This window comes from Suncus etruscus, chromosome 3, assembly GCF_024139225.1.
Source record: "Suncus etruscus isolate mSunEtr1 chromosome 3, mSunEtr1.pri.cur, whole genome shotgun sequence".
Classification (NCBI taxonomy): domain Eukaryota; kingdom Metazoa; phylum Chordata; class Mammalia; order Eulipotyphla; family Soricidae; genus Suncus; species Suncus etruscus.
The window spans coordinates 96,247,629-96,319,717 of NC_064850.1; the positions used below are offsets into that span (position 1 = coordinate 96,247,629).

At 40.9% G+C, this 72,089-nt stretch overlaps 1 protein-coding gene and 2 non-coding genes across 3 annotated transcripts; all 3 read left to right on the top strand.

Annotated features, from left to right (window-relative positions):
- Nucleotides 1-8,279: 8,279 nt before the first annotated feature.
- BNIP3L (BCL2 interacting protein 3 like) lies at nucleotides 8,280-34,170 on the top strand. Its single transcript, XM_049769485.1, has 6 exons — nucleotides 8,280-8,488; nucleotides 19,382-19,565; nucleotides 22,449-22,521; nucleotides 30,829-30,932; nucleotides 31,060-31,209; nucleotides 33,643-34,170. The coding sequence occupies exons 1-6, from the start codon at nucleotides 8,389-8,391 to the stop codon at nucleotides 33,689-33,691; spliced, it is 660 nt and encodes a 219-aa protein (XP_049625442.1). The 5' UTR covers nucleotides 8,280-8,388; the 3' UTR covers nucleotides 33,692-34,170.
- On the top strand, nucleotides 14,419-14,537 carry LOC126004639 (5S ribosomal RNA). The gene has a single exon (XR_007493907.1). It is a non-coding gene; the product is annotated as a 5S ribosomal RNA (ribosomal RNA).
- Nucleotides 34,171-39,295: 5,125 nt separating the features above from the next.
- On the top strand, nucleotides 39,296-39,402 carry LOC126005784 (U6 spliceosomal RNA). Its single transcript, XR_007494818.1, has one exon. It is a non-coding gene; the product is annotated as a U6 spliceosomal RNA (small nuclear RNA).
- Nucleotides 39,403-72,089: the final 32,687 nt, after the last annotated feature.

Consider the following 72,089-nt stretch of genomic DNA (forward strand, 5'->3'; position numbering starts at 1 on the left):
GAGATAGCACAGAAGGTAGGATGCTCCACCAAAAAAAAAAAAAAAAAAAAAAAAAAAAAAAAAGAAAAGGGAAGGAAAGGAAAGTAGGAAGAAAGAAAGGAAGGATGGGAGAAAGGAAGGAAGGAAAAAAATTTAGTCAAAGAACTTTCAATCTTTTTTGGTTTTTCGGGTCACACTCGTTTGATGCTCAGGGGTTACTCCTGGCTACAGGCTCAGAAATTGCCCCTGGCTTGGGGGGACCATGTGGGATGCCAGGGGATAGAACCGTGGTCCTTCCTTGGCTAGCGCTTGCAAGGCAGACACCTTACCTCTCACGCCACCTCGCCGGCCCCAGAACTTTCTATCTTTTTTTTTTTTTTTGAGAACTTTCAATCTTAAGGAAAAGCTGGTTATATAATTAGAGGAAGCTGATAGAACACCCAAAACAATTTTGAGGCGGGGGTTTGGATTTTGGGCTACACCAGGTGACACTCAGGGGTTACTCCTGGCTATGCGCTCAGAAATCTCTCCTGGCTTGGGGGACCAAATGGGACACCAGGGATGGAATTGTGGTCTGTCCTAGGTTATCCGCATGCAAGGCAAACGACCTACCACTTGTGCCACTGCTCTAGCCCCAGAACACCCAAACTTTTAAATGCAAAAAGATACATACCAAGCCACATCATTGGTAAATTATCAAAAACCAACAATAAAGAAAAAAATTGGGCTGCTATAGGGAAAATATGTAAGACAAAAAAGCACTGTGATTAATTGATTTTTTCAGTAGAAATTCTACATGTTAGAAGATTGTGAAAGAACATATTCCCCAATCCAAAAGATACAAACCTCCAGCCACTAATTAAGTATAAAGCAATAATACTGTACTATTACTAAAGATTCTATGCTGCAAAAAATTCAAATATGAAGAGAAATTGAAGTTTCCCTAGACACACAAAAACTACTGGAGTTTGCCACAATAAATCAGCATTAGAAGTAATGTAAAAAGGAGTTACTATACAGGGAAATACATAAAAACACAAAGAAAACTAACAACCTGAGCACATGATACTGTGTCAGAAAAGCGAACAGTAGTCTGAAGCAATTTTAAAGCACCAAAGGGTAGTGAGAATAGGAAGAAATCTGATTACTCAAGAGATGAGGAGCAAAGAGGCCTGGAGGGACTTAGCAAGCACACGATCACAAGTTTAAATCTTTAGGGTCAAATATGCACCAGCTCTGGGCTTGTCTGGACAGCTCTGCGAGTTGAGCCTGCCAGTGCTGCTATCTTTAGTCCAGTGATTTGCTATATCATAGCGAGGCTGTGTACAAGCACCACAATAAGGGATGTGGCCTGTTTCCACCCTGTAAATATTATAATGAAAAAAGATAAGCCAGCACTACATCCAGGAAGTATGACCCCTGGGACACTTCAGTGACCCCTGGTGACCATCACAATCATAAACTGTTTGCTTCAACTGAGTGCAACAGTAAGCACAGCAGCCAAGCATAAAAAGCACAGCTTGATGTGCAACCACCATGAGAACCACAGCTAAAAATGTGACAACAACATAGTCAGGCATGTGCATGTCTTCCATCATTGCAAAAGCAACATCAACAATGATAATGATTTAGGGAACGGATATGGGGTATATTAAAAAAAAAAGGATGAGGGGCCGGAGAGGTGGTGCTAGAGGTAAGGTGTCTGCCTTAGATGCGTTAGCCAAGGAAGGACCAAAGTTCGATCCCCCGGCGTCCCATATGGTCCCGCCAAGCCAGGGGCAATTTCTGAGCGCTTAGCCAGGAGTGACCCCTGAGCATCAAACGGGTGTGGCCCAAAAACAAAACAAACAAACAAACAAAAAAGGATGAATAGTCAACTCAAGGTAAAAAAATAAAAAAGATTTCCTTAGATAAAGACTTCATGATAACCACAAAATAAAGTTTAGGAACAGACATACTTAGAAGAAAAATGGAAGAATTTAAGAGAATCATTAGGGAAAATCATCTCAATAAAAGGTAGGCTGAAATTCATGAAAGATAAGGAGAAGGGATGAACAGGAACTTCCTCAAAGAAGAAATACAAATGACTAAAAGGCATATGAAAAGATGCTCTATATCACTGAGCTTCAAGTAAAAATGCAAGTAAAAATGATATATCATCTAATACCAGAGAGACACATTACACATTACAAAACAAAAACCAGTGTTGGTGTGAATGCAGGGAATAAGGGGACCCTCATTCACTGCTGGTGGGAATACTGACTGGTCAGTCTTTTGTAAATCAATATGGACATTCCTCAAAAAGCTAGGAATTTAGCTGGGTCATCTCTATGAAAGGATAGAAAACACAATGTAGAAAAACATCTGCACTCATGTTCACTAGAACACTATTTATAATAGCCAAAGTCTGAAAACAACTCAAGTGCCCAAGAATAGATGACTGGATAATGATGCTGTGGTACACTGATACAGTGGAATACTATGTAGCTATTAGAGAGAATGAAGTCATGAAATTTGCTGATACGTGGGTGGATCTGGAAGTATCAGGCTGAGTGAAATGAGTCAGAGGGAGAAGGACATAAAGAATGATTGCATTCATTTGTGGAAAATAATGAAACAAAGTAGGATAATAATGCCCAAAGATGATAAATATGAAGGACAAGAGAAATGGTCCTTAGTTGGAGAGGAATGGGTCAGGAGGACAGGGAAGAGCCACTATGCTGATAAGAAATGATCCTTAGTTGGAAAGGGGTGGGTTGTGAGGACAAGGAAGGGACCACTATGCCGATGATAGAGGGAAGTGGTCATTCTGGTAGAGAATTGGGTGCTGAAAAGAGGTATAGTGACATGCATGATACCCTATCAGTAACAGTATTGCAAACTAGTATCTAAAAATTGAATAAGAAAAAGGAAATTGTGCCTGCTATCGAAGCAGGATGAGGTATTAAGGTAAGTAGGGACATAGGTGGATAGGCACTAGTGAAAGAAGTGGTGCTTGAACATTGTACATCTGCAACTCAATCATGAGTAACTTTGTAACTTTGCCATTCATGGTGATTCAATAACAATTTTTTTTGCTGGCCCTGCCTCGCCAATAACAATTTTTAAAGTTCTTCTTAGAAAAAGACCGAATAGCTCATTCTTTTTTTTTTTTTTTTTTGGTTTTTGGGCCACACCCAGCGGTGCTCAGGGGTTACTCCTGGCTGTCTGCTCAGAAATAGCTCCTGGCAGGCACGGGGGACCATATGGGACACCGGGATTCGAACCAACCACCTTTGGTCCTGGATCGGCTGCTTGCAAGGCAAACACCGCTGTGCTATCTCTCCGGGCCCGGGAATATTATTCTTAAGCATGAGACTACAGTTAGGCAGAGATAATGCATATATTGTTATAATGGTGTTACTAAGGATCAGATTTGAGATAGCCAGAGATAAGGGAAGACATTACTGAGTTCTCTTGCCCAACATTGGCAATAACCCGTTAGTTCCACCAAGTTGCTATCAGGTCTGTTTGTGCTGCACGGCCTAAAAACTAACCCTTCTTACTCCACTGGGGTCACAAGATAGTTGCAGATTCCAGGAAGAGGTTTAATTCTTTCAGGACCAGAAAGAAATATGAGAGTAGCTTTCACATGAATGCCAGGTTCTTGTCCTTAAGAATTCAAAGACAAGTAAATAAAAGCAGAAATATTTTATTAAAGCAATAATACAGACACTAGAAATAGATAGGGGTTGTCTAAAAAGAGAATGACTCATCATTTGGGGACAAAACTCAGGTAGAGCATTAACTAAGGGGAGGAATATGAACATAGAATTGGCTATTGATTGGTTGAGGTGGTGATGAAGTTGCATATATGTATAATACAGACTTACACACTTATGCATTACATGTTTCATTGGCATCTCAACATGCAGAGACGGGGCATGGAGAATTAATATGTATCTTGGGCTTAATAAGGATGAAAGTAAATATAGGGCCAGGGTTCTGTTCTGTTTTCTGAATGTGGTTCAGTAAGTGGATGGAATAGGCCCCAAAGTCCTCTTTTTTACCAGGAAGTTGATAATATTGAGGAAGTTGGGCTCAGATTTCAAGGTCTTTCTTTTCCTTTTCTGGGATCAGAAGGACACAAAGAAATATTCTGGGATATTCCTGGCTCTATATTCAGGGGTTGATCCTTGAAGCCCTAGTAGGGCTAGGCAGATCATGTTATATTAGGGATCTAACCACATGCAAGTTAAGTATTTCTTCAATCACATAGATCATCTTTTTTGCTTCTCAAAACTCTTTTCACATGGCTTCTCCTAGTAACATAATCAGAATATATAGAATTGAGATTTGAAAAATTCGAGAATTATGCTACCATTGGATGTTATCATTGAATGTTATCATTCCCTATTTTTACCACCTTCACTCCCCACACCTGAATCTGCTCTTTTTGGAACATGACATTTATGGAAAGCTTTTTAAGTTACTTTGTGGGGAACATGCATAGAAAAGACAGTTCAGAGCTGCACCTGCTCTTCCTCTGAGCTTCTTTCATCCTGATAACAGGAAATATCCTGGACAACCCATTGTTTAAGGAAATGATGACAGGGGGTTAGAGCTGGACCAGATTCTACCTCAGAGTTGAATTCCCCTGAAGAAAGCCTATATTTACATATTATTCTTCAAATGCTGGGAGAAAACAAGCATTCTTCACTTAGACCAATAAATTTCAATGTTTATTATGATAATAGCTATAGGATATAGCTATATTAACATGCCTAAACTTTTTTTATTGGGAGGATGGGGGTCTCCCAACCAGTGCTCAGGAGGCCCAGGAACAACTTCAGGCAATACTATTTTAATGTTGTGGATCAAGTATATAGTGTTTGCTTAAGCACTGTGGTGTCAAGGGCAAGTGGATCCACCTGCATAGTGTTAGTGATGGGGGGGGGGGGGGGCTCTTTGGGTTTACAACCAGCTCAGGAAGAGAGCAGCATTCAGTGCTGGTGACTGAACCCAGTTTGGGCAAATCATGCAACTTGACAGCATAATAAATCCCCAACTCCATATAATCTTCAATAATAGTATCATGAATAATAAAATCAGGCTGTGATGGGGAACTGGGGAAAAACTAAGAATTAAGTCAAGTTAGGTTACATTATTTATTGAAAAATTTTATCATGTTATCATGTTAAGTGTGTGTATGTGTATGTATGTGTGTGTTTTTTGGTTTGGGGGACACACCAGGCTATTCTTAGGGCTTATTTCAGGTGATGTTAAAGGGCCATATGGGGTGCTAGCAATACAATCAGGGTTGGCAGCATACAAGATAAGTATTCTACCACTGTACCATCTCACTGGCCCAATCATGGTAATACTTGACAAACTAATCCTTAGAAAAAAATTTAATTATGGTAAGAACTTTTTCAAATAATTTTAAAAAATAAGGAAAATAAGTCAATGTACCCATCACCTAGCTTCAATAACTATTAAATATAGTTCTTGTAGAAGTAAAAATTTACCTCCAGAGTAATGATAAATGAGAAGACATTTTCTCTAGTACCTGTTTTTTGTCAAACTCTGGGCCGAGAGATAGCATGGCAGTAAGGGGTTTGCCTTGCATGCAGAAGAACGGTGGTTCGAATCCTGGCATTCCATATGATCCCCTGAGCCTGCCGGGGCGACATCTGAGCGTAGCCCCTGAGCACTGCCGGGTGTGACCCAAAAACAAAAACAAACAAACAAACAAACAAAAAAGCAAACTCAAAAGGACTTGGATTTGGGGGACTTTAGAAATGATGGGTACAATTTCATGTTAGCATGCAAAGGATAGTTAAAAATTAAATATTGAGGATAATTAATTACTTGTGGGAAAACAGACTACAGAACTAGAAAGAGGTGATGTTAAATAATTTATACTATATCAAAAATTTCAGATGGATAAAGAATCTAAGTATATAAATGAGATCTATATGAATAATAAAGTTCTAAAAATAGGTCAATAATCTGTATAAAGGTATTCCTAACCAATATAATAAATAATAATTTAATGATATGATTTTTTTAAATTTCTAGAGTTAAAATTTAAAAGATACATTCAGAGAAATACATGCCACACAAATTGGAGGTATGAAGTAGGTAGTTTTTTTTTTGTTTTTTGGGCCACACACAGCAATGCTCAGGGGTTACTCCTGGCTGTCTGCTCAGAAATAGCTCCTGGCTTGGGGGACCATATGGGACACCGGGATTCAAACCAACCACCTTTGGTCCTGGATCGGCTGCTTGCAAGGCAAACGCAGCTGTGCTATCTCTCCGGGCCCCTGAAGTAGGTAGTTTTAAAAACAAAGTAGTTTAGTATCACCCACAAAAGAAAACCATGGTTACCCACATCCTTCTCTCTCTCTTTTTTTTTTTTGAGTTTGTTGCATTTGATTTCTTTTTGATTTTTTTTATTTAAACACCTTGATTACATACATGATTGTGTTTGGGTTTCAGTCATGTAAAGAACACCACCCATCACCAGTGCAACATTCCCATCACCAATGTCCCAAGTCTCCCTCCTCCCCACCCGACCCCCGCCTGTACTCTAAACAGGCTCTCCATTTCCCTCATACATTCTCATTATTAGGACAGTTCAAAATGTAGTTATTTCTCTAACTAAACTCATCACTCTTTGTGGTGAGCTTCCTGAAGTGAGCTGGAACTTCTAGCTCTTTTCTCTTTTGTGTCTGAAAATTATTATAGCAAGAATGTCTTTCATTTTCCTTAAAACTCATAGATGAGTGAGACCATTCTGCGTTTTTCTCTCTCTCTGACTTATTTCACTCAGCATAATAGATTCCGTGTACATCCATGTATAGGAAAATTTCATGACTTCATCTCTCCTGACAGCTGCATAATATTCCATTGTGTATATGTACCACAGTTTCTTTAGCCATTCATCTGTTGAAGGGCATCTTGGTTGTTTCCAGAGTCTTGCGCCCACATCCTTCTCACTTAAAAATACATTGACAGAATAAAGGGAATTAACCTCTGAAATTTTCCAACTATTTTTTGCAATCATTGAGTTTTTTTTTTTTTTTTTGGTGTGGGGAGGGGGCATGCCTGGTGGTGCTCAGAATTTACTCCTGGCTCTGCTCTCAGGGACCACTCCTGATGTGGCCCCAAGGAACACATGGGGTTTTGAACCTGGGATTTGAACCCTGATCAAGGCAAGTGCCTACCGTGTTCTTATTTTTTAAAGCTAAAAAATTTCTTTGTATCATGATAACCAACACGATTTATCATCCCAAATCTGAAATGTTACTATTTTTCATCACTAGCATCGATTTCTTGATGGGAGGCACTGGGGTTTTCACTTCCTTTGTGTTGCCATGACACTTATTCCCCGTGAGTTCTCACAGAGGTTAAAAAAAGAATTGCTCGAGCATTGGAAAAAAACATATGGTTGCTTCTTTAAAAAGTGTATAGCCTGTCTAGAGCACAGGCAGGGGTGGGGTGGGGAGGAGGGAGATTTGGGACATTGGTGATGGGAATGTTGCATTGGTGAAGGGGGGGTGTTCTTTACATGACTGAAACCCAACCACAATCATGTTTGTAATCAAGGTGTTTAAATAAAGATATTAATTTAAAGCATGGAGCTAGGAGTAGCCTCTGGGCACTGCTGGGTGTGACCCAAAAGCCAAAAAAAAAAAAAAGATATTAATTAAAGAAAAAGACTATTAGCTCTATGCTGGCATGCTACATTAATGCCATAAATGTTAACCTATTACAGGTTAACCTAAAATACAACCAACCAAAAATGAAATAAAAATACATTAAAAAAAAGTGTATGTGTGTGTATGGGAGGGAAACACGGTACAAACACAGTGGCTCCTCAACTTCCTCATTACACATTTCTCCCTAGTCCCTATCCCGGTTCCATTCGTGTAAGTCACTCCTTCCTTCCAGGGTCACGTCCAAGAGAGATGTAAGAATTCATACCAGGGTGGTGGTGCATGGGGTTAGGTGTCAGCCTTGCAAGCGCTAGCCTAGGACGGACCGCGGCTCGATCCCCTGGCGTCCCATATGTTTCCCCAAGCCGGGAGCGATTTCCGAGCGCAGAGCCAGGAGTAACCCCAGAGCGTCACGGGGTGTGGCCCAAAACAACAACAAAAGAACCCATTCCAGGTGCGCGCGTCAGCGTGCCTCCCGCAGGCAGCTCCACGTCGGGGCCCCGCCCCCTGGCTTGTTGTGTTGTCATCACGTGGCCGGGGCGGGCCGTGACGTCAGGGGCAGGGGCGGGATTGCGCAGGCGCAGCCAAGGGGGCGGGGGACTCGGCTTGTTGTGTAGCTGCCCCAGAGCCCGAGCCCGAGCCGAGTCGAGACGAGCCGAGCCAGTCTTGCTGTGTGTGGTCGCAGCAGCGGGTCTAGCCTCGTCCGACGATGTCTCACTTAGTTGAGCAGCCGCCACCCCCGCACAACAACAACAACAACTGCGAGGAAGGCGAACAGTCTTTGCCGCCGCCGCCGGCCGGCCTCAACAGTGAGTGTGCTGGGTTGGGAGATGGGGATGGGAACGGGGGGAGGAGGAGCTGCTCGGGCCGCCGCCGCCGCCAGCAGCAGCAGCAGCTCCGGGCGGGAGGCGGGAGCCGGGAGGAGGAGGCAGCTGATTGGTCGACGTCAAGGAGGCGCTCGTGATTGACAGCTCCCGTCACCTATCAGGAGGAGCTGCCTCTGGCTTCCTCTCCCTCTTGGGGTCTTCTTGGTCGGGTCGCGGGGGCCGTTGCGGGGGGGCGGGCGGGCGGTTGGAAGAAGGGGTGGGAGATGAGGAGTCGTCCCACCTGTGTCGGGCCCCGGGGCGGAAGCTCTTGGGGTGTGGAGAGGCGGGCCTAGGGGGCGCGGGAGTGTGGTGGGCGGAGCGGGTGGCTGTGGGGACGTGGGCCGGGCTGGGGACGTGCGGCGGGCACGCCTGGGGATGGACGCCCGCCCGGGGATGGCTTGGTCGGCGGGGAGGGGAGGGGAGGCGGCGGGAGTTGGGCCTGGCCCTGCGACCCCACTTCTCTGGCTCGGGTCTTCCCCGCCTGGGAGCCCTCTTGTTGGGTTCCTTTGTTACCCCTGCGAGTCAGGAAAAATTCTTTGGTCATTTAGTGGTTAACTTGTGACAAGTATGGGGTTGCAGAGGCGATATTACTTGCTTGCTTGCTTGCTTCCTTCCCTCCCTCCCTCCTTCCCTCCATCCTTCCTTCCATCTTCCCTTCCCTTTTCTTTCTTTCTTTCTTTCTTTCTTTTTCTTCTTCTTTTTTCTTTCTTTCTTCTTTCTTTCTTTCTTTCTTTCTTTCTTTCTTCTTTCTTTCTTTCTTTCTTTCTTCTCTTTCTTTCTTTCTTTCTTCTTTCTTTCTTTCTTTCTTCTTCTTTCTTCTTCCTTCCTTCCTTCCTTCCTTCTTTTCCTTCCTTCCTTTCCTTTTTTATTTGGGAGGTGGATCTCTTTCTCTCTTGGAGTTCTTTTCGAGATCTCTTTGTTTCTCTCTTGTAACGACAGGATTGTGTGTGCCCTGTAAACCTGTTTATGGACAGCCTCTTTGAATCATAGGAGATTGCACAAGTCGCCGTGTCTGGGGCAATCCAATGCATTCCCAGAAACAGACTTGAAAACAAACCTAGACCTCGCAGGGGTGATTGAAAGTTCTCGGGCAATATTCTGACCAGTTGTAGTTGCTTTTCATAACATCCTGGATGTCTCCAACATCCTGTTGTAAGACAATTCCCAGTTGTCTTTGGAGTTTAGAGCCTTCTTGGAAAGGTTCTTGCCCAATCTTGCCTTAAATCAGCCTATGGGAAAGAGGTAGTTGGGGCAGTTAGCATATGACCTGATCGTTTAAAAAATCTTTTGCGTGCATAAAGGTCACTTCAAGGCATTGCAGTCTCTTTCATAAGCGAGGTGGCCGTTCGTTCCAAATTTATTTTTGAGGAGAGAGTTCTTGTCCTCCAAAATGGAGACAGAAGTTGAGTATTTTGAGTCTTCTTCAGAGCTTAGTGTTAGGACTTTGGCTTTTGATGGATAAATTCTTAAGTGTTGACTACTTAATTTCAAGTCTCATATTCTAGAATATTGTTTCCTTATCAAACCAGGATTAGCTTTGTCTTTGGAGTTTTTCAGCACTGAAAACTCACAATTATTTACCCACTTACACTCTGCCCTTAGAGGAGTGGTGCTTAAGAATGGTAAGAGACAGACTTTTGATAACTCATTATTAGCAGTGAATAAACAGTCATAAGTAAAGTGTGTGTTCTGACTTCATCCCCTGCTCCTTCAAGGCACTTCTCTTCAGTGACCTAGAATTCCCTAATTTTGTGTTCATTTCTTTAGTATACAGGAACGTGGTATAGTTCGTTTCCATTTCGTACACAGAAATGGCCTCCTTATCTGTGTTTATTTAGTATACCACTTCTTAATTGTGCTGTTTTTATGTGATAAAAATTAGCTATGTGACAAGTATGTCACGGAGCCAAGGAACTGTTTTTCTTTGTTCATTTAGTGAAAAGGGAGTTGAGCTCTCTGTCATTGCTGAGCTTATATCAGATAGGTTTCTGGAGTTGTTGAATATCCTCAGCCAATCAGTTGCTGCTACGTTTCTATTAGCTCTGGCTGAAGAACATTCTGTGTGCAATATCAAAAATGTTGCTCTGGGAAATCTGCTAGGTAGAAAGTATTGAATTTGGATTAGGCAAAGTTTCTAAAAAGTTACTGAAAAGATTTTAGAGAATGCTGTGTTTAATCAAGCCTCTCTTAACTCACTATGCCAACACAGAACTGAATAAATTAGCCTTATTTTATTCAAGTTTTTAGGTGGGGCGGGGCACTTGTCAAAACAACTTACTCAGGCATACAGTACTATCCAACAAATTGCTGATAATAAATTGAACTTCTTTGTTGGGAAAATTGCACAACTATGAAAAACAGGAGATGAACTCATTGTACAGATTATTTTTGGCTTGGGATTTTATCTCTTTCCCAGGGGTCAGTAGATATGTGTGATAATGAAACCTTTCTGCATTCTATTTTAAGTTTTTATTCATTGTAGGGAGGCTTTTCACTTTTATCACAACTAGTAGATAAATATATGAACTATTTCTAAATTTGTAGGATATTGTCCAGTTTCAGATTCCTTTTGTTCTAAAGAAAAACAAGTTACTTAAAATATTAGACTAGGATACTATTAGTATATATTAGAATAGTTTGTGTCAAAAATATGAGGAAGGAAAATCAGGGTAGCAACCCCCTTTTTATTAGTACTTATTTAGCTATGTTGAATTTCTCTGGATTGGTAGAAGGCTTTTAAATTCAAGTACGAAACTTTATTGCTTCATGAGTATTATTTTGATGACTGAAGTAAACTGATGTTTAAATTCCCACAAAAAAGATCAGCTTCTTTTTTTTTTTTTTCAAGAAGAAAGTGTGACTATTTTCTGTCTCTCTGACAGCAACAAATACTTGAAATAAAGGTTTTGAGGAAAAATAAGACTCGATCAAATAAACTCTTATACTGGGGCTTTGAAAGTTTAGTGGGGTAGGGTAATGAGAAAGACTTTCCCCCCAAACCCAGCTCTTCTTCTACTCCCCTTCTTGCAAGATGATTCAAAAACTGCAAGGAGCAGACTCTAGAGCTAATGCGGGGGGTTAAGACTCATTCCTTGTTTGCTCCCAGTTACCACAGTGTTGAGCAGCGACCCTTCTTGCACACATCATGGAGAATCAGAGAGGGGCCTCCAGACCTGAGCATTGCTTGGATGTCCCCAAACCCAGACAGAGAAATGAATTTTTTTTTTTTTTTTTTGGTTTTTGGGCCACACCCGGCGGTGCTCAGGGTTACTCCTGGCTGTCTGCTCAGAAATAGCTCCTGGCAGGCACGGGGAACCATGTGGGACACCGGGATTCGAACTAACCACCTTTGGTCCTGGATCGGCTGCTTGCAAGGCAAACACTGCTGTGCTATCTCTCCGGGCCGGAGAAATGAATTTTTAAGTGGTGGGTTTAAAAAAGCTATAAAGAGGGACCAGAGTGATAGCACAGTGTTAAGGTGTTTGCCTGCATTCAGTCGACCTGGGACAGATCCAAGTTCAATCCCCGGCACCCCATATGGTCCCCTGGGCCTGCCAGGAGCGATTTCTGAGTGCAGAGCCAGGAGTAACCCCTGAGTGTCACCGGGTGTGGCTCCAGAACCAAAAATTAATCAATAAAAATTATTTTTAAAAAAGCTATAAAGAATTTATACAAATTACATTTATGAATGTAATCACGATTACTGGACAACATTTGGGATATATTATATTGGGTAATGTTAGAATTATGTTTCTGAAACCCTGAGCAACTCTTAAAACACAAGCTAGAAAATATCTCCTGTATTAGTTCATACATGTCATATAGTCCTGTTCACAGTCTAGCATAAGAAGGTAGTTTCAAATGGAGTCTGTTGATTTTGGGGCACACCTGACTTTCTGCTCAGGAATCACTTCTGGTGGAGATAAGGGGATCTTATATGGTGCAGTAGAATCAAACCTGATTTAGTTACATGCAAGACAAGTGCCTGACTTCTTTCTGTATTATTTCTGTGGACCGTTCGAGTAGTCAGAATATAGTGCCACTAATTCTTGATTTTAAAGCTTAAGAGTCATTTCTGTGTTATTTTGCTTGGACAGTGCAGCCCTCACATCTAGCCTTACTTTCCAGAGCTATGAGGACTTCTAGAATATCATGAAGTTGGGATTGGACCCCACTTCAAACACTGGTCACATGCAACTTCCCCGGCACTGAAGTACAATGGTATAGGATTCCCCTGAGACCACTGGGGTAGCAGTTGGATCCCTCTCACAGGATCCAAGTACTCTGCTTCTTCAGACTAACTCTGCTGGCAGTAAACCCTTTTGGCAGCCAAGTGGCATCCAGGCCTTTCATGTTGTGTGCATTACTTTCTCTGAAGCACTGTTTATTTCCTTAGACAATATTTCTGGAAGAGTTTTACTGAGTTAAAGGAACCTACCATTTTAAGTTTCATTATACGTATTCCCTGATCCCCCTATATTCATTAAAGTTTCTAATTGTAATAACAGACATTTAAAACAATTTTGAGAATAGTAGCCATTGCCTTTTGATTAGTGGCTTAATTAAAGTATTTGCATCTTTACTTCAAATTTTTTGGGCCATATTCACTGGTGGTCTAGTGTTACTCTAACTCCTTATGGATATACCCAGGCCTCCTAGATGCAGATCATGATCTCAGCCCTTTGAACTATTTGTCCTTCCCTCTAAGTCTTTGTGGGGTTTTTTTTGTGTGTATGTGTTTTTATTGTTTATTTTATTTTATTGGGGAGGGGGCACATCCAGCTGTGCTCAAGTCTTACTCCTGACTGTGCTCAGGGATCACTCCTCTTAGTGCTCAGGGAACTGTATGTGATAACAGATCTTGAACGTGCCTTGGCTGCATGCTAGGCAAGTGCCTTACCTGCTGTCCTGTCTCACTGGTCCTTTAGGTTAAATCAGGTTATATCTTTATGATGCAGTTCAAAAGAATGAAGTTAGGCAATATATAGTTACTGAACATCATATGCAAATGAGGTTAGAACTGCTATTTGCAAAGAAATACGTGTGCATAATTCTTTTTTGTAAAATAGCAAAATTTAATTTAATTGGAAAAAACAGCTTTGAAAGTTTACATATAAAAAACTGTGTATGTGTTTGTGGAGGGGTGTTTATTGGGGATGTAACCTGAGCTGTGTCCCCTATTTGACATAGGAAACTTTAATATTTTTCTTTTGGAGTAGGAATGGGAAGTTGTGAGAGGGGTATTGTGATATCGTGGGTGTGTCCACATTTTCTGTTTTTTTGTTTCTTGTTTTTTTGGGGTCACACCTAGCGACACTCGGGTTACTCCTGGCTCTGCTCTCAGAAATTGTTCCTGGCAGGCACGGGGGACTATATATGATGGTAGCGATCAAACCTGGGTCTCTACAGGGTTAACCTACCACTGTGCTATCGTTCCTGCCCCACGTGCCCACATTTTCAAGAAACTCTTCTTGTTTTTTTTTTTTTTGTTTGTTTGTTTGTTTGTTTGATCACTATACCCAGAAGTACTCAGGGCTTATTCCTGACTCTGTTCTTAGAAATCATTCTTAGCGGAGCTGGAGGCACCTTACTTGTTGGTGAAGAGCAAACCCAGTCAAAATATAGATTGATAGAAATAAAATATCAAGAAATTGGGTGCAAGGCAAGACTTGAACCTGCTATACTATCTCTCCTTCCCTTTTAACTCCCTTGCAATAAATAATGTTTTTGTTTTAATTTTTGCAGGGGCTAGAGGGGTAGGGCTTGAGGCCACACCTGGCAGTGCTCTAAAGAGATTGGACAGCCACATGCAAGTCCCTTACCTCCTGTGCTTTCTTCCGGCTTAAATGTTCTTTTAAGAAATTAAATATAGTGTCTATGGCCATACCACCCTGAACGCGCCCGATTTCGTCTGATCTTGGAAGCTAAGCAGGGTCGGGCCTGGTTAGTACTTGGATGGGAGATCGCCTGGGAATACCGGGTGCTGTAGGCTTAAAAAAAGAAAAGAAATTAAATATAGGGGCCAGAGAGGTAGCCTGGAAGTAAGGTGTTTGCTTTGCATGCAGAAGGACTGTGGTTCAAATCTCAGCATTCCATATTGTCCCCCGAGCCTGCCAGGAGTGATTTCTGAGCGTTGAGCCAGGAGTAATCCCTGAGTGCTGCCAGGTGTGACCCAAAAACCAAACCAAAACAAAATTAAATATAATATAAATATAAAAATATTTATATAAATATTGGGGCTGGAAAGATAGCACAACGATAGGCCGTTTACTTTGCAAGCAGCCAATCCAGAGTGGATAGTGGTTCGAATCCTGGCATCCCATATGGTCCCCTGTGCCTACCAGCAGCGATTTATTTTTATTTTTTTGGTTTTTGAGCCATACCTGATGATGCTCAGGGGTTATTCCTGGCTATGTGCTCAGAAATCGCTCCTGGTGGAGGAGTGGTGCAAATGGTAGGGCCTTTGCCTTGCCCGAGCTAACCGAGGACTGACCCCTAGTGTCCCATATGGCCCCCCAAGCCAGAAACGATTTCTGAGTAAGAACTCTTCACATAACAGTAAAGCCATCCAAAAACAATGAGGCCGGAGAGATAGCACAGTGCTAAGGCATTTGCCTTGCAAGTGACCAACCCAGGACCAATCAATGGTGGTTCAAATCCCAGCATCCCATATACCATATTTTCCGCCGTATAAGACGACTTTTGAAACAAACAAACAAACAAAAAAGTCAACCGAAAATCAGGGGTTGTCTTATACGCCGAGTATATCCTGAAAAACGTTTTGATATGCCGCTAACAAAAATCACCTGGATATTGCTATGAAACAAATTTTCCAACTTGATCCTGCACCAATCTCTGCAAGGCTGCTCAGACCGCCTCTCTAATTCAGCCAATCCAAGCAGACATTTTGATGCATGCAAATTATACAATGTTCTGTACCCGAATCTACACTTGTCAAAAGCCTGCTCAGATTGGCCAGAGTCAGAGAGGAAGTCTAAAATTAGGGGGTCGTCTTATACAACGGAAAATACGGTAGTCCCTGGTACCTGCCAGGAGCAATTTCTGAGCAGAGAACCAGGAGTAAACCCTAAGCGCTGCTGGGTGTGGCCCAAAACCCAAAAATAAATAAATAAACAAACAAATAAAAAATAAAGAAAAAGAAATTGTTCCTGGCTTGGGGGATCATATGGGACACTGGGGATTGAACCCAGGTTCGTCCTGGGTCAGCCGCATGCAAGGCTAATGCCCTACTGCTGTGCTATTGCTCCGGCCCTAGCCAGGAACGATTTCTTCTTGCAGAGCCAGGAGTAACTCCTGAGCACCACTGGGTGTGACCCAAAAACCAAAAACCAAAAAAATTTTTATACATATCTAAGTATAAATATAGTAGCTAACAGATAGCAGTCCCATATGTAAAACCCTTCTTTGCTGTTTTTTTTTAAATTTCATTCTTCTAATAAATCCATGAAGTGTTGATCGTTATATTAACCCTATACTGCAGATGAGAAGTTGGTCTTTTTGTGCACAGTAACAGTTGTGAGAGTGGAAGTTCTGGCTGCAGTTCTAGAAATCACTTTGCTAAGCTGTTCTTGCTTTTCTTCTTTCTCACAGCCTAGATTTGTATATTTTTTATGCAGCAGCTAGAATTTAGGTACTGATTTAGAAGTCCTTAAAAATATAAAATCTAGGGGCCGGTGTATTAGTGTTAGAGGTAAGGTGTCTGCCTTGCCAGCGCTAGCCTAGGACGGACCACGGTTCGATCCCCTGGCGTCCCATATAGTCCCCCCAAGCCAGGAGCGACTTCGGAGTGCATAGGCAGGAGTAACCCCTGAGCGTTACCAGGTGTGGCTGCCCCCCCCAAAAAAAATAAATATATGTATATATATATATGTGTGTATATATATAATCTAGAGGGCAGGAGAGATAGCACAGTGGTAGGGCTTTTGCCTTAGACGCAGAAGGATGGTGGTTCGAATCCCAGCATATGGTCCCCCAGGAGTGATTTCTGAGCATAGAGCCAGGAGTAACTCCTGAGCTGTGAGTGTAACCCAAAAACCATTATATGTGTGTGTGTATGTGTGTGTATACATATATGTGTGTGTATGTGTGTGTGTGTGTATATATATATATATATATATATATATATATAAAATCCAGAAAGTTTTATATTATTGTTTTTTTTGGGGGGGGAGGTCACACCCGTTTGACGCTCAGGGGTTACTCCTAGCTATGCACTCAGAAATCGCTCCTGGCTTGGGGGGACCATATGGGACGCCGGGGGATTGAACCGCGATCCATCCTATGCTAGCGCTTGCAAGGCAGACACCTTAGCTCTAGCGCCACCTCTCCAGCCCCAAGCTTTATATTATTAAACAGGTTTTGAAATTTTTTCTTTGATCGGCACTTGAGGTAAGCTTTAATTGTATTTTAAGGAAGACTAGCTTCCCCAGAGACCCATCTGCAGTTTCTGTTCTTTAGTTCTGTTTCTGCTACTGCAGCTTCAGTCTTTTTGTTTTTGTTTGTACATCAGGTAAGTTTAAAAACTGATTTTAAAATAAATTTGAATATTCTAGAAAACCAGAACAGGAAAAAAAAAACCCCATTGTCCTTTTCTCTTTTTTTGTCCAGTTGAAATATTTTACAGAACTCTAAATTTAGGGATGCGTTTGGCATCTTTCTTACACTCCAGAGATACTACACATGTTTTGTTAAATATTTTCAACTACACATATCTTGTTAAATTACCTTCAGCATTAGATCTACCTTAGCTTGACTGGTTGAGTTCATTGATAGGTTTTCAAAGCTATCTTGTTTCTTTGCATTTTGTGTGTATCTAAGGAATGTGACTACAGAAATGTCATAAAATTGTTTTCCAGGACAATCTCAATAAAATAGTAGTGATTATTGGGGCTATAACTTTACTTGGGCAGCCCTAGAAGAAAGGAAAGAGTAGCCTTTTTATTTATCACTGTCTGAAGTTCTTTACAAATACAAACTCCCATAAGCAGTATATTACTGAGCATCTCCTCTTTACTAGGCACTTTATGTTTCTGCATTTAGTCCTCACATCAGCCCTTGGGAGGCAGCACTCTGCTAATACTGCTGTTTTATCAGTGAAGAGCTTGATGCTTAGTAAGTGGGGAAGTAAGTGGGGAATCCTTGATTATATGAAAAAAAAAATTCACTGTTTAGCCATAGAATTTATAATGCTTCTGCTCAAATTTCAGCCAAATCACCTGCTGGTTTACATTTCCAAAACAAATATCAGGACTGGAGATTATGGAAAAAAAAAACAGTACTTTTATTGTAAAGTCATTTTATTGACTACTGTTAATAATTCATATTAAAATTAAAGCATCTTAAAAAAAATTAAAGCATCTTCATATTCTTAGCAAATGTCATCAGCCAATGAGTGTTTTCAGAGTCCATCCAAACTACCAGTGCCATGTCCCCTTTCCTTTGGCTCCACCCCCTTTGATTATTTGCCTGAGGAATCGCCTGTGTGGCCTATAACAGATGTGCAGTTGTTTCTGCACTAAATGAGGCTTAATGAAAACCCTAGAAAATAGGAACTTGTGGGAGAGAAGAGAGAAAAAACAAGTTTACAAGGTATGTCTAGTATATAGAAAAAGGAGAAGGAATAGAATAAGGTATAAGGAAAGGTAGAATTTAATTTGGAGGCCAGAGCTAAAGCACTTTTCAGAACTTTGAGAATTATGATTTACTGTTTGTTTTGTGTTCAGGACTTATTCCTGGCTCTGCAGGGATCATTCTTGTCAGTGCTCTGGGGACAATATCAGACACGGGATAATCCAGGTGTAAGATAAGTGCCTTGCCTGCTGTACTATCCTGGCCCCTAATTTTACAGTATTAAAATCATTTGCTGATTTTCTCTCCTGCTTTACTATCTTTCTGGTCCCAAATTTTATACTCTTTAAAATTATCACCTGATCTTTCTCTAAAAACCAAATACACTAATTTTGTGCTCCAGATGTGCTCCTACTTATTTTTTTTTAAAACCTAGTGGTGCCAGGGATTAAATGTAGAGATTCAAACAAGGCAAAGTGCTCTACTGCTGAGCTTCATCCCTGACCCAAATGGAAACTTTTATGATCTGACTTAATTCTGATTTTTTTTTGTGGGGGGGCACACTCACATGTGCTCAGGAGCTTACTCCTAACTCTACATTCAGCTCAGGGATCACTTCTAGTGTGGTATGGGGAACATATGAGGTGCTGGGGATCAAACCTAGATAGGTGTCCATGCAAGGCATATACCCTACTTGCTGTACAATCTGTCTAAACCCTTAAATTATTTTTAAGAGCTCTTCAATTGTAGTAATAAGGAAATTATTTTGGTAACATTTGTGAAATTCAATGCCATGAATTTATTTCATTTGTGGACAGTATACATTTATAAGTGACAGGTTATGGGAAAAATATAAAAATACATAATTAACTGATATATATAATTAAAACATTAAAAGTAAATAGCTTCCCTAATAGTAAAATAGCTAATTTTTGAAAAATGACCTCAAGGTTCTTAGTACAGTTTGTGTGTGTGTGTAAACTAAACTTTAACCAGAAAGATAATTGGTTATGGATATATTTTCTATGGCTCACCAATTTTAGAGTTTTAACTTCTAAGTTGTTTGCGTGAACTATTTCAGGAGTACAGCTGTATATTTGGAGTTTCTTCTTATTTTTTCAGAGTATTTTTGCATTTGGTTTAGAGATGTTAGAATATTTATCTGAGCTCACCAAATTCACATCTGTGTGCACATGACAGATTTCAGTTCTGCTGTGGTTAACTTCAGTTATCTGACTTGTCCAACAGGTTCCTGGGTGGAGCTACCCATGAATAGCAGCAATGGCAATGATAATGGTAATGGGAAGAATGGAGGGCTAGAACATGTACCTTCCTCATCCTCAATCCACAATGGAGATATGGAAAAGATTCTTTTGGATGCACAACATGAATCAGGACAGAGTAGTTCCAGAGGCAGTTCTCACTGTGACAGGTGAGTTTCCTTTTTGGTAGAATTCAGAAAGCAAGGGTTAAAGGTAAATTCTCATTCGACAAAAATTTACTTTTGATTTAACAAAAGACTTTATTGCATCATATGTATTTAAATTAGGCAAATAATTGGCAGGTACTCAAGTCCCCACCATTCTTTTCCAGATTGTACTAGTTGCCTACTCACATTTTATCATTTTTAAATTGTTTATTGGTTTAAAAGAAGTCAGTGGCATAAATGTTCTCATGTAGAATTAATCTTTCCTATTCTTTTACCTTTTTTTTTGAGCACTGTTTCATTGTCTTAAAAATGCTTATGTTTATTAGCTATCTTTAGTTTATTTTCATATGTCGATCTGTCCTCCTTTCAAGACCCTGAAACTCTAAAAGACATGGGTTGTGTTTCATCTCTTCTTTGGGACATAAGCACATAGTAAAAACTCAATAAAATTTGCATCAAAGAGTCTGCAAGTTGATTCAAGTTACAGCAAGCAGTATTTTTGCAACAGAAGCACAAGTCTAGATCTGCTAAAGTTAATTTTGAATGTTTTTATTTATTTTTTTTTACAAGTTATAACTTATTTCTTTAAATTACTACATCTATTTAAGCACCATGATTATAAACATGTTTGTAGTTGGGTGGAAGGTGTTTTCTTTTCTTTCTTTTTTTTTTTTTTTGTTGTTGTTGTGGTTTTTGGGTCACGCCCGGCAGTGCTCAGAGGTTACTCCTAGCTCCATGCTCAGAAATTGCTCCTGGCAGGCACGGGGGACCATGGGATGCTGGGATTCAAACCGATGACCTCCTGCATGCAAGGCACCTCCATGCTATCCCTCCAGCCCCTTCTTTTTTTAAATTAAGATCTCATTTATTTTTTGAATTTGATGTAAAGAAATTTATCCATGAAATAGGAACTACTTACGTTGAAAGAGTAAGAATACTGAGATGAGGTCTGTGTTAGTAAAATGAAATCCAAGCTTCTCTCTGCCTCCTCCCCCAGGGATCCAGTATTTGACATAGTGATATATCAGTTCTTAGACCAGTTAGAGCAATCCTGTTTTTTTTTTAATGATTCTTCTGGTTAATTAAGAATTAACTGAACTGCCTTAGTCCCAACCCTTACTTCCCCCCATCCTCCCATGTAGGTGCAGCTAATGACATGAAGCTCACCACATAGAATGATAAGTGCAGTTAGAGAAATAACTACACTGAAAACTATCATAACAATGTCTGAGGGAAAAAGAAAGCCTGTCTCGAGTACAGGTGTGGGTGGGGTGGGGAGTAGGTAGATCTGGGAAATTGGTGGTGGGAATCCTGCACTGGTGAAGGGGGGTGTTCTTTACATGACTGTAATCATACAACTACAATTATATTTGTAATCACGGTGTTTAAATAAAGATAATTTGAAAAAAAAAGAGTTAAATGAAAAAAAAAAGAATTGACTGATATTAGCATTGTAGAAAATGAAAATAAATTAAGACTAAACATTAAAAAATGTGATTACACACAAACACAATCATGTTTGTAATCAAGGTGTTTAAATAAAATATATAAAATATGTGATTACAGTGTAAGGTTGAAATCATAAATATTTTTCTTCTGAATATTTTTTTTTTTTTTTTGGTTTTTGGGCCACACCTGGCAGTGCTCAGGGGTTACTCCTGGCTATGGGCTCAGAAGTCGCTCCTGGCTTGGGGGACCATATGGGACACCGAGGGATCGAACCACGGTCCGTCCTAGGCTAGCGCAGGCAAGGCAGGCACCTTACCTCTATCGCCACCGCCCAGCCCCCATTCTGAATAATTTTGTACTTTGTAAAAATTATGTATGTAGCATGTATTTTGCTCTTACAAAATATAAAAGGTGACATAAGGGTTGAATCATGTTAGAAGTTTCTATGTGCTTCTGTTCCTTTGTGTTTCCAGGAACTGAGGGCTAGTTTATAGGCTCTGTGCACACTGACATGCCACTGACCTGTCTCATAGAGCCTTGGATGGCTCTTGTTTTAAGCAGACAGAAGTAGTACAAATGCTTATTCAACCTGCTTGCTCTTGACTCCAGCATTAGAATACCTTTCAAAGTGAAGACAAATAATACAATTATAACAGAAGACTTGGTGATGGATTTCTGAAGTTGCTGCAGCTTTATCAACCTGTTGATAATTTACTGTAAAATGACTAAATTCTCATCTTATTTTGGCTTCTTATCCATTGTGCTAGCATACACCACAAGGTTTTGGGGGCTGGTGTGATGGACTATAGTGCATCCTTTGTATTTGGAAGCTCTGGTTCAATCCCCTATCCCCCGATCCCATGATCTCCTAAGCACGGCCAGGGGTACCTCCTGAGTACTACCAGATAGTCTCCAAAAACAAAAACCTAAGACAACATCATATATGATCTTCAAAAACTTTCACTTTATGTTCATGAGAAAATGAAAATGTGAAAAGCAATCAAATCCTCAGTATTATGAGAACAATTTTAACTGTGAAGACCTTTTGAAAGACCCTTTGAGAACAACTTTTACAGTTTTAGATCTGTTATTGGTGGTAAAGTACTTAATAATGAAAAACTGAGAAAAAGAAATCCTAAGCTTAGTTTCTGAATTTGAACATCATTTTACCTTTATTGCGAAAGAAAGGGTAAAAATAAGAAAAGAGGATTAGCCAGTTTTTTTTTTTCAGATTTGTCTTGCAAAGATGACTTCAGTGCAACTGACAGTGCTACAACTGGAGCCTAAGTGCTCATTTTCCCTCTTGTGTGATCATAGTGTTGTTTCTGGGTTGCTACTCTGGCTGAGCAGTACTAGTGTAACTTAGTTTTTTACTTTTGTTTCACCCCCATTTACAAAAATGAGAACTCTGACAGATGACAATTCTTTCTTTTCCAGCCCTTCCCCACAAGAAGATGGACAGATCATGTTTGATGTGGAAATGCATACCTCCAGGGAACACAGCTCTCAAGTGAGTGTGTGTTTTCTCATTTACAATAAATAGGAAGAGTGTGAATGCCAGAATATGTTTTGCTAAACATATGAAAAAGTAAGACTTAAATTTTGAAGCTAATTGAAGTTGTTCAGTTTATCTTCCAACTAACTGTATTCTTTTACTTTTATTCCTTTTCCCTTTTTTTGTTGTGACAACCAGGGTCACATAGGCTAGCTTGAGGTACTCATACACCTATATATGGTGTTTACAAGGGGTCACTCTCAACTGTGCTCATTCACATGTTGTTATGGTGTATCTGAGTTCAGAATTCCCCATCATGGCACCAGGATCCATGAGAGAGTGCCACCAGGCTTATACTCTGCTTTTGGGACAGTGTCTGTGAAATTATATTTCACTTCTACTAGGACTTTCAATAAGGGAGAAATAAGTAGGTATAATTTATTTTAACAAAATAACAAAAAAGGAGATCTTCTATATTTGGTATTTTGGGCCATACTCAGTAGTAGTACCCTGGGACCCAGGGCCATTTCTGCCACGTTGCCCTGGGTCGCTCCTAAGAATGCTGGGGCACTCAGCACTGGCAGGGTGAGTCTTCCTGTGTCTGTACATGAGTTGTTTACACTGTTTCACTGGCCCCTTATATTGTTTATTTAATTGAAGAAGCAATTTAAAAATTACCTTAGAGGGGCCAGAGAAATGACATGGAGGTAAGGTGTTTGCCTTGCATGCAGAAAGTCGGTGGTACGAATCCCGGCATCCCATATGGTCCCCAGAGCCTGCCAGGAGAGATTTCTGAGCATAGAGCCAGGAGTAACCCCTGAGCACTGCCGGTTGTGACCCAAAAACCAAAAAATAAATAAAAAATTAACCTAGAATATGGGAAGTTTTTTTCTACAATTTTTTTCTACAAATGAGAAGCAAACTTAGAAAAACATTTAAAAGCATTTTACATAGGATGCTTTTGTTGAGTATTTTTGTCTATGTATGAGGAATAGGTGTCATTTTTTTCAGGCTTTTCTAGGAGGAAGAAGGAAAAACACTAATACTTATGCTCTTAGATGCAAAATTATTTCCAAGTTTTTTCTATTTTTGTTTTTGACTTGTGACAGGCAATATCTCTATGATCAAATGGGGAAATTAAGATTTTTTTTCTAATTAAGTTATTTATGAGGAACTTAAAACAATTCATGAGTCAGGACTGAAACAGGATTGTTGTCTGATCCTATGGCCCTTTGTTCCTTTAACTAAACTAAGTATGTGAAAATGAGTAGAACTCCTAAGATTGTGAGACTGAATTAAAACTTGACTATGTATGATGGAACCCAATTGGTGCTTTTAGGAAACAGACTTACAGTGATAATCCTCCAGAAGTTCAGTTTTTTGGCAAATAGACTATAGGTTGCCTCTTTTTCTTTTTTTTTTTTTTTTGGCTTTTCAGCCACACCCATTGACACTCTGGGGTTACTCCTGGCTATGTGCTCAGAAATCACTCCTGGCTTGGGGAATCTCTTAATAGCATTTTTGTATTGTGATTGTGGAACCAAAGATATCAGCACTTTTAATACCAATGGAAGATATTAGAAACTGAAACTGTTCTCCTTTTCATCCTCTTAAACTATATTTTAATCTATGTGTAGGCCCTAATATGCATTTTAAGACCCATGTTTACAGACCTAAGAGAACTTGAGGTAGATAAGAGAAGAAAATGTAGGACCTTGCACTTGGCCAACACCAGCACCCTATAATTTCCCCTAATTCCTCTAGTAGTGACCCCAAAGTTAGGAGTAATCCCTGAGTACCACTGGTAGCCCAAAAGTAAAAACAAAAGAGAGAAAAAGAAATATAAATGATTAAGGACTTCCTCATAAAATTGCCTACGGTCATCAAAATCTTTTATCTGAGTAAAGTAGATGTAGAGATGGTATTATTGCTTCTGCTTAAGGTATGTATCATTTAATTAGATAAAATAATTTTGGTTTTTTTTTTTTTTTTTTGGTTTGGGGGCTATACCCAGCATCACTCTGGTGGTTACTCCTAGCTTTGTGCTCAGAAATCATTCCTGGCAGGTTTGGGAGACCATATTGGATGCTGGGAATTGAACCCATGTCAGCCATGTACAGGGCAAATACCCTACCCACTGTGCTATGGCTCAGGCCCTTAGATAAAATAATTTTACCATGTTCTAGAACAGGGGTGGCGAACAAGTTCGACACAAAGAGCCAAAATTTTAAACTGTGAGAATCAGAGAGCCATACCACGCAGTGACCTGCCAAAACAGACACTCACTCACACAAAAGCATATAATTTTAACAATAATATATTAAATACACATTGCATTTTGCCATTTTGAGTGATGGTGAGGGTGTGCTGCTTCCACACTAAGAACTCACAGCAAGATGTGACACAACATGTGACACACGGGTGTGTGTCCCCCCCCCCCCCCGGGGGCAGCCTGGGGGGGGACTCCGTGCTCGGAGATCTCTCCTCAGAGGTCTCTCCTCAGAAGCAGCAGAACAAAATCCAAACTTGGCAAAGAGCCACAGTATGCAAAATCATGATAAGAGGCAAAGAGCCACATTCATTTTGGCCGGGAGCCGCTTGTTCGCCACCCCTGTTCTAGAATGTCCTAATTCTCAAAAAGTAATTTAGAACTTGAAACTGGCAAATTTAAACTTAATAAAAAGGAAGCATAGTGGCCGGAGAGAAAGCATGAAGGTAAAGTGTTTGCCTTGCATGCAGAAGGACAGTGGTTCAAATCCTGGCATCCCATATGGTCCCTGAGCCTGCCAGGAGCGATTTCTGAGCATAGAGCCAGGAGTAACCCGTGAGTGCTGCCAGGTGTGACCCAAAAACCAAACACCAAAAAAAAAAAAAAAAAAAAAAAAAAGCATGGAACAGTGGCAGATAAAGAGAATTTGCTATTTTTCCCCCTTTTGGTGTGGTGAGATTGGGAATGTGTGGGGAGGGTATCAATTCTCTGGAGCCACTTTCTGCCTTGTTCCTCTTCCATCTGGTCTGAATGATTCGATTCTAGGGCCATAGGTTGTAGTACTCCTTGGGCAATATTGCACTAGGAACCACCAGGGCCATTCCAGTGGTGATATAGGATCTCTAGGGCTTCATTGGTGTGTTTGGGGAATGAAAGACCTGGATTTTGTACACATAATGTATGTGCCTCTCACCCCTGTACTATCTCTCCCTGGCACCTGTGGACCTTTTTCTTGTGATACTTTCTAAACTGGTCTGGGGTATTAAAAGAAAAGGTTAAGCAAAAAGGCCTGGTTTTGAAATCTAAAATCCCATGGCCACTCAATTTCTTCTGGGTGTGGCTTTGGTGGCCATATTGAGGCTAACTATAATACTAGTCCAAAGTTGACTTTGCTAAATGTAAATATTACATCATATTAAGAAAACTGGAGTGCAAAAATCTCATTACATTTTTTTTCTCTTGGGAAAAAAACACATTAAACATGTTTAAAAAAACACATTTAAACCTAAATCTTTGAGCAATTTGAGAGACATGAGTGAGGTAAGTTGAAAACTAAAAATGGATCAGTATGTTTATTGAATATAAACAGATACTGCATTATGTGTGTACACAAAAATAACCTATAAATTGAACACATTGATTTTGGATGTTTCATACTCTATAAAGAATCAACTCATGTTTCTGAATAATTCCAATATCCAAAAGCAAGAGCTTAATCTTAAAGGATTATGTATATTATTGTGTTTTTTCAGTGGGTTTTGCCAAATTCAATAGAATTGCATAAGAATGATACTACTTAGTAGCAAAAAGTACAAGGGGCTTTTACTTTCATTTTCATGGTGAAGATAGAGTCATATTTAATATCTGAAGCTTCTGTCCTGAAACTACAGTCTTGGGCACCCGTTTTCTAGGGATCTTAGATACTTGTCGGAAAAGAACTGTGAGAACAAAGCCAAGCTTTGCATGTAACTACAAAAGAATGAAAGCTTTGGCCAAAGAATAAATCATATTTGAACAATCATAAACCAACACATTAAAAACAAATCTCAATTTTTAGAATCTTTTTAGGCCATAGCATCTTGTTCCTTAAAACTGAATAAATACCAGTTTCAGAAATTTCTCATTATTGTGGATTCTATTAATATTTTTTTGAAATTTTTTGGTTTGGGACTGAATTTACAGCTAGCTTAAAGTATTTCACATAGTATCTTTTTTTTTTTTTTTTTTTTGGTTTTTGGTTTTTGGGCCACACCCAGCAGTGCTCAGGGGTTACTTCTGGCTCTAAGCTCAGAAATTGCTCCTGGCAGGCTCGGGGGGCCATATGGGATGCCGGGATTCGAACCACCATCCTTCTGCATGCAAGGCAAATGCCTTACCTCCATGCTATCTCTCCGGCCCCACACATAGTATCTTTGAATAAACTTCAGAAGATGTTTGAGTAGTTATTTGTCTAAAAAGTGTCTCCTGTGCTGGAGAAATGGCCAAAGGCTAGACGCAAGGGTCTTCAAACTACGGCCCGCGGGCCACATATTGTATTTATTCCCACTTTGTTTCTTCACTTCTAAATAAGATATATGCAGTGTGCATAGAAATTTGTTCATAATTTTTGTTTTTACTATAATCTGGCCTTCCAACATTCTGAAGGACAGTGAACTGGCCCCCTGTTTAAAAAGTTTGAGGACCTCTGGGAGCATATTGAGTCATCCATATGGGTGATCCTCTGAGCACTTCAGGGAGTGATATTACCCACTAGGCATTAGTCCTTAAGCCTACAGCACTGTTAGGTGTGAATCCAATGTATCTGAATATATTATATACACATATAATTCTGTAGTATATGAGTTGATATATAATGTCATTTCTGTTTAAAGTATAAAATTAATGCTTCAGTTTGTTGGGGTTATTTCAATACTGGCCCTGCTGCTTACTTCTTATGGAACTGGAGTGAATTACTTAATTGTATCTCAGTTTCCTCTGTAAAATGGAAAATTAAGGAACCAGGAATATTGCTTGCTCAGTCATAGAAAATATGCAGGTATAATGTACTAGGTTCTATTCCTGGCACTTCAAAATAAAATAAAACCAAAACTTTAAAAACCTTTTTAAGGGGCCAGAATGGTGGTACAAGTAAGGTGTTTGCCTTGCACTAGGACGGACCACAATTCAATCCCTTGGTGTCCCATATGGTCCCCCAAGCCAGGAGTGATTTCTGAGCGCATAGCCAGAAGTAACCCCTGAGCGTCACCGGTGTGACCCCCAAACCCCAAAAAACCCCCAAAAAAACAAAATCCAAAAACCATTTTAAGTGGAATATGAAGTCTTTTTTTTAATTATGCTGTAAGAAAAAAGTGCATATATGAAAAATAGTTAGAATAATGTATTTTTAATAAATGCCCAATAATTATCATTGTTATTCATCACGTTTCAGTAGTTTTCTCATTGCTTTGCTACCATACCCTTTTTAGTATGTTAACTTTTATTTTTAATGGTGAAAAAGTTGAAATCTGTGCTGAAGTGAATAAAATCTGCATTGATGAACTGTATTTTGTGCATTACCAAGCCTTTTTGGGGGGGGGGGCGGGGAGGATGGCACACTTGCTAGTGCTCAGGGATTACTCCTGGCTTTGCACTCAGAAATCACTTCTGGCAAGCTTAGGGGACCATATGGGATGCCGAGAATCGAACCCAAGTCCATCCTGGGTTGACCATGTGCAAGGCAAATGCCCTACCGCTGTGCTCTCTGGCCCCATTATCAAGCTTTAATGATGTTCTCAACATTGTTTTCATAAAGGTTGAATCAGACAACTTTCCCACCAACAATGTAAAGAATTCTTTTTATAACCACATCTCTGCCAACATTGGTTGTTTCTTTTTCTGTATTCCAGTCTCACTGGTGGGAGATAATCTCCTTGTTCTTTTGATTTTTGTTTTCCTTATAATAAGTAATGACAATCATTTTTCATATGCTTCAGGTCAGCTGCATGCCTTTTTCAGTGATGCGATGACATTGTGTGATCACGTTGTTTTTTTGTTTGTTTGTTTGTTTAATTTTGTGCATGCTTTAAATCTTGGATATTAGGCCTTTAAGATCTGATACATACAGCTATTTTTTTAATTTTAGTCCAAATTTCTTTTGTCATTCACTTTTTTATTTGTGTTATTTTATTTATAAATTTTTGGTTTTGTTATTTTTGTCTCAGGAGTCAAATCATGAGGACCCCTCAAGGTCTGTATTCTGGAATTTTGCCTATATTTTCCTCAATGTACTTTATGGATTCTGATCTAATCTTGAAATTTAGCCTGCTTTAATTTAGCTTTTGTGTGAGATAATGTTCCAGTTTTTTTTTAATGTGGCTATTTCATTTTTCCAGCATCATTTGTTTTGTTCTACCTCATGTACACAACTACTTTGTCATTAACTGTTCATACATTTGAGGACTTATCTCTAGGCTCTCAATTCTGTTCCTTTAGTCTGATAGTCTGTTTTTGAGGAATGGAAATTTTTATTTTTTAATGGGAGAAAGCATAGTTAAACTGTATACACACTATGAAAAATAGAATTTAAATGTGATAAGTTCAGAATTTCAAGCAAAATGTGGAAGATGCAATTTGGTTTAATACTGCCACTTATAGAAAAACAGGAGCATGAAAAAAAAAATGAGAGGCCAGGAAGATAAAACAGTAAGCACTTGCTTATGGCCAACCTGGGTTCAATCCCTGGCCCCACATATGGTCCCTGAGCACCAAACCAGGAGTAGCCCCTGAGCACTACCAAGTATAGACTCTCCCCCAAAAGGAATAGGGGGCCTGAGTTAAGCAGACAATAAGCAGGATTCAGTAATTTGGCAGGTCCTTGCTCTATCCACATTGCAAAATGACCCAATTGAGAATTACTTTTAGAAAGTATGCCCTAGAGAGAACAGGGCTGTGGCTAGATGTGTGTTTGGTTAATCCTAAAGTTAGAGAAACTTCCAATTTTCAGCTCCAGCAGAACAAACAGCATTAGACTTCAAGGCATGGGATTAATCCTCAGTGGATTGAGACTGCCCTCAGGATCATACTGTCTAGTCCTAAATAATTATTCCCAGTTGATATACTTTGTTACCTAAAATTTGAACCCTTGGAGAATTTGTGTTATTTAACTTAACAATGTGACTATTTTTCAGGACTACACAAAGAAGAATTTTTTTCTTGAGGTCCATTTTGTTCTGATCTAACCAGATCTCAGCCCTATCATGAGATCATTAGTTACAAAAGACTTTCACACTGAAGAGGTTTTTTGTGTGAAGTTCAGTATGTTAGACCTTATTCCCAGTGATTACTTTTCCAATGAATCGCCAACATTTTATAAATTATAATGGTTTATTAATCCTCTCAAATAAAGTATATTTTAAGACTTATTTTACACTAGATATCTGTATTTTATAGATGTGGAAATTGAGGCACACTTTTATCAATATTTAAAATGTAATTTTAAATTATTTTTATTACTGTAAGTTCTAGTAGTATCTAGTTGGATGAGAAATTGTGGTAATAATTGATTAGTTTAGGAGCCATACTGGATGATACTGTGGGCTCAGTACTGGGTATTGCTTAGGAATTTTCATATTTTATTAATCTTATTTCAAACTCATATCCTAAAGTTAGATATAACAGCAATGAAACTCAAATTTTTATAATTGGGGAGGTTGTTGTTGTTTGTTTGGTGAGGAGGGGGCACAACCAGTCAGTGCTTAGGGATAACTCCTGGTTCTGCACTCTGGAATTACTTTCAGCAGTGTTTGGAGCAGGAGCATATGGAATGCCAGGATCAAACTGGCTGCAGGCAAGGCAAACACAGTACTCACGGTATTTTATTTATTTATTTATTTATTTATTTATTTATTTATTTATTTATTTATTTATTTATTTATTTATTTATTTTTGGTTTTTGGGCCACACCCGGCGGTGCTCAGGGGTCATTCCTGGCTGTCTGCTCAGAAATAGCTCCCGGCAGGCACGGGGGACCATATGGGACACCGGATTCGAACCAACCACCTTAGGTCCTGGATTGGCTGCTTGTAAGGCAAACACTGCTGTGCTCTCTCTCCAGGCCCATATTTTTTAAATACTAAAATATTGTTGTCTTAGAAAATTTTGTCAAACTTCGGGGGGTTTGGATACTAAATATAACAGTTTTATATAATTTTGACAGCTTTTTAAGAAAAATGGCATGCCTTTATAATAAAATTACTAATGATATACCTATGAGTCTCATAATTTTTGGTTAGATTTATCTTCATATAGGAGGAATTGATTTTTTTAAAAAATAGTTTTTATTTTTTTTTTAATAGTCAGAAGAAGAAGCTGTAGAAGGAGAGAAAGATGTTGAGGCTTTGAAGAAAAGTGCAGATTGGGTGTCCGACTGGTCCAGTAGACCTGAAAACATTCCACCTAAGTAAGTTTATGTTTAGTTTTTGGCAGACATGGTTGCTGTAGTTTACTTTTTATTATATGCAGCAAAACTGGCAATATTTTCAGCAAATGCTTTTCTGACAGCTTACCTACTCTGAATTTCTTCTCAGAGAGTTCCATTTCAGACACCCTAAGCGTTCTGTCTCATTAAGCATGAGGAAAAGTGGTGCCATGAAGAAAGGGGGTATTTTCTCTGCTGAATTTCTGAAGGTTTTCATCCCATCTCTCTTCCTTTCTCATGTTTTGGCTCTGGGTCTAGGGTAAGTACTGTTAAACTCCTGAAGTTACTTTGTTTTATTTCTTTATGTACGAAATGTATATGAAAAAGCAATTTGTCTTATTTTAATTTTAATGTTTCAGTGCAAGTAAGATGACTATAAAAATTATTCAAGTTGCTACATGATTCATGTAATGAAAAAATTTTGCTATTTTTATTTGATATAAAGTTTCTTTCTATTTGGGGTACTACTAATATCCCAGATCAATTTGGGGGAGGTATTTGGTCCATACCCGGCAGTACTCTGGTTTCTCCTGGCTCTGTACTTGGGGGAGGGTCCACTCCTCGAGGGGCTCTGGGGAACAAACATGATACCAAGGTTGGATCCCAGGTCAGCCATGAGAAAGGCAAATGCCCTCCCCACTGTTCTATTGCTTCAGTCTGCCAGTTGATGTTTTTAAGTTGCTCTTCTGTGTTGGATTTCTTTTAGGTTTGTTACTTATAAATCATTCAAAATTAGCTAAATTTAATTTATTATTATTTTTTTGGTTTATGGGTCTCACCCGGCAGCCCTCAGGTTACTCCAGCTCTACACTCAGAAACTCCTGGCAGGCTTGGGGGACCATAAGGGATGCCAGGGATTGAACTCGGGTTGGCCACATGCATGGCTTTTTTATTTTGTTTGTTTTTTTTGGGCCACACCCGGTGATGCTCAGGGGTTACTCCTGACTATGTGCTCAGAAATAGTTTGTGGCTCGGACCATATGGGACACCAGGAATTGAACCAAGGTCTGTCCTAGGCTAGCACCGGCAAGGCCTTACCGCTCCATGCCACCACTCTGGCCCATATTTAAGATTCATGTGCGGGTCCCCCCCACACACACACATATGGGAAAATAACATAGTAAATAGTTTTTGAATGAAGCACGAAGATTATTTTGAGGGTACTTTTACCTCCTCTTTATACTGCTTTCAGTAAGTCTTCTAAAGTTGATACCATACTTATGTAATATAGTTTGTCAACTTTTTTCAGATATTAAGATTGTTTGTCCTTTTTGTTTGATCAGTTAACATACATTTTTGAAAAAATGTTAGGAATTAAGCACTAACTTCATTTTTCTCAACAGTTGTTATTCTCTTTAACATGTTGACATAGGCACAGACCACCAGTAGCTCAAACTTGACTGTGGTTTAATTAACACTAATTGCAGCACTGTATCAACCTGTTAAGCATGTGTAGTGGGTTATTTTCTGCTTATGTATTTTGCAAAAGACACATGATTCCCTTTTAAGAGCTTGTAGTCATGGTTACATATAAAATATGTATATAAACATTGCCATTTATATATTTTCTACATATAAAGTATAACAAAATAAATATTATCCCTTTATGGTAGTACTTTGATGATAGATGAGGACAGTGATCAAGAACAGCATAAGGGAAGGCCTTTCTGGAAGAAGGGAGTGATGCTGTTGGACGGGAGAGAGGTGTACATTTCTCTATTGTTTTGACTGTACTTCGTATTTTGGCAATACTCTGAGCTCACTTGCAGTGGTTCTTGAGGGATCATGCAGTGCCCAGTGTAGAGCCCAGGTCTCTCACAGGCAGAGTATGCTTTCCAGCTCTTTGAGCTGTCTTCCTGATCAAGAGGCAGTTTTTGTGCCTTATCTCTTTGTCTCATGATCCCTCAGACTGTTTCTCTTGATTTGTCTTATTACTATAGCCAGATGTAGGAAGGAAAATGTATATTTTTAGTTACTTTGATTACACTGAGGTTTGGAGTTTGAATCAATTTTGTTATTGACCGATAAAAATGCTTCTTTGACTTGGAAAAGTAATATTAGGCTCTTAATCCTGAAAAATTAAATCATTAGTTAGAACGTCTCTTCAAGAAGCATTGACTGGGGGCCGGAGAGATAGCACAGCGGTAAGGCGTTTGCTTTGCATGCGGAAGGTCGCTGGTTTGGCATCCCATGTGGTCCCCCGAGTCTTCGGGGGGCGATTTCTGAGTGTAGAGCCAGGAATAACCCCTGAGCATTGCCAGGTGTGACCCAACCCCCCCCCCCAAAAAAAAGAAGCATTGACTGCATTATAATTTTTTATGTATTATTCTATTTTGTATCTGAGATATCAGTAGAACCTTTTTTCCTATCACAAAGGAACACCTAAAAGGAAGTAAGGTCTGGTTTACTCTTTGGAGGAATCTCTGGCTCGACTTTGTCTAAATGTTGTTCCTGTGCTGTCCAGTCCTGCCTAATGAGTAAACAATTGTATAAAACCAGTTTGGCTGGATGGTAACTACATTTATGTAAGTCAGCAATAATTTCAGGGTATGAGGGAATTGTGCACATTTACCTTGAAAGAGCCTATTAAACTGAATAGAAATTTTTAGTTTTTATGTAACGTTGAGCAAGGTATAGAATTGATATAGAATTGTTGAAATGATAAAACATGACATACTTTGCTTTTTTTCAGCATCTATATTGGAAAGCGACTGAGCACACCCTCTGCCAGCACCTATTGAGGGAAAGAAAAGCCCCTGGAAAATTGTGTGACCTGTGAAGTGGTGTATTGTCACAATAGTTTATTTGAACTTGAGACCATTGTAAGCATGACCCAACTCTCACTCTTTTTACATATCCAAGTTTCAGTAACTCTCAAACCCAGTATTTTACTCAAACTCTGTTGAGACATTTTACTAACCTAGCTCCCTTTTTGGCCTGTAAGACACTCTAGCCTTTCCTAACAGAGTTTACTGTTGTTTAGAATTTGCAAGGGCTTCTTTTCCGCAAACACCACCAGCAGATTATAATTTTGTCAACAATGCTACGTCTCCTTTTAATGCCACCAAATTGAGATCTGCATCATTCATGGTATAAATTTAACTCTACCATTTTTCTCTTAAAATCTACCATTTTTCTCTTAAATGAGATCGGGTTAGCAAATGATAGAAAAGCTTTATTTTGTTTCTCAAGACAATGGCAAGCTTTTCTAAGTTGAACTAGATTTTTAAAAAGGAAAACAAGTGGGGGAAATAAAAACAAGATATAAAAAAAAAACATATATCATGGGCAATAAAAAAAAAGTTATTTTAAACCAGCTTTGGAGCTACTTTTGTCTCGCCTCCATTTGGCACCTCTCAGCGTGTAAGAGGCAGGTTATATAATAAAGTTAAAACTAAAAAACATGAGCACATTTTAATATTAGAATGTTGTAATGCTGTCTTTTCTGTGGTGTGGAATCTTTATTTCTGAAAGGAATGTCTCAGGCCTGGAAGTATATGAAATTGCTTTGGGAATTTTTTTTTGTGCTTGATATGTTTATGTTTATTATGAATTTTTCATAACTTAAGTTTTTTCTTTTTTCTAAGACGAGGCTTTGGAATGAATTCAATAATAAATATATGCTTCTGGTTTTAGGAAGCATCACTATACTCTAAAGCCTTTAAACCCTGAATATGATTATTTCATAGTTATTACATGTACTTGTGTAACTAAAAAAATGCTTGGGTTGTGGGAACAGTAGACAAAATTCTGAAGAGATGCCATTTGTTTTCTTCTGGTCTCTCACTTGTTCATGTTTACTGTATTGTCTTATTAAGGTGGTCCCATGATTTTGTAGGCACTTGTCACTACTTTCTCATGTAGCCATCTCTCACTTCTGTTAAATTCTCAATGTTCCAGAATTCCAACAATTTTCTTTAATAATAAACCATTTTTTGTTGTTTATGAAATGTGAAGCTTTAGGACCAAATCATTAGGGTGCATCAGGATTATCATTTATTCCAAGTATTGATTTTATTGGATTTCTGAAAGCATAGCATGTAGTTGAAGGATACTATTGTATGTTTTAATATATAATTACTGTTTATGATATAAACATTAATATAGAATATGTAGGAAAACCCTTGTTAATTTTAATACTAGAAACTATTCATTAAAGAACATGCATCAGATTTACTTGACGAAAAACACTGACAACCAGGTTTGCCAGATTGTAGAAACTAATTCCTCTCTCTTACATCAGTCTTTGAAAAATGTGTTATAGTGGAAAATAACAGTTTAAACAAAAATATTTCTGATTAAATTTAAAAAATTTAGCTATCTTTAATGAAGATATATTCAGAATAATTTTTAACTATTTTGCTTCCATTGTAGCATCTGTATAAAATGTTTTGAGCATCTTGTTCCTTGTTTTTGTCTTAAATGAAGTAAAACACTTGATTGAACTTTTATATTTATTTCAAGTGTTTATATTTGAATTTGGAGAGAAGAATTTGAATTTTGATTTTGAAAAACAAATAAAATGGGAAAGACTGGTAAAAGTTAAGGGCACTAAAGATCTAAACTGTATAAACTACAGTTTATATTGTAATTGGTATTTTGGCAGGGAAAATATAATTAGTCTTAAAATAAGAGCAACTTTTTTTAATTGGGACACTTAAACCTCTTGATTCAGTAGTGATTCCCTTCCTAGTGTGATTGAGCTTGGGTATGTGTTAATTTTTTTTCAACATTGAAAATTCAGTTTAAAAAAAAAAAAAGAAAATTCAGTTTTGCCTTTTTTCTTAAAATAGCTGTGAAATTTTGAACCATAACTTAAAATATGAATACATGATCACCATAGAAATTATAAGATGAAATCACACAGTATTTATTGATAGCAGTAACATATAAAATAAATGTAATATTCTTATCCAGAGTTGTGTTGAATATAAACAGATTGTGTGATAAGAACAGAGGGTTCAACAATTAACAGTTGACATTTATGATTAATGTTAAAAAAGCTTTATATCTGTTTACAATTTGGAGTTAAAAAGCAGGCTTAATTTTTCTTATGCTTAATTAAAACTGGCTTAAAATATTTGTAAATAGAATCAATACTGAAACTGCATAAACTTGCACATTAAAAGGTGCAGCAATTTATTTTTCAGTAAAAAAGTGTACTCTTCTAAAAAATGAAAATTGACAACTCAGCCAGTCAGATGAATTTTAGGTGAATCAGTTGTTGAACTAACTGAGCCAAAGTGATTATGCATTCTTCATTTATTTAGTTAGCACTTTGTATCATATACAGTTTACAATACATGTATAACTTGTAGCTATAAACATTTTGTGCCATTAAAGCTCTCACAAAACTTTTCATGTCATATCTTTGTATGTTGTGTGTTTCCTCAGAGGAGATGGGTCTCACCTGTCTACTCCAAATTCCTAATCTTGAGGTTTTCAAATGCTAGAGTACCTGTGCTCATGAATAACCTAGTATCTGGTAGATAAACCACACCAGCTAACTCTATGACATAAAGAAGTATATAAGAAGTATAGAAAGGGGGCCCGGAGAGATAGCACAGCGGCATTTGCCTTGCAAGCAGCCGATCCAGGACCAAAGGTGGTTGGTTCGAATCCCGGTGTCCCATATGGTCCCCCGTGCCTGCCAGGAGCTATTTCTGAGCAGACAGCCAGGAGTAACCCCTGAGCATCACCGGGTGTGGCCCAAAAACTAAAAAAAAAAAAAAAAAAAAAAAGTATAGAAAGGGTCAAGACATTCAAAGCATTTCTTCTGCAAGAAATCAAAATAATAATGGTATCTGAATAATTACAGATGAGATGATATATGAAAAACAAGTATGTGTTCAACAAATGCAAAAGTGGGGGTAGAGCAATAGTACTGGTAGGGTGTTTGCCTTGCACATAGCTGACCCAGGTTTGATCCCATTTGGTTCCCCAAGCTCTCCAGGAGTGACCCTTGAGCACAGAACCAGAGCAAGCCCTTAATACTGCAATTGTGGCCCCAAAACAAAACAAATGTGTTGAGTGGGGAAAATGGCAGGAATTATCTAGTGAAAATGTGTTTCGGAAATTCGAAGTTCAGCATAGCCAAAAGCATAAGTAGAGAGGAAACTGAAGGTGTACTTTAGTGTTGAACCTACATTTGTCAAAAACTAATACGCTCTTCTGAGGTCTGATAGTCAGTGGGATACTTTTTTTTTTTTTAGTCAGTGGGATACTTTACAGTTTATTTAAGTACGGAAAATTACCGAAGACTTCAGATGCACCTTACCAGGGTTTATACTTGACACTAAAAGACCACTAAGTTTTTTTTTTTTTTTTTTTTTTTTTTTTGTGGTTTTTGGGTCACACCCGGCAGTGCTCAGGGGTTTTTCCTGGCTCCGTGCTCAGAAATTGCTCCTGGCAGGCACGGGGGACCATATGGGACGCCGGGATTCGAACCGATGACCTTCTGCATGAAAGGTAAACGCCTTACCTCCATGCTATCTCTCCGGCCTCACCACTAAGTTTTGATAGCTCTCTCCATACAGCTATTAATTGATTTTAGTAATGGTACCCAGGGCTTCAGAGAGGTGAGAAAAATGCTATACCACTGAGCTCTATCCTTTGCCTCTCTCATACACTTAGTGTAATGATTGCAGGTACATGTCAGAATTTTATCTCCTTTTAAGGACAAATAATATTCATTCCATTGCAAGTTTCAGAACACAGGCTACCTCTACCATATAGCCACTAAATGCAAATATACAAATATCTGGAAAGGCTGTCTTAAAAGGAGAGAGATAGGGCCAGAGTGATAGTAGAACGGGTAGAGTGGTTTGCCTTTCACACAGCTGACCCTGACCTCCCAGGAATGCTTTCTGAGTGGAGAGCCAGGAGTAACCTCTGAGTGCTTCCAGGTGAGTCCAGAAACAAGATGGAAAGCAACATGGCACAATGATTAAGATATCAGTCAAGAACCATACCACGGACTGGAGAGATAGCATGGAGGTAGTGCGTTTGCCTTACATGCAGAAGGATGGTGGTTGAAATCCAGGCATCCCGTATGGTCCCCTGCCTGCCAGGAGTGATTTCTGAATATAGAGCCAGGAGTAACCCCTAAATGCTGCCGGGTGTGACCTAAAAACCAAAACTCAAAAACATACCACATAGGTTTGATACGTGTCAATTGTAAGGCTTTATTCTGTTTATTAAACGTCTCTTCCAATATCTTAGTTCCTTCATCTGTAAATTTCGATAATGAAATGCCTTGTCTTAGAAGATTATTTTAGAGGACTAGATAGTTCAGATGGTAAGGTGCTTGCCCTGCATGCAGCCAACACGAATTCTATGCCCAGCATCCTCAGTTGATCTAAGACACATCAAGAGTGATCCCTGAGTGCAGTAAGGAGTTAGCCCTGAGCACCCTGGGTATAACCCCAAAAAACAGAAAAGTTTATTATAATTCAATGAGATTTTTATGTACGTAGGAGGTTGTTAGAAAGTGCCTAAAACTTAAAGTCCATATTAAATTTTATTCTGGGGTAATGTATATTTAGGATCCCCAAGTAGATAAATAAAGGAATAGCATTTTTTGTTGGTTTTTGGTTTTGGGGTCACACCTGGCAGTGCTCAGGGGTTACTCCTGGCTCTATGCTCAGAAATTGCTCCTGCCAGGCTTAGGGGACCATATAGGATGCCGGGATTCGAACCAACATCCTGGCAGCACTCGGGTTACTCCTGGCTCTGTGCTCAGAAATTGCTCCTGGCAGGCTCAGGGGACCATGTGGGATGCCGGAAATTGAACGTGGTTCCGTCCTGTGTTGACCACGTGCAAGGTAAATGCCCTACCTCTATTCTATGGCTCTGTCTCCAGATAACATTGTTTTAAAAAAATTATAGCTAGATCTTCAAATCTTCAGCACTACATATGGTTTCCAGAGCCCATTCAGAAGTGTAATCACTAAGCACCACCAGTTATGGGTCAAAACCCATATAAGAGCAAAACAGTATGCAAAAGGGAGCAGACAAAAAATATTGACATACTTGTATTCCAATTTTATGTTGATGTAAGGTACCTAAACTCTTGGTGATGAGAATGATGCTGATATGTCTGTACACCTGATATCTAAGTAATGTTAAATACCAATAGGACCAACAGATAGTACACTAGTACACTGGCATACATCTGATCTAGGTTCTGTTCTTTACACCACATGTTTCCCTTATTTCAGTATGAAGCTCAGGAGATGCCCTGAGTGATGCTGGGTATGGCTTTGGAGCCCCAAGTATTAACTGGGATGCCTGGTCCAGCAGAGTTCATTGACTTGCATCCTAGTTGGTTAAGAATTCACAAGAGAGTGCTCGCTTCGGCAGCACATATACTAACATTGGAACGATACAGAGAAGATTAGCATGGCCCCTGCGCAAGGATGATGTGCAAATTCGTGAAGCGTTCCATATTAAAAAAAAAAAATTCACAGGAGAGACCACTGGGCCTTTAGAGCCCCATCCCACCAAGGAAAACTATGTTATGTCAACTTCGTTTCTTGGAATTAATAAATATATAATCATTAAAATATAAAAGAATAAGTGGTATTGCTGGAGAGATAGTACGGGGAGAAGGGTACTTTCCTTGTATGTGGCCAACTAGGTTCACACCCATATTGTCTCCCGACCCCTGCAGGGACTGATCCCTGAGTGTAGGCAGAACAAGGAGTAAGCCCTAAGTACCTCTCTCTCCATGTGGCCCCAAACAAAACAAAGCAAAATAAGGCAGGATAAATGACAAACTAGATTTTAAGAGAGTTCATTGGAAGATGCTGTTACAACATTTACCACAGTGCTGAGCAAAGAATAAGATAACTTTCTCTGAATACTCAAAGGAAATGCTTCCTTATTCAAAAAACAGCATCCCATCTCTTTTTAGCTGTTTTTCTTTATAAGAATGATCCTTTGAAAAGTCAAACAATTCTCCACTTTTTTAGTTTTGATCTTGAATTCACCTGGTTAGGCTTCTCATCACTACAACAAAGCTCCTTTTGTCATGGTCACCATTGACTTCTGTGGTGCCTCTCTTTGTAACCTCCAGTCAATACTTAGAAAAATGTTTATTTTGTTCTGAGCCCATCAGCACTACTTCAGACCTTTGCACTTCGGTCATTTCATGACCCAAACATACTCTTGTCTCTCTGTCTCATCACTCTCTCTTCCCCCGCCCCCCCCCCCCCCCCGATTCCAGAAGCATTTTTTTTTTCTAGTTCCAACCTTACACATATATTGGGCACACTTAGGATACTACGGCTGAAAGATTCTGGGTGGAAGAAGTCCCAGGGGTGTGGCTGAATACAAAACAGAAGCAGATGATATAGAAATGCAAAGTCGAATCACCCTTCAGGATGGTGGCGTTCAGAAGGGTGGACAGGGCTGAGCAGCAGCCTAGCTATCAAGGAGAGCTGTGGTAACAGGAATGGACGCCCACCCTCTGATGGTGGAGAGCAGCTGGCAGGGCCTGAGCTGGAAACCCAGGCACTGAGAATGCCAGTCCCTAAAAATCCCATCACCAGTGCTTGGTGACCTGAGTAATCAGGGCCATTCTCCTGCTCAGAGGGCTTGAGGTGAGGGCTAGATGAGAGACTAGTGGGAGAGGGTGTCCCTCCTGGGTTTTCTTTTGTTTCGGCCAAAGGACAGGATGAATGTCCTGTCCATCCTTCTGGTGTTCCCTGCATGATAAACATGGCTGTTGGAGGAGACTGTGACACACTCCAAGCAATGTTCTTGGAGCAAGAACTTCTCTTGGCATTAAAAAAAAAAGAAAGCTATTTTCCTCTAATTCCTAATTAACAAAACACTCACTGAGGACTGCACATATCCACATACCTCATCCTCATCTTGGGCGTGCTCCTTGATCTCACTGCTTTTGGTTATTAATTGTGAGTCTGGCACTCTAACACTCCAGATTTTCAGTCTCCATACATCTCTCCCCAGCAAAGGAGAGGTACGTGCTCTACTGGCTTCCCCTTCTTGTCCTCTTCTCCATCTCCAGTGCTGACAAGTTGGGCAAGGTATAGAGGAAGTGAGCTCTGTCTGATGACCTTGTGCTTGGCCATTGCAAATAATGCTGCAATAAATGCATAGGTGCACACCTATCTCTTCAAGACCTCACTTCATTTCATTGGGGGAATATATCCAGATGTACGGTTGTTGGATCAGATAATAAATGATCTTCCTTCCTCCTTTCCTCTCTTCTATTCTCCCTTCTCTCCTTTCATCTTCTCAACTCTCCTCTCCTTTCCTCTCCTCTCTTCCCTTCCTATCCCCTCCCTCTCTTCTCTTCCCTCACTCCTCTCCCCTCCCTTCCCCTCTTCTCCTCTCTCCTCTCCTTTTTTTTCCTTTCTCAGGGGTTACTCCTTGCTCTGAACTCAGAACTCACTCCTGGCAGGCTTGAATATGGTTCCCAGGATCTAACCCAGCTCTCCCGTGTGCAAGACAAATGCCCTATCTGCTGTGTTATCACTGTAGCCCCTATTATAAATAATTTTTAATTGAATCACTGTGAGATACAAGTGACAAAGTTGTTCATGACTGAGTTTCAGTCATCCAATGTACAACAAAGACCCTTCACCAGTGCACATTTCCTATGGTATTACTGATCATTTTCTCTGGTTAGTTTCTGCATCATCCTAGACATTGAAACAGCTATCTTTATTTTTAATTTTATTTCTTAAAAATGCATCACATAGTTGGCAGTTGAGATAGTTGACAAAATCCCTTTGTTTTTCTATTTTGTTTAAAAAAAGAGTGGAAGGAAAAACAAAAAGAAGGAAAAGGCATGATTTTACATGGCTTGGTTTACATCTCATTCAAGAGTGAGTCTTTGGAACTGGCCAGGTTCAAACATGGCGACTGCATTTGTGGGCGTGTAGCTGCCAGGCTTCCTGGAAGAAGGAAGATATGAGAATATGAGAAAGATGCCTGCACTTGCTCCAAAACACCCTGGGGATATCAGTACAAACACTGGCATACCTGAAGTTTGGTCAGCTGGTATCCCCAAAGAGAATCATAGACAGCCAGAGAGATAGCATAGCAGTAGTGCATTTGCCTTGCATATGGCTGACCCAGGAGGGACCCAGTTCCTGGTCTGGTCTCCCAGCTGGTCCCCAGGCTGGTCCCCAAGCCTGCCAGGAGTGATTTCTGAGTGCAGAACGAGGAGTAGCGCCTGAACACTGCTGGGTATGTCCCACCAAGCAGTCTAATCAATCAATAGATAAAGTTTAAAAAAAAGAATCATAGAGCAGTGGTGAGACAGGGCCATTGGCAAAATGGTGGTTTTGGGTGATGGACACAGCAGGCATGGAAGCAGCCATCTTTAGCTTGTTTCAGTGACTGGAAATTGGTAGTTGACCAGTAAATGCCACACCCATTAATTGATTGCGGTAAATATGTTGCTTTTCTCTTTTTTTCTTACAAATAAATCTGACTTATGAAACACATTCAAGCACATTCAGTGCTTGAAATTATTGCCTCAGTGTTGGCAGAATCACACACCCTCAAAAATGTCGTCTTAGTCCCTGGAACCTGTTAATGGGTTATTGCATAGCAAAAGAAACTTGGCAGGTATGACAAAGAATCTTGGGAAATGATTATGGATTATCCATATGGATATAATGTAATCACCAAGATCTTTATAAGGAAAGAAGATTTAAGTTTGAGACAGGAAAGCCCAAGAGATGTGGACCTACAAACCAGTAGGGGGATTTGGAAGACAAGCTCTAGGAGCCAGGAGGCTCTATGAACTCCCTTTAGACTTCTGAACTCAAACACTGTAAAACACATTTGTGTTATTTTAGGTTGCTAAATTGGTGGTCATTTGCTATTGCATCTGTTAATCATGAATACATTCTTTCATTTAAACCTCAGACCATCCTGAAAGTATTGCTAGCTTGTTTTGTTGACACATGTAATGTCCAGTCTAAGTGTCATTTGGAAACATGAGAAAAAAGTATCTATCCTGATTGAGAGCACAGATCAATATCTAGAATCTTGCTGAGCTCAAAGTTAGCAATTAGTAGGTTGTCAACAAGCCAATTTCAGGTCTAGAAGAGATTTCAGAGAGTTTGTACCAAATCTTGTGTTTAAGAGTTTGAAGTGTTTAAACTCATAGATACCTAGCAGATGAAACTTGCAAATAAACAATCCATTACTCATTGTGATTGTAAGCACATATTGAACCTTGATATGTGCCAAACAGTCTCAGTTCAGTCCAGCATTAATGTATTAATAACACATGAGTCCTCTATTTGACAGATGAGAACACTGAGGCAAGGTCAAACAGTCACCGAAGGGCAGAGCCAGGGATCAATAGCAAGTGTGATGGCATTGAGCCTGTGTTGTCAATCACCATGCTGTGAACTCAGATGAGTGCTAAGAATAGTGCCTCCAGAGAGCTGTTTCTTCTCTCCTATCCCCTCTCTTCTTCTCTCTTCCCCACCTCTCCCCTCCCTTTCCCTTCCCCTCCCTTCCCCTTTTCCTTCCCTTCCCTTCCCTTCCCTTCCCTTCCCTTCCCTTCCCTTTCCTTCCCTCTTCCCTTTCCTTCCCTCTTCCCTTTTCTTCCCTGTCCTTCCCATCTCCTCTCCTCTCCTCCTCTCCTCTCCTCTCCTCTCCTCTCCTCTCCTCTCCTCTCCTCTCCTCTCCTCTCCTTTCCTCTCTTCCCCCTCCTCTTCTCTTCTTTTTTACTCTCCCCTCCCCTCCTCTTCCCGCTTCACCTTCCCCTCCCCTTCTCTTCCTTCTGCTTCCCTCTCCCCTCTCTCATCCCCTTACCTTCTCTCCTCATCTTTTTCTTTTTCTCTCTTCCTCCCTCCCTCCCTCCCTTCCTTCCTCCCTCCCTCCCTCCCTCCCTTCCTTCCTTCCTTCCTTCCTTCCTTCCTTCCTTCCTTCCTTCCTCCCTTCCTCCTTCCTTCCTTCCTTCCTTCCTCCCTCCCTCCCTCCCTCCCTCCCTCCCTCCTTCCTTCCTTCCTTCCTTCCTTCCTTCCTTCCTTCCTTCCTTCCTTCCTTCCTTCCTTCCTTCCTTCCTTCCTTCCTTCCTTTCTTTTCTCTCTTTTTTTGCTTTTTGGGCCACACCCAGTGACACTCAAGAGTTACTCTTGGCTATGTGCTCAGAAATCGCTCCTGACTTGGGGAATAATATCGGGTGCTGGGGGATCAAACTGCAGTCTGTCCTAAGTTAGGGCATGCAAGACAAATGCCCTACCACTTGCACCACTGCTGCGGCCCCTCCTCTTCCTTTATCTCCTCTTTTCCTTTCTCTCCCCTTCTCTTTCTTCTTTCTCTCCCCCGCCTCCTCCTTCTCCTTTAGTTTTTGAGTAAGCTTAGGGCTTACCCCAGGCTTTGTGTTCAGAGATCACTTATGCAAGGACTCCTAGTAAGGACCTCATGTGGTGCCAGAAATTGAACCTTGCTCGCAAGGCAAACAGCCTACCTGCTGTACTATTTCTCCAGATCCTCAAAGAGATTTTTACTAGACACTGCTTTTTGGTTTTGGTGGGGCTACTCCTGGCTCTCTGTTCAGGGTCACTGTCACTGCTGAGATGTGATAGCAGTTCTCAGGGACCGTATAGTAATGGGACAACTCTAGTCTTCTGCATGCAAAGTATGTGCTCAGTCCATTGAACTCTCTCCAGCCCTCATTAGGCACAATTTTTGAGTTACTACTGTGAGCTGGGAGAGTTTGACCTCAGAGCCTGTCTGAATTGAACTCAACAGATCGATCTGGTCTCTAAAAGGAAAAGGACTATTTGCTGTAGGAGATTCATTAACAGGGTAAGTAATTAGGCAAGACATTGATGAGTGTTACCCAAGGAAAGACAGTGGATCTTTATTTTGGAAATTCTAGGCCACATTGTGATGCTTAGGAAATAAATCAGGCAAAATTGGGGTTTCAGGGAACTATTATATTTCTTTCTAAGGACAAACAGGAAGTTGGTTTTACTTTGTTTCCTTTTGCTACAAATTGATTCTTGTAGTCTTATCTTTTTTTTCTTAACATTGCTTCCCTGACTTTTATACATCTTTTATTCTCATTCATATTGTAACTGTTGGTGACATTTTACTTTTATTTTTACTTATTATCTATTTACTTTTATTTATTTTTTGAAGTGCACGTTTTTAGATCAAATACTTGAGACAGATTTTTTGGGAGGGGGAAATAGGAGACCTCCAAGTCATGCTCAGAGGCTCTGCAGCTTCAAGGCCAATCAGATTGCATGACTCAATGCCAGGACTTGAGGATGCGGTGCTGCTCTGACCTTGTAATAACTGTGGTGCTGGGGACCACTAGGGCCACTCCATTGGTTTTTAGAAGCCATAGGGACTGCATTCATGATATTCAGAGGACTATGTGGTGCCATTCAATCTGACCCAATCTGACTTGGTCAGATTCATGCAAAGCATGCATTCTAAGACCTTGAACTACTGCAATGAGACCTTACACCCTGAACATTGACATAAAGACCTGGTACAGGCCTCAGAAGAATGGGCATTCTCCATTCACCCCTGATCTAGAGAAGACATCTACAAAACATCTAAGGTTGTATGTAACATCACCTGGAGGCATTCCTCTACCAGGGGAGACCCTACAGCTGCTCTGACATCGATCTACTCAAAAAAGACTTCCCTTAACACTAAGAAGACTTAACAAAAACAATGACCTGCTTACTGGACAGGGCTTACTGTATTGCCCCTTAATTGTGAGGTTTGTCTATAACATCACCTGGAAGCAATCCTCTACCACGGAAGACCCTACCACTGCTCAGACATCGTCCTGCTGAAAAGAGACTTCCCTTAACAATGAGAAGACTAAACAATGACCTGCTTACAGGACAGGGCTTCCTGCATTGCCCTTTCATGGTGAGGTGAAACGAGAAGACACTCCACATCATGACTTCAATTTAGGATATACAGATTCCAGAATCTTTAATACAGAAACATGATACCAACAACAGAGACTGTGTGAAAAGTGTGTTGGCACTACGGACAATGTCTTGGATTGGACGATAACTCGCCTGAAGCCTAGAGTTGGTCTTATGCCAGGAAACTTCAGGGGTAGGATCTCTTTGTATTTAGGCCAAGGTTATTCCTTTCCATGCCTCTTATATTTTGGTGAGCCTATGCAAACAACAATTGCCACTCTAACACCGTTTTTACTGTGCTCCTTTGACTCTAATCCTTAAAATGCACCCACTTAAAATTTGAAGTTAAATGCACCCACTTAAAATTTGAGGTTAACTTAAGCTAATATGCATGTACATGGAAATGTAAAAAATACTATGCCTCTAATGTTTAAGGAGTTACGTAAGTTTTATGGCTTTAGATTGCCTTGTGTGCTGTTAAGAAATATTATAATGTGCTACAATCTGGGGACTTGAGGTACAAAGTAATTGTACATGGATTCTGTTTTATTTATCTCAACGTTCTTTGGCTGAAAGTTCAAAGTTAAGATATCAGCAAGGGGACTTCTGAGAATTATGTTATGGCGATTGTCCTTCCACTGTAACTTTACCTTGTCCTCTTTCTTTGCATCCTTTGTTCTCATAATTCAAAATAAAAAAATAAAAAAAAAAAGACCTTGAACTAGTTCTCTAGTTTCATGATTCAGATTTTATTGTGAAAGTGGTTTGTTAATAAAGTGCTATCTAGGAAAATCTGCCAAGAAGAGAAGGTAGCATTGGAGAAAGACTAAAGTAAGATAGGATAGTTTCAAGTAAAGTTTTGGTTAGAGGAAGTTTCTGGAACATAACATTGCAGAACTGCCTTATGTAGAGGCAAGAGATGAGCTCTACTCTATTCATTGTGTGGTTGTAAGGGGCTTCCATCAGGAAAATGTACTCCTTTCTCAGGGCAGTGAGGAGCAGCAGCAGCAGCAGCAGCTTCCCTGAGTATGCTTCTTCTGAGTGAGCCCCCTTGGCTTTTTCACACAGAGCATGACGATAGCCCAGTGTCTGTGACTTCTTCCTCTTCCTTTGCATCACACAGAGCACTAAGCCACATTAGCCAGAAAAGAAGCAACAAAGAAAAGGGACAGACAATGCAGGAGAGATGGGAAATATTAGGAAATCATTTGTTTTCTTTTAATATATTTTATTTAAACACCTTGATTACAGACATGATTGTGTTTGGGTTTCAGTCATGTAAAGAACACCACCCATCACCAGTGCAACATTCCCATCACCAATGTCCCAAATCTCCCTCCTCCCCATCCAACCCCCGAGGAAATCATTTGTAAGCGGTTCCAAATCACAGCCTTCCTGACCCCATATCAGCACATTGCTGTGACAAGTCAGAGTGGGTGCTCAGGAAGAGAACTTGGAAAACATTTGGCCAGCAGGTAGGCAAACCCCTTGCCCAGGGGCGTGATTATTGGGTCCATGATAAAACCAGGACTGGAACTTTACTCTGATTTCAGGTTAGGGCTATTCCTCCAGCAAGATGCTCAGAAACTCTCCTTATGTGAGCTGCCTCCTTGAGCTAATAATGGTTTGCTAGAGTGGGCAGATTAAGATTGGGGTGGCCAGAGAGATAGCACGGATGTAGGGCATTTGTCTTGCATGCAGGACGGTGGTTCAAATCCTGGCATCCCATATGGTCCCCCGCACCTGTAAGGAGCGATTATCTGAGTGTAGAGCCAGGAGTAACCCCTGAGTGCTGCCAGGTGTGATCAAAAAAAAAAAAAAAAGGAATTATTGAGATTGGGATGAAGGAGGAAAACAGGGGTACCTGTTGGCTCTGTAGTGATAGATCTCAGGGAAATATTACTGATTATATCATCTCTTTTAGAAGATAAAGTCAAATCTTTTTTTTTTATTGGTTTGGAATCCATGCTAAATTTTAAAAATGAACCAATAACTCCCACCTCTTTTTTTCCCTTCTCATGTGTCTCTTAGCATTGGGTATCTTCAGCCACTACTGCCTGGACCTACCTCTCTTTTCTAACAGCTGGAGCCTGAAGAATTGGGCTGGGCCCTGTTGCTCTGAGTTTGTGCTGGAGAGAACAGTGGGTGCATTATACTATGTTGACAGGGTCTAAACTGCTGCCAGGAGCCTGAGGTCAGCTCTGATACCCAGATATTCTCAATGTTGTCACTTAGTCTTCTATTTGCTGCAGTAGCTCTGCCATTGTTTTGGGTTCCAATGCTGGATTCTGTGTAGCATGATAGATATTCTCTGGATCTGACACTCAAATTCTCCCTAGCTTCATTTTGGGCCACCCCCATCCCACCCTGTCCAGACCCCCTTGCCCAATGAAGCAGCTAGAATGGCTTTGTTGTTGTTGTTGTTGTTGTTTTTGTTTTTGGGCCACACCCGTTTGATGCTCAGGGGTTACTCCTGGCTATGCGCTCAGAAATCGCCCCTGGCGATTGGCCCCTGGGAGGACCATATGGGAAGCCAGGGGATCGAACAGCGGTCTATCCTACGCTAGCGCTTGCAAGGCAGACACCTTACCTCTAGCGCCACCTTCCCGGCCCCTAGAATGGCATTTCTACTGTCCAGACACTCTTCAGAAAACTCTCCAATAACTTTTCTACCTTCTCTACTTTGACCTCCTTGGCTACTCATCTGAGGCAGTTCTTAATGGTTGGCCAGAGCTCTTGCAATGCTCTGTGCTGCACTGCTGTCCCCAAAACTGAGGTCACTGATAGCCTTTGTCTCTTTTTACCATGACTGGGACTGTTCTCTTTCATGCCCTCCCATTCCTATGTTTCTGAGAAGACTTCCTGAGTCCTGTGTTGACCTTCCTATTGCATATCTTTTCTGGCATTTCTTCTTTGCTTTCAATAACCCTTTATGAGAATTGAAAAGGTTCCAGACATGATGACATTCTATGACAGATCTGAGGAAGTGAAGAAAGAGAGAAGCATGGAGACTGATATTGAATTCCATAAAAAGTAGAATTTTGTTAGGAATATTATGTAGATTGGAACATATCTGAACCAGGTCTGAGCTAAGATTAGGAAGAATCGCGGGCTCACGGGCAACCTCACTGGTGACTGCTTGAGCTCTAGGCTAATTTTCTTAATAGACTGCATCATTATTTAATAACTAAGATATCATGGGCTAAATTCCTTCTACAAGTAAATTTTTTTTTTTTTGGCTTTTGGGTCACACCCGGCGGCAATCAGGGTTACTCCTGTATCTACCCTCAGAAATAGCTTCTGGCAGGCATAGTGGACCATATGGGATGCTGGGATTAGGACCACTATCTATCCTGGATTGGCTACATGCAAGACAAACGCCCTACCACTGTGTTATCTCCCCGGCCCCAAGTGAACTTATTTAAATTTCTCTTTGATCTCTTTGTTACTTGGCATATAGGTCGCAGTGGCTTGTTCTTGTCCTTAAGAAACTTTCTGGGGCCGGTGAGGTGGCGCTAGAGGTAAGGTGTCTGATTTGCAAGCGCTAGCCAAGGAAGGACTGCGGTTCGATCCCTCGGTGTCCCATATGGTTCCCCCAATCCAGGAGTAATTTCTGAACGCTTAGCCAGTAGTAACCCCTGAGCATCAAACGAGTATGGTGCAAAAAACCAAAAAAAAAAAAGAAACTTTCTGGTTTGCTGTTTAAGGTTCTTCCCAGACAGATAAATTCTTATTTCTAATTTCATCTACCAGTAATTACCAACAGAATATGTATCTCCAACCATATCGACTGATTGGCACTTGGTGTGTTTCCTCCCACTGAAGCTCAGCTTTTCTCAACCTCTAACACTCCAATTTCACGAGTTCAAATGTCTTCTGTATATTAAGGCTTAATCCATAGATCACCTCCTCCCAGAAGTCTACCCAGTTTGTACTTTTCCACTCATTGAGTGGTTCTCATCACTGATCGAATAGTAGAATATTCAATACCTAGGGAAATTTTAAGAATTAGAGTGAGGGTGCTGGAGAGATAGCACAGCCGTGTTTGCCTTGCAAGCAGCTGACCCAGGATCTAAGGTAGTTGGTTCAAATCCTGGTGTCCCATATGGTCCCGCATGCCTGCCACGAGCTATTTCTGAGCAGATAGCCAAGAGTAACACCTGAGCACAGCCGGTGTGACCCCCCCCCCAAAAAAAAAAGAATTAGAGTGAGGATAAAGGGAGTAGCATACGCTAATTTAATCCTACTCATAAAAAATAGAGATTAGACACTTGATTTATTTAAAAACTTTCAGGACATTCACAGTTTATGCTCTAAACTAATGTATATTACTTCTACCCCTTTGGTTGTATTGTTATTTAAGACATATATAAAGAAAACAGTTTCCATATTAAAGCCAGTCCTTATAGCACCAAAAATGCCCTTCATTTCTGTAACGGATTTTTATTGTACCAAAATGTCTTTTTAAAAAAAATTATTTAGAGGGTAAAATTAACAGTATAGTGGGGGGTGGGACTGGAGAGATAGCATGAAAGTAGGGTGTTTGCCTTGCATGTAGAAAGAGGGTGGTTCGAATCCTGGCATCCCATATGGTCCCCCGAGCCTGCCAGGAGCAATTTCTGAGCGTAGAGCCAGGAGTAACCCCTGAGTGCTGCCGGGTGTGATCCAAAAACAAAACAAAACAAAACAAAACAAAACAAAACAGTATAGTGGGTAGCACTAACTCTTGTTTGGTCCATGAAGTTCTCTCTGGTAACCCTAGCCTTTCAGGAATATATTCCTAAGTGCAGAGTCAGGAATAAGCCCTGGGTCTTGTCCCTCCCAAACCCCCCAAAAGGAGAATTTTTTTCACTGTTAAATAAGAATCTTCTCTACTTTGTTTTCACAACTCATTTGTTGACCTTGTGAACATGTATATTCATGGCTGCATCGACCTCCATATGGTCGGTGGGTGAACCTGTCCCATTGCTCAAAATGACTTTCAGACTTTCATCATTTCAAATCTTGGTCCTCAGAGAAGAGCTATCATAACTGTTCTGGACTTTGGGAGACTCTGACTTAGGTATGAAAGCTGTAGAAAGGGAAATCTTGATAATCTTACTCAGAAAAGTTCTTACGGAGAAAGGAGTAACCTAATAAATATGTTTCTGTCCCACAGCAATTTGTTCTTGAGAGCATAGTAGCTGCTACTGAGTGAATGGACTGTAGAAATTACAGAGTACTTTCTGCCTATGGAAATAATAGCATGAGTTGAATCAACTCTTTTTTGTTTTTTGGGATACACCCAGCAGTGCTCAGGGGTTACCCCTGGCTCTACTCTCAGAAATCGCTCCTGGCAGGCTCGGGGCACCATATGGTATGCTGGGATTTGAACCACTGTCCTTTTGCATGCAAGGCAAACCTCCATGCTCCAACTCTTTTTTTTTTTTTTTTTTGGGCCACACCCGGCGATGCTCAGGGGTTACTCCTGGCTGTCTGCTCAGAAATAGCTCCTGGCAGGCACGGGGGACCATATGGGACACCGGGATTCGAACCAACCACCTTTGGTCCTGGATTGGCTGCTTGCAAGGCAAACACCACTGTGCTGTCTCTTCGGGTCCCATGCTCCAACTCTTATCTTGCAGAACTTAGAGGATGAGAAAGCTAGTGAGAGTTTACAGTACAGGGATATGAGCTTGTGAATGAAATGCCTAACATGATGTTTGGCCTGGCATACTCTGTATGATACATGACATACTTTGTACAGACTTGAGAGAGATTAAGATCAGGACTCACAGCCTACTGGAGGAAGCTATCGCAACCTATCTCAGCCACTAATTATAACATGTTGTCTCAGCCACCATAGTAAGTGCCCAAGGTCATGGATGCTTAAGAAGAAGAAGTAGCTTTTTTTTTGTTTTGTTTTTGGTTCACATCCGCAGCGCTCAGGGGTTACTCCTGGCTCTATGCTCAGAAATTGCTCCTGGCAGGCTCAGGGGTGGGGGTGGGGGGAGGGCATATGGGATGCCGGGATTCGAACCACCGTCCTTCTGCATGCAAAGCAACACCCTACCTCCATGCTATTTCTCCGGTCCCAAGAAGTAGCTTTCTACCCAGAAGTTTGAGCTACTTCTCATAGTAGAGGACAATGTAATGGAAGATACAGAAAGTTGAACAACTTAGCATTGAATTGATTAGAAATGTGTTTAATTGTAAGTAATAGAAGACTTGTCTTATAGTGACTTAAAAAAAGCAATAATGCGATCAGCAAGATAAACTCAAAGGACAAGGAGTACATACCTTACAGGCTCTGAACCCCAAAGTTAGATATCACCAGATCCAAGAACCGATATCAGGCCCACACAGAAGAGCAGTAACACAGAGTGATCCTTGACTCTCCCGAGTGCCTCTAAGGGAGTCCAATCAAAATAATAATACATATTATATGTATAGTATAATACAGAAGTAGGTGCTCAAGATGGCACATTAGCAAAATAATGTCAGAGCTGAAGTTTCTGGAATTTTGTTGTCCTATTTTAACAGGTCCAGGCATTGTGACACATTCAAAGGTGGAAGACATGGGGTGAGATGGGGCAGAGTGGCAAGTTTTCCCCTTTTATCAGGAAAGCAAAACTTTTTTAGAAATGTCCCTGTAGATTTTTCCAAATGTTAGATATGGAAGGATCCATATGTTCTAGAAAATTTGCTTCTGAATATATATGGGATATATATATGTATATATGGAATATGTATATTCATAGCAATGTTATTTACAAGTTGAAGCAGTTCTAGTTTATCATCAGTACTGTACTTACAAATTATGTTGCAAATCTACATGAAATTCAGTCTGAAATAGGAAGAAGATTCTCTCTAGTGTTACAACAAGGATGAATCGTGTGTACATTATGTTTTGAGAAATAAGTAACAAAAGGGAAAATTCTATTTGATTGTTCATATAGGAAATGTCTAGAGTAGTCAAATTCATAGAAATTAGGGTTGGCATAATAGTGACCGGGAGAAGGAAGAATGGGGAGTTAGTGTTGAGATGATATAGTTTCAGTGAGGAAAGTTGAATAATTTCTGGATATAGATGGTGTGATTCAACAAAGTGAAAATATTTTATCTCACTTTGGCATTAGTTAAAAATAGCTAAAGCAGTAACTTGTGGCTTGTATGATTTATTATTGTTTGGGACTATTCTCAAAGTGCTCATAGGTCAGATGTTGCTCCCTGCCATTCGAACTATAAAGTACTGGGGAAGGAACCTGGACTCAGGTACGCTAAATATGTACTTTAACCCGTTAAATTGTTTCCCGATATATGTACTCATTAAAAAAAGTTATATTACTTATTTATTTATTTTTGGTTTTTGGGCCAAACTTGGCAGTGTTCAGAGGTTACTCCTGGCTATCTGCTCAGAAATAGCTCCTGGCAGGCATGGGAGACCACATGGGACGCCAGGATTCAAACCAACCACCTTAGGTCCTGGATCGGCAGCTTGCAAGGCAAACACCGCTGTGCTATCTCTCCGGCCCCCAAAAAATGTAATATTATTTACTGCTAAAACAGGCACCAGGATTTGCACAGTTCTGTGATAAAGCAAGTATAGCAAGAGACATTTAAGATGTAAACATACCTCAAACACTAACGTGAAATGGAAGCGTTCTGCTAAGTTTTTTTAGTTTGTTTGTTTTGTTTGTTTGTTTTTTTGGTTTTTGGGTCACACCCAGCATCGCTCAGGGGTTACTCCTAGGGATGTTGAGGGCTTACTCTTGGCTCTATGTTCAGGGATCATCCTGGCATGCTTAGGGGACCATAGAGAATATTGGGAATTGAACAGCAGTCAGCCACATGCCAGGCAAACAGCCTGCCCGCCAAATTATTGCTCTGATTCTTCTTTTAGGTTCTAGGTTCTAGAGGCATAAAGTTATTCCTAGTAGTCTCTTATGGTCTTTTGTATTTCTGTGGTACCTGTATAATTTTGTCACACTTCTCTTCTCACTTTTTTTTTTTTCCTTTGGGTGAGGGGAGTTAGAGCCACACCTGGTGGTGTTCAAGGCTTGCTTCTGGCCCTGTGCTCAAAGATCACTACTGGTGGACTTGGGGTACTATATGGAATGGTCAAGATCAAACCCAGATTAGCCACATACAAGGCTACAAAACACCCTATATGCCTACAAGTCACCCTACCAGCTGTATTTTCATTCTGCCCCTCTCTCTTCCATTTCTGTTCTCATTTATTAAGGTTTTGCTTTGCTTCCTGGTCCTAGTTAAGGATCTGTCAATCTTGTTTAACCTTTTTAAGAGCCTTGATTTACTTTTTTTAAGAAACTTGACTTTATTCATCTTTTATATTATCCTTTGATTTTCATTTTATTTCTGCTCTGCTTTTATTCTTTCTTTTACTGACCTGGGGCTTCATTTGCCATTGTTTTTCTTTTTATTTGTTTGTTTTGGGGATGGTTTCTTTATTTTTCTTTTGGACTTTTTGTTTTGTTTTGTTTTTTGGGCCACACCCACCGGTGCTCAGGGGTTACTCCTGGCTGTCTGCTCAGAAATAGCTCCTGGCAGGCATGGGGGACCATATGGGACACCGGGATTTGAACCAACCACCTTTGGTCCTGGATCGGCTGCTTGCAAGGCAAACACCGGTGTACTATCTCTCCGGGCCCTCTTTTGGACTTTTTAAATAAAGAAATTATTTAATTGACTCACCATGAGATACACATTAAAACAATGTTTACCATTGAGGTTCACTTATACAAAATCCAATACCTTTCACCCGTGTACATTTCCCACAACCAATATCCCCAATTTCCCTCCAGCCCTCCCTTTGCCCTTTTCTCTGCCTGCCTCTGTTGCAGATGTTTTTCTTCTCCCTTTTTTCTCTCTCTTATTCTCTCTCTTTCCTCTTTATGTCTTGCTTTCTTTCCTTTAAACCAGGGGTCTCAAACTTGCGGCCTGCAGGCCGATTGCGGCCTTCCATACAACATTTTGTGGCCCTGCCCTAGAGGAATCTTTTTTTGTTTTATTTTGTTTTAGTTATTTGGGTCACACCTCCAATGTTCAAGGCTTACTACTGACTTTGCACTCAAGGATCACCCCGACTTTGCCTCCTGCGGCCCCCAGGTAAATTGAGTTTAAACACTGTGGTTTGCAATATTGTTATTGAAGGGGTATCATGCATATCACCTTAATCCTTTCAGTACCAAGTTCTTGTCCAGAGTGACCATTTCTAACTATCATTGTCAGAGTGGTCTCTTCTTTGTTTGCCCTATCTGCACTTCCCTTCTCTTTGTGACAAAACATGGACTTGTTCTCCTGGCACTTGCCTCTGTTATCTTTGGATATTATTACCATATTATCTTTTTTTTTTTTCTTTTTAAATATCTGTGGGATGGTTTCTAAGTGGGACTTAGGTGGCCTGGAATGTCTTCATTCCTGGTGATTATCAACCAGTCAGGCAAGTATTTCAGTGCAAGGGCCTGAGGGTGTGGTGTTGCTTATGTCCAGATATGCCACAAGTTACCTGGGGCACTCTTGAAGTGCTCGAGAAATTCTGTGCTGCTGAGAATTGAAGTGGTTCACAACCTGCATTCCTGTACTCTCTTCCATCAAAATTTGTTCTTTTCTTAGTTCCTAGCGTGAGGTTAGGTATTATGGCTCAGAATTTCCTGCTTTGTTTTTGTTTTTGTTTGGTGCCACACCTGGAAGTACTCAGGCTAACAAGGTGTTTAGATTTCCTTTTGGTTGTCTTGGATGCCATGCAGTGTGAGGAATGGAATCTCCAGATAATGCCCCATCCTTAGAGCCATCTCCTGCCTCCTCAGATTACATGGTTTAAGTTTTAATCGAGTACGGCTTCTAGTTGTGATATTTTAGTACAGCTTTTGTTGTGATCACTCATATTTTAATTGCTTTATGTTTCTAGACATTTCTTTTCTTTTATTTTGGGGGGGGGCATACCTGGTGACGCTTAGGGATAACTCCTGGCTCTGTGCTCAGAAATTGCTCCTGGCTTAGGGGACCATATGGGATACCAGAGGATTGAACCTCGGTCCGTTCTAGTTCAGCTGCGTGCAAGGCAAATGCTCTAACGCTTAGCTATCACTCCCTATGTTTTGAGTAGGATCATATAAAGTTTTATTTATTATCTTTGGGATTTTTGGGGTCACACCTGGCAGCACTCGGGTTACTCCTGGCTCTACACTCCTGGGATTTGAACGACCGTCCTTCTGCAGGCAAGGCAAATGCCCTATCTCCATGCTATCTCTCCAGTCTCATAAAGTTTTATTTTTGTCTTCTGTTGCTCACCATTGTTTGTTCCATTACATTGACACATGCAAGAATAATTTCTTTATTATTATATTTATATTATTTTATATGTTATATTTTTATTTTATTTATTTATGCTATAATTCCTTTTTAATTTAATTTATTTTTATTTTTAAAATAATATATTTAAGCACCATGATTACAAACATGTTTGCAGTTGGGTTTTAATCATAAAAAAGATGGGGCCAGTGAGGTGGCGCTAGAGGTAAGGTGTCTGCCTTGCAAGTGCTAGCCAAGGAAGGACCACGGTTCAATCCCCCAGTGTCCCATATGGTCCCCCCAAGCCAGGGGCAATTTCTGAGCGCTTAGCCAGGAGTAACCCCTGAGCATCAAATGGGTGTGGCCCAAAAAACAAAACAAAACAAAACAGAACACCACCCTTCACCTGTGCAAAACATTTCCTCCTTGATTTCCTCCATGACCTGATAATTTTTCAATATCATGTTGTTTTATCTCCAAATGTCTTATTTTTTTCAATTTTCCTTTTATGGTTAAATTCCAGATTATTTTATTATGATCTAAAAAGATATGTAACATGATTTTAGTGTACCTAATATCTACACCATGGTTTTAAAATATTCATAATTGATTGATTTATATTTTGTACCCAAACCTATGATCTACCCTTCGAAACATGCCTTATATGCTATGAAAGAATGTGTACCCAGATTATTTGGAGTAGAGAGTCCTATAAATGTTTATTAGGCTTGGTTCTTCCAACTTAACATTTATGGCTGTTGTTTGCTTCTTGATTTTCATGTGGTAAAACTCTTTGGTAAGAGTGGAGTGTAAAAGTTCCATATAACTATTGTCTTACTGTCATTTTCTTCATTCCTGTTAGTTGCTTTATAGATCTTGGTGTTCTTTTATTTGGAGTATATTTACTTATGAGTATTAAATCCTCTTGATGTGTTGATCCTAAATATTTATAAAATATCCATCCTCATTTTTTATTACTTTTTTAATTTATAATTTATTAGTCTGTGGTAAATCTAGTTGTTCCTGCACCACCATTTACCTGATTATTTTTCTCCCTTTTACTCTGAAATTCAAATGAGTGTCCTGTAACTAGCAGAAGGTTGAATTTTATTTCCTGATAGCCAGTCACTCTGTCTTTTTGGTGAGTACAGGACATTAAATCTGAAATTATTAATATAAAAATACTTATTGCCATTTATATATGGATTCTTGGTGTTTTGCAGTAATCTTGTTTCCTTTTTCTATTTTATTTCCTTGTGCTTTGATATACATTTTTTTTTTTTTTTTTGGTTTTTTGGGCCACACCCGTTAGATGCTCAGGGGTTACTCCTGGCTACGCGCTCAGAAATTGCCCCTGGCTTGGGGGGACCATATGGGACACCGGGGGATCGAACCGTGGTCCTTTCCTTGGCTAGCGCTTGTAAGGCAGACACCTTACCTCTAGCGCCACCTCGCCGGCCCTGATATACATTTTTTTTATATATTTTTTATTTAAACACCTTGATTACATGCATGATTGTGTTTGGGTTTCAGTCATGTAAAGAACACCACCCATCACCAGTGCAACATTCCCATCACCAATGTCCCAAATCTCCCTCCTGCCCACCCAACCCCCGCCTGTACTCTAGACAGGCTTTCTATAACCCTCATACATTCTCATTAATACGATAGTTCAAAATGTAGTTATTTCTCTAACTAAACTCATCCCTGTTTGTGGTGAGCTTCATGAGGTGAGCTGTAACTTCCAGCCCTTCTCTCTTTTTGTCTGAAAATTATTATTGCAAGAATGTCATTCATTTTTCTTAAAAACCCATAGATGAGTGAGACCATTTTGCATTTCTCTCTCTCTCTCTCTCTCTCTCTGACTTATTTCACTCAGCATAATAGATTCCGTGTACATCCATGTATAGGAAAATTTCATGACTTCATCTCTCCTGACAGCTGCATAATATTCCATTGTGTATATGTACCACAGTTTCTTTAGCCATTTGTCTGTTGAAGGGCATCTTGGTGGTTTCCAGAGTCTTGCTATGGTAAATAGTGCTGCAATGAATATAGGTGTAAGAAAAAGATTTTTTTAATTGTATTTTTGTGTTCCTAGGGTATTTCCCCAGGAGTGGTATAGCTGTATCGTATGGGAGCTCGATTTCCAGTTTTTGGAGAAATCTCCATATTGCTTTCCATAAAGGTTTAATTAGACTGCATTCCCACCAGCAATGGATAAGAGTTCCTTTCTCTCCACATCCCCGCCAAAACTGTTTGTTTTCATTCTTTGTGATGTGTGCCAATCTCTGTGGTGTGAGGTGGTACCTCATCGTTTTGATTTGCATCTCCCTGATGATTAGTGATGTGGAGCATTTTTTCATGTGTTTTTTGGCCATTTGTATGTCTTCTTTGTCAAAGTGCCTGTCCATTTCTTCTCCCCATTTTTTGATGGGATTAGATGTTTTTTTTCCTTGTAAATTTCTGTCAGTGCCTTGTATATTTTGGAGATTAGCCCTTTATCTGATGGGTATTGGGTGAATAGTTTCTCCCACTCAGTGGGTGGCTCTTGTATCCTGGGTGCTATTTTCTTGAGGTGTAGAAGCTTCTCAGTTTAATATATTCCCATCTGTTAATCTCTGCTTTCACTTGCTTGGAGAGTGCAGTTTTCCCCTTGAATATGTTTGTAATTGCTATAGCAAGTACTTTCAGTGCTATGTTGAATAGGAGTGGTGAGAGAGGACAGCCTTGTATTGTGCCAGAATTTAGAGGGAAAGCTTTTAGTTTTTCTCCATTGAGTATAATATTTGTGATAGATGGCCTTAACTGTATTGAAAAAGGTTCCTTTCATTCCCACCTTGCTGAGAGTTTTGATCAATAATGGGTGTTGGACCTTATCAAATGCTTTCTCTGCGTCTATTGATATGATCATGTGATTTTTATTTTTCTTGTTGTTGATGTTGTGTATTATGTTGATAGATTTACGGATGTTAAACCAGCCTTGCATTCCTGGGATGAAACCTATTTGATTGTAGTGGATGATCTTCTTAATGAGGCATTGAATCCTATTTGCCAGAATTTTGTTGAGGATCTTTGCATCTGTATTCATCAGCAATATTGGTCTGTAATTTTCTTTTTTGGTAGAATCTCTGTCCAGTTAAGGTATCAAGGTGATGTTGGCTTCATAAAAGCTATTTGGAAGTGTTCCCGTTTTTTCGATTTCATGAAAGAGTCTTGCCAGGATTGGTAGTAGTTCCTCTTGGAAAGTTTGAAAGAATTCATTAGTGAATCCATCGGGGCCTGGGCTTTTGTTTTTGGGCAGACATTTGATTACTGTTTTAATTTCATCAATGGTGATGGGGGTGTTTAGATATGCTACATCCTCTTCATTCAACCGTGGAAGATTATGAGTCCAAGAATTTAGCCATTTCTTCCAGGTTCTCATTTTTAGTGGCATAGGGTTTCTCAAAGTAGTTTCTGATTACCCTTTGAATCTCTGTCATATCAGTAGTGATCTCTCCTTTTTCTTTTTTCTTTTTTTTGGTTTTTGGGCCACACCCTGTGACGCTCAGGGGTTACTCCTGGCTATGCGCTCAGAAGTTGCTCCTGGCTTCTTGGGGGACCATATGGGACGCCGGGGGATCGAACCGCGGTCCGTCCTAGGCTAGCGCAGGCAAGGCTGGCACCTTACCTCCAGCGCCACCGCCCGGCCCCGATCTCTCCTTTTTCATTCCTAATACGAGTTATCAAGTTTCTCTCTCTCTTTCTTTGTTAGTTTTACCAGTCGTCTGTCAATCTTGTTTATTTTTTCGAAGAACCAATTTCTGTTTTCGTTGATCTTTCAGATTGTTTTTTGGGTTTCCACTTTGTTGATTTCTGATCTCAGCTTTGTTATTTCTTTCTGTCTCCCTATTTTTGTGTCCTTTTGTTGAGCACTTCCTAATTCTATGATCTGTGTCATTAAGCTATTCAGGTAGGCCCCTTCTTCCTTCCTGATGTGTGCTTGCAAAGCTATAAATTCTCCTCTCAGTACTGCTTTTGCTGTGTCCCATAAGTTCTGATAGTTTGTGTCTTTATTATCATTTGTTTCCAAGAAAGTTTTGATTTCCTCTTTGATTTCATCTTGGATCCACTGGTTATTCAGTATGAGGCTGTTTAATTTCGAGGTGTTAGAGTTTTTCTTCTGTGTCCCTTTGGAATTCACATATAATTTCAGAGCCTTGTGGTCAGAGAAGGTAGCCTGCAAAATTTCTATCCTCTTGATATTATGGAGGTATGTTTTATGTGCCAGCATGTAGTCTATCCTGGAGAATGTACATTGGAGAAAAATGTGTATCCAGGTTTCTGGGGATGGAGTGTCCTATATATATCTTCTAGGCCTCTTTCTTCCATTTCTCTTCTCAGGTCTAGTATATTCTTGTTGGGTTTCAGTCTGGTTGACCTATCCAGTGTTGACAAAGCCGTGTTGAGGTCCCCCACAATTATTGTGTTGTTATTGATATTATTTTTCAGATTTGTCAACAATTGTATTAAATATTTTACTGGCCCCTCATTCGGTGCATATATGTTTAGGAGAGTGATTTCTTCCTGCTGTACATACCCCTCGATTAATACAAAATGTCCATCTTTGCCCCTTACAACCTTCCTGAGTATAAAGTTTGCATTATCTGATATTAGTATGGCCACTCCAGCTTTTTTATGGGTGTTGTTTGCTTGGATAATTTTCCTCCAGCCTTTTATTTTGAGTCTATGTTTGTTCTGACTATTCAGGTGCATTTCTTGTAGGCAGCAGAAGGTTGGATTGAGTTTTTTTTTTTTTTTTATCTATTTAGCCACTCTGTGTCTTTTAACTGGTGCATTTAGTCCATTGACATTGAGAGAAAGAATTGTCCTGGGGTTTAATGCCATCTTTATATAGAAAGTTGGTGTGTCTTTTGGTCAGTCTTGTCTTAAATTAGGTCTTTCAGTTTTTCTCTTAAGACTGGTTTTGAGTCTGTAAAGTTTCTGAGCTGTTTTTTGTCTGTGAAACCATGTATTCTTCTGTCAATTCTGGAAGTGAGTTTTGCTGGGTACAGTATTCTAAGTGAAGCATTCATTTCTTTTTTTTTTTGTTTGTTTTTTTTTTGGCCACACCCGGTAACGCTCAGGGGTTACTCCTGGCTATGTGCTCAGAAGATGCTCCTGGCTTGGGGGACCATATGGGACACCGGGGGATCGAACCGCGGTCCGTCCAAGGCTAGCGCAGGCAAGGCAGGCACCTTACCTTTAGCGCCACCGCCCGGCCCCCGAAGCATTCATTTCATTGAGTTTTGTCACTATGTCCCACCACTGCTTTCTGGCCTTGAGTGTTTCTAATGACAGGTCTGCTGTAAATCTCAAGTATGCTCCCTTTAATGTAATTTCCCTTTTTGATGTTGCTGCTTTCAGAATTCTGTCTTTATCTGTGGGATTTGTCATTGTGACTAGGATGTGTCTTGGGGTATTTTTTCTGGGGTCTCTTTTAGTTGGTACTCTTTGGGCATGCAGGATTTGATCGCATATATTCTTTAGCTCTGAAAGTTTCTCTTTAATGATGTTCTTGACCATTGATTCTTCCTGGAGATTTTCTTCCTGGGTCTCTGGGACTCCAGTGACTCTTAAGTTGTTTCTGTTGAGCTTATCATAGACTTCTATTTTCATCTGTTCCCATTCTTTGACTAAATTTTCCATTGTCTGTTCATTTGCTTTAAATTTTTTTCCCAATATCTCCCGCTGTATGGAGTTGTTATTTATCTCATCTTCCACAGCACCAATTCTATTCTCAGCTTCTGTTACCCTGTTGGAGAGCTTATCCATTTTGTCATTCAATTCATGTACGAGTTTTTCAGGCCTGTTATTTTACCTGTTATTTCAGTTTGGAGTTTTGTGATTTCTGTCTTCATATTCTCTTGGTTCTGATTAGTGTTCCATTCAACTCGATCCATGGTTTCTTTGAGTTCTTTGAGCATCTTCAATATTTCTTGTTTAAACTCCTTACTGAGAGATTCATTAGTTGGTTGGCGGTTTTCTGGTCATCAGAATTGTCATCTTCATTTTCTATGTCTGACGCTGGCCTGCATTGTTTCCCCATTGTCACACTTGTATTGTGGGTTTTTCTACATGTTGTGGTGGTATTCATTGGCTAAATGATGTGCACAGCCAGGCTCCTCTGGCTCCGCCCTTTCTGGGTGGGTCCACTTGCCTCCAAGGAAGGGGAGTCTTCCGTGGATGAAGCCTCACACAGGATCAAATCTTAGCCCAAGTTCGCAGCAGAGAAGACAGTCCGGGGAGAAATGCTGGGCTTCAGTGATCCAGCACAGTTCTTAGTGTGATTTTTTTCTTCTTGTTGCAGTGGCATTCTTTCCTTAGAAAGAGCGCACTGCCGCATAGCGAAGCGGAGTGGCCGTGCTCTTCTGGAGCCTCTAGGAGAGAGAATTTTCTGGGGCCTTTTTGGCCCACTCCCAAGAGGTTCAGGAGACAGGACAGGAGACAAACACACACAGGCAGCACTCACACTTTCTCACAGTCGAGCCCCACTGGGCAGGCATCGATATACACTTTTTGTATAGTGAAGAGGTTGCATCTTTCTTCTAAGACACCACAATGTTATTTTCTTTTTAGGTAATTTTTTTAGGTATTTTATTACTTCTGATCAAATTATTTTCCTTTTGTAGAACTCTTTACAGTTCTATGTGTTTCAATAAAATTCCTTTAGTTCTTGTAGAGATTGTATAGTGGTCATAACTTCCCTTAGGTGCTGTTTGAAACCTTTTTTTCACTCCTTGCATTCTGAATAATACCCTAATCAATAAAATAATCTTGGCTGGAAGTCTTTTCTATCAAATACTCTTAATACATTATACCTTACATAGAGTTTTCTGTAGCGATTTAGTTGAGAAATCTGCTGTGAGTCACATGGAGCATCTCTTATGTTGACATTTTGCTTTTCTCTTTATGCTTTTAGGATTCTATTTCTTTTTGCTTTCCATTTTACTTATAGTGTGTTTTAGCATATGTCTATTTTGGTTCATTTTGTTTGGAACGTTTTGAGCTTCCTGGATCCAGGCTTCTGTTTTCATCTCAGCTTAGTTAAGTTCTCCAATAACATTTCCCCAATACAAATTCTTCTCCTTTCTCTCTTTTGTCTTTCTCTGGAACCCTTATGATATGACCACGGTTTCTCTTGATATTATCCTATAAATTTATGTTTTCTTAGTTAAAAGAATTGTTTTTCTTTTTTCTTTCTTTTTAATGTTTTCTTATACTTTATCTTTAAGTTTATTGATTTTTTTTCCTTCAAGTTTCTGTTATTCTGCTGTAGGAACCCTCTGTATTGTGTTTAATTCTGCTACTGTATTCTTTTAGCTCAGTGATCCAGCACAGTTCTTAGTGTGATTTTTTCTTATACTTTTTCCTTGTTAAAGTTGTTTTCCATGGATTTTCTCGTGAGAATTAGTAGACATCATTACAATTGTTGCTTTGAAATCTTCATCAGGGAGTTTAGGAAGGTCTGTTGTACTAGGGACTCTTTTCAGGCTTTTGTCTTCATCAGCCAATGCAATGTAATGCAATGCAATGTAAATTCCTCTCTTCATTATTCATGTTACCTCATTAGAAGACAGAGAGAGAATCTATGTTCAAGCAAGCCTAAGGGCAATCAGATCACCCAAGCTCAAGGTCATGTATAGTCCAAGATGGACTGGAGAGATAATACAATAGGTAGTCAGGGTACTTGCCTTTTATTTGCCCATCCTGTCATTCATCCCTGGCATACCACATGGCCCCCAAGGCTGCCAAGAGTCATCCTTAGAGTCATCCTTGGACACAAAAAGTAAGCTCAAGCACCACCAGGTATGACCTCTTCCCCTCCAAAAACGAAACAAAACAAACCCAGTCATTGGCAGCGCATATGACTTTGAGCTTGTTTTGGCTGGGTGTGTTCATGGATGCTCAAGATGCTACAGTACTGAAAGTGAGTGGGTGTGAATGATGACTACAGTTATCTGTGTCTAGCAGCAGTTAAAGGTTCAAATTCAAGGAGTCTTGAACAGAGATGAGGAGCTAGTTAGTGTTCAAGTGTCCAAGGGCAGCTGTAGCATCAAACAGACCTGCATGGCTTCTAGATAGTTTGTATTCAGGAGCTCCTAAAGCACTTCTAGTACCAACATTGAGTAGATGTGAACAGTATTATGCCATGCATGATCACAGTGTTTGGCAATGTCTGTGACACTTAGCTTGAGTAGGGACAGATGGCAACCAGAGGTATGTAGTCACAGGTGCCCTTGGTGACTCTGGCAAATTCAGATAGATCTAGGTGATAAACTGGTATTCAAAATTACAAATGACTACAGGCATCAGTACACCAAGGTTGAAAGGGTTGTATAGCAACCAGGGATTCAAGGTCACTACTGGTTTGGTTGTCCCCAGGCTGCCATGGTCATAATTTTGGGCATGACTGAGGAATGGGTATCACAGCTTGAGTCATAGCACATACTATCTGGGACTGGCTAAGAACATCGCAGGCAATTGACCACTGGCCATGCTTTGGAAGGCCCACAGAGAGCTTTCTGACTGTAGGGTTGAAGCTCGTTAGATGTCAGATGTGGACTGTAAGAGGCTAAGTTTGTTTGCCGGACTTAAGTGATCATGGTAATAACTTTCAGCTCCCAGTTATTTGCTTGGAGTACGTGGAGCTCACCTCAGGAATTTTCCCAGTGATTGTTGGTTACTACAAAAGTGAGATCCAAAATAGCATCCACCACTGGGCATGTGAAAGATCACCGAAAAGGAGCCTGCTTATGATTATAATGGTGGCAATCAAGAACCAATATTATGTCAACTAGCCAGGGGCCAGAAGATAGTTCTGCAGGTAGGGCACTTGCCTTGCATGTTGCTGACCCTGGTTCCAGCCCCAGAACCACAGATGGTCCGCCCAGCCTGTCAGGAGTAACCTCTGAGTTCAGAGTCAGGAGAAGCACTGAGCATCACCAGGTATGGCCCAGCAAAACAAAACAAAACAAAGTAACCCAAACAAAGCAACAAAAATACATCTAGCAGCCAGGTAGCCTGAGGTCACTAAGGTGGTGATAGTGACTATGACCTTTGTAAGCAATAGCTCCTTGCCTTGCATTCAGTGTTTTAAGTATAGGATTAAGGTGCTTGGTGTTTGATGTAATTCCCTACCACCCTCCAACTTCTTGCTTCCCAAGCAAGTACCACAGAGTTCCACAATTTAGAACGTTTTTGACATTATAGCTTGCTACTCTGGTAGATGGGGTTTCCATTTTGGCAAGGTCATCCTTCTCCTATCTGAGTGCTCTCCTTATTGTGAAAGGTTTGTCAGGGTTTCAGGTCTTTGTGTTCTGCTGTAGATCCCAGGAAGATGCAAAGGATCTCCCTTCTCAGCCTTTTGGACTCCACTGTCAGATCAAACTCACACTAAAAAGAATTTTTTTAGGGGCCAGAGCAGTGACGCAGCAGTAGGGCGTTTGCCTTGCATGCGACTAACCCAGGACAGACTGCAGTTCAATCCCTTGGTGTCCCATAAGGTCCCCCAAGTCAGGAGAGATTTCTGAGAGCATGGCCAGGAGTAACTCTGAATGTCACAGGGTGTGGCTCAAAAAATAAAAAAAATTTTTTTTAAATGTCATTGATTTATCATTGGTTTACAGCTGTGTGAAACTTCAGGTGTCTAGTTTCATGCCTTTATATGTGTATCATTGTTGTCACTCTGAGCACTACCAAATTTTCAGTATTAAGCCAATACCAAATCATCTACTCACCACCACTCTCTCCCTCTCTTCTATTAGCCACCATAGTTTACACTGAGTCTGGGAGTTAATTTTGTTGATTCTTGTCAGTTCTTCAATTAATTAATATTTTTGTATATTCCACATATGCATGAGCCCATCCAGTAATTGTCTTTCACTTTCTTATTTCACTTAACATTACCTCTAGGGGCCAGAGCGATGGCACAGTGGTAGGGCATTTGCCTTGCATGTGGTTGACCTAGGACGGATGAAGGTTTGATCTCCCGGTGTCCCATATGGTCCCCCAAGCCAGGAGCAATTTCTGAGCACATAGATAGGAGTGACTCTGAGCATCATAGGGTGTGGTCTCCCCCCCCCCACAAAAACACAATATTACCTCTGATACCATCCATTCCACTCCAAATTTTTTATTTTAATGGTAGAGTAGAATTCCATATATATACATACATACATACATACATACATACATATTCACATCTTTTTTTATGTAGTCAAGTGGATGGACATTTAAGTTATTGTTGTGACTATCTGGTAAAACAATGACAAATATTATTTTAAATTAATGTTTTCATGCCCTTCAGAGAAATGCTTCGAAGTGGTATTATGTGACCATGTGAATTTTCTATTTTTATTTTTTAACAGTATTCTGTTTTCTTTTCTTTTTTCTTTGGAGGTGACACACTTTGTAGTGTTAGGGCTTACTCCTTCCTCTGTGCTCAAGGATCACTACTGGCAGGTCTCAGAGGCAATACAAGGTGCCAAGGATTGAGCCCAGGTTGGCTGCATGCAAAGCAAGTGCCCTACTCTGTATTATCTCTCAAACCTCTATACTGTTTTCTATAAAGGCTATATCAATTTATATTTCCACCAATAGTGTACCAGAATTCATAGTATATATAATTTATCATAATAAAAAACTAAGTACAGAGCCAGAGAGATAGTTCAGTGATTAAGGTGCTTGCCTTACACATGGTCGATCTCAATTCAATCCCTGGTACCGTAACTGGTCCTCTGAGCACCTCCAGGGATGATCACTTGATCATTGAGCTCAGAAAAAGGAATAGAACCCTCTCTCCTCCTCCTCCCAACCCCTCACCTTGGCTCTCAAGAACATGAATGGGGCCGGAGCGTGGCAAGCGATAAGGCGTCTGCCTTGCCCTACTAGCCTAGGACGGACCCGGGTTCAATCCCGGGTTTTATATAGTCCCCGAAGCCAGGGGCGATTTCTGAGCGCATGGTCAGGAGTAACCCCTGAGCATCACCGGGTGTGCCTCCCCCAAAACAAAGAACATTTGAATGCAAATAGCCTTCTGATTTCAGAGACGCTTGGGAGTCTTATAAGTCCCAAATTAATCCTTTGGATGTCCTCAGGGTTTCTTGGACTGAACTCATAGCCACTCAGCCGATTTTCCCATTCTAGCACCAGCGGCTCCAGCCCTGTCTCTCTTCTTTTTCCTCCTCTCTTCCTCCAGGGTCACACACAGCTCCTGGGACCAGCCACGCGCGCACTTGTCGGGCCCGGGCTGCAGCCTTCGCCCTGTCGTTGCCCTCCCCACTGCCGCCCCTCTGCAGAGCAAGTGGGTCTTAGGCACAGGGGAACGAACGGGCGCACCCAAGCTTCCCCTGGTGCCAAATTTTGAGAAATAAGCGGGCGAGTCAGGCTTGTCTGCGTGTTGACCCGGACTCGGCCTCTGGGTGCCGGAGCGTGGGAACGACTCCGTGGCTCTAACGCTGGAAAGTCCCCCTCGATTCAAAGGAGCACCCAAACCCATTCTTGGGGTCCAAGTGAGATCACTTAGAGGAAATCCTGTAGCAAGACGCACAGGCCTGAGCTCAGCCAGCGGCTCTGGGCTGCGACCCCTTTGTCCTGAACGAGCTGCCCCGCACGGACCTCTCGCCGGGGTCCGATCTAGCCGCGAGTGCTCCTTTCGCACCCCAATTGCCAGCGAGGGACTCGGCTCCGCATCTCAGCCACGCGCTCCCCCGGGAGGAAAGGCGGGGTGCGGGGTGCGGGCGCCGATTGGCTGGCCCGGAGGTGGGACGAGTGGTGACGCGCGGGGCCGCGGGGAAGCTGCGCTGCGGGAGCCAAAGGAGTCGAAGGGGAAGGAGTGGAGGTGCATGATGGAGAGGGGGTGCAGCGTGCAAGATAGGGAGGAAAGGGGGGGAGGGAAGTGGACGGGGACGGAGGGAGAGGGGCGTAGGGCGCGCAGTTTCTTTCTGGACCACCGAGCCCCTCTTTCCACTCATTCCAGCTTTTTGGGGGGCCCAGCCTGGGAGCTGCAGGGAGCATCGGAGGAAAAGGTTTACAGCCCCCTTCTCTCGACCTTGACTCGCCGCAGTCGCCGCGCCCAGGACGTTTTCGCTCTTGGCACGTTTGGGGGCGTTCGCTTCCAGCCTTCCGGGCGCCGCCCTTCCTTCCCGGGGGTGCAGGACGCGCGCGCTCGCTTTCCCAGAGCTGGGCCGGACCCGGGTCGGGGCCCGATTCACCTGCTGGGTGGTGGGTGGCGCGCGCTGGGACCCCTAAGCAGCACCCACGGTGCTCGGTGATGGGAAGTGGAATTGGAGTGCGAGGGACAGGCAGGACATCGTGGTCCCGGGGACACTGACAGCGGGCCGTTGGCCTCTGGGTGGAGAAGTTGGGTGCTGCTGATAGAGATGGGTGAGTGTGTGTGTGTGTGTGTGTGTGTGTGTGTGTGTGTGTGTGTGTGTGTGTGTGTGTGTGTGTGTGTGTGTGTGCGGCTGACGAGGCCCAGGACTAGGACTGCGGCAGGGGAGGCTCGGATGGATCCTGGCCAGGCCGGTGCGCCGCAAGGGAGGCGCCTGGGCGGACGCTTTGGAGCCTAATGAAGATGGGAAGTGGGGGTGCGCTGTCGTCCAGGTTCTGTTTCCTCCTAGAATGACGTACACTGGGAGGTTCAGCGCTGCTAGGCTCTTGGCAAACAGACACCAGCCGAACAATATCAAACCCAGAAGCAAAGAGGCCGGGAAGTAGGTGCGGACACAGCAGCCAGTCTCTCCCTTTGGGTGGGTCTGAGGACCAGTGTGCCCTCACTCATCCCCAGGTTATTCTGTGCCGGGATTCTCGCATCCCACAATGTTCTGAGTACCGCCAGACCCAGCTCAGAGAGAGACTCTCCTTGGATGATTTTTCTCCTCTCTGTAAATAGGACCATCTACGACACACCATTGTTAACCACACTCACTAGATTGTGAGTCGTGTTGTTTGCGATGTTGTAGCTTTAATGGGTGAAAACAGGACAGAAGAGATCAGGAGAGCAATGGGCAATTATACCGCAGCAAACCTGCCTGGCGCCAAATACCAAATAACGTTTGCGGAGCAGAATGATGAGCCTGAAGTCACGAGGTTTGAGGCTTGGGTGCTTGGAGATTTCTGACTCTCCGGGTCATGACGATCACTCCCGTGACTCACCTGTAAGATGGGAAGGAAGGATCCTAGTTTTGGAGTTCCTGAGGAGACATTCAGGACGTTCAGAGATATTCAGCTCCTGCCCCGCAAGGGGGCATGGGTGGGATGGTGGCAGATGAGGAGGGCTGGCTGGAGGGGTGTGTCAGACTTGGCAGGGAGATTGGGGACCGGGACTGCCCAGGACACAGAGTTGCTTAACAAGCAGCCCAGATGTTTTTTTTTAATTTTTTAAAATTTATTTAAAGAAAATGTATCACATAGTTAACATAACTGATCATAATACATTTGTTTCAGGTTGACAGAAAGCAAAGTTATTAAGAAATAGAGAATAGAGAATTAAAAAAAAAAAGTGGAGGGGCCGGAGCGGTAGCGCTAGAGGTAAGGCGTCTACCTTGCCAGCGCTAGCCTAGGACGGACCGCGCCATTTGATCCCCCAGTGCCCCATGTGGTCCCCAAGCCAGGAGCGATTTCTGAGCGCATAGCCAGGAGTAACCCTTGAGCGTCAACGGGTGTGGCTCAAAAACAAACAAACAAACAAACAAAAAATAAAGTGGAACCCAGATGCTTTTAATGAAGCTTCTCACAGCACATGAAGCTTCTTTTCCTCTTAAACATAGGACTGTGAATTGGGGAGTAGCTTGAGAGATGGAACAGTCAGGATTGAACCCAAAAATGTGTCCATAAATGTAGGGGTGCACCTTTTCTCCCCTTCTCCCATGAGAACTAGTTAGCTAGAACCTCTACCCCTAGCGAAGCCCAAACTGATTTTTTTTTTTTTTTTTGGTTTTTGGGCCACACCCAGTGACGCTCAGGGGTTACTCCTGGCTATGCGATCAGAAGTTGCTCCTGGCTTGGGGGACCATATGGGACACCGGGGAATCGAACCGTGGTCCATCCAAGGCTAGCGCAGGCAAGGCAGGCCCCTTACCTCTAGCGCCACCGCCCGGCCCCCCCAAACTGCTTTCTTTAGGTGGTTTCTCTTTGGTGATGGGCTCTTTGGGAGGACCCAGCCCTTCTGCAGACTATGCCAAAGTGGGCAGAGATGGCTCCAACTCTGAAATGTCATGGGAATGACCTGGTTTGTTTTAGAGGTAACAGTGAGTGAGTGAATTTCTGTGGAACCCCTCTTCATTCCTACCAGATTCTTGTCTCTGTCCTTCTCATCATTATCCATGTCCTTCTGAGAGAGCTCGTTTCTATTTCCCTACCTATAGTCAGAATACTTGTTCCCACCCCGCCCCCTCTACACACACATCTGGAATGTTCTCTGCCATTGACTCAGTCCTCATACTCCACATTTAGTGTCCGCTCTACCTCTGTCCCTAGTCAGTAAACCTTGTTCTGTGAACTCAGAGTAACATTTGCAATGACTTCACATGCTTAAGTATGATGAAATAAAGATTATGCCATTATTTTATGTGTATGGCTAATCACTCATCTTGAGTGTAAGTTTCCTGGTTTGACAGAGATGCTTCCAGATTCTCTGTATTCAGGCAGCTCCTAGAGTGGTGCTGAATGTGACAGCTGAGTTCTGAGAGGACAAAACCTCTCATTGCCAGGCCTTTTATAGAAGGTCTAGGGATCACTCAGTGTCACTTTTATTGTACTATTATTATTATTATTTTTTTTTTTTTTGGCTTTCGGACACACCTGGCAGCGCTCAGGGGTTACTCCTGGCTCTGTGCTCTGAAATTGCTCCTGGCAGGTATGGTTGACCATATGGGATGCCGGGATTTGAACCATGTCCGTCCTGGATTAGCTGTGTGGAAGACAAATGACCTACCGCTGTGCTATCTCTTTGGTCCCTCTCCTGTACTATATTGACTGAAAAGGTCACAGTGCTCCTACAGTAATAGTTGGGGCTAGAAGAAACAAGAGAGGTCTAGATAGTCTCTTGTGATAAAAATAAAGTGCTCAAAGACTGAAGGGGACATTTAAGAAATAGAGGAGGCAGTTAAAAGAGGCTTTTCCCCTGGTTTTGCCTCCCAATGCCAGAGGAAATGGCTTTATTGAAAAGAATCAGCAATATGAACATGGAGAGAGCTTGGTGTCTGGGCCCGGAGAGATAGCACAGCGGCGTTTGCCTTGCAAGCAGCCGATCCAGGACCAAAGGTGGTTGGTTCGAATCCTGGTGTCCCATATGGTTCCCCGTGCCTGCCAGGAGCTATTTCTGAGCAGACAGCCAGGAGTAACTCCTGAGCACTGCCGAGTGTGACCCAAAAACCAAAAAACCAAAAAAATAAAAAAAAAAAAAAAGAAAGAGAGCTTGGTGTCTACACCCGGGTTTGAATCCTACCTTAATGGGTTAGGTGATGTTTGGTATTATTTCAGCTTATTTCAGAAAAAAACCATTCAGAACTGATGGTACAGTTGCAGGTAAAACAAACCTGCCACAATCCAGTGTTTCGAATGGCTCCATCAAAACCAAGAGATTAGCATTAATGCTGTCTGCCATTTGCAAGTTTGAAAATTATTTGTTCCAATAATCTTTTATATTTATTTATATTTTTAATTATAATAACATTTTAATACAATTCTTTCTTTCTTTCTTTCTTTCTTTCTTTCTTTCTTTCTTTCTTTCTTTCTTTCTTTCTTTCTTTCTTTCTTTCTTCTTTCTTTCTTTCTTTCTTTCTTTCTTTCTTTCTTTCTTTCTTTCTTTCTTTCTTTCTTTCTTTCTTTCTTTCTTTCTTTCTTTCTTTCTTTCTTTCTTTCTTTCTTTCTTTCTCTCTTTCTTTTTTTGTTTCTGGTTTTTGGGCCA

What these genes read in the sequence shown, in the direction of transcription:
- BNIP3L (XM_049769485.1), top strand. Translation starts at nt 8,389, where the DNA reads ATGTCTCACTTAGTTGAGCAGCCGCCACCCCCGCACAACAACAACAAC. An exon ending in GCCGCCGGCCGGCCTCAACA is followed by an intron (nt 8,489 to 19,381) that starts GTGAGTGTGCTG and finishes CTTGTCCAACAG; the next exon opens with GTTCCTGGGTGGAGCTACCC. An exon ending in GTTTTGGCTCTGGGTCTAGG is followed by an intron (nt 31,210 to 33,642) that starts GTAAGTACTGTT and finishes GCTTTTTTTCAG; the next exon opens with CATCTATATTGGAAAGCGAC.